Source organism: Antechinus flavipes, chromosome 2 (genome assembly GCF_016432865.1).
Source record: "Antechinus flavipes isolate AdamAnt ecotype Samford, QLD, Australia chromosome 2, AdamAnt_v2, whole genome shotgun sequence".
In the NCBI taxonomy this organism is placed as follows: Eukaryota; Metazoa; Chordata; class Mammalia; order Dasyuromorphia; family Dasyuridae; genus Antechinus; species Antechinus flavipes.
Genome location: NC_067399.1, coordinates 261373743 through 261444246, shown reverse-complemented (window position 1 = coordinate 261444246; position 70504 = coordinate 261373743). Strand labels below are relative to the sequence as shown.

The 70504-nt window shown below is 40.7% G+C and overlaps 5 protein-coding genes across 8 annotated transcripts in view; 2 read left to right on the top strand and 3 right to left on the bottom strand.

Annotated features, from left to right (window-relative positions):
* Positions 1-14257: 14257 nt before the first annotated feature.
* KLHL33 (kelch like family member 33) lies at positions 14258-23936 on the bottom strand. Its single transcript, XM_051976968.1, is given in 6 exon segments — positions 14258-16485; positions 16960-17127; positions 17446-17554; positions 17557-18369; positions 22360-23107; positions 23490-23936. Coding segments are annotated over 5 exon segments (2325 nt in total). The 5' UTR covers positions 23090-23107; positions 23490-23936; the 3' UTR covers positions 14258-15980.
* Positions 23937-34334: 10398 nt separating this feature from the next.
* OSGEP (O-sialoglycoprotein endopeptidase) lies at positions 34335-40054 on the bottom strand. The gene is made up of 11 exons (XM_051976962.1): positions 39560-40054; positions 38645-38764; positions 38348-38523; positions 36694-36789; positions 36416-36465; positions 36174-36252; positions 35865-35930; positions 35648-35738; positions 35204-35279; positions 34977-35075; positions 34335-34663 (listed from the first exon to the last, which is right to left on the bottom strand). The coding sequence occupies exons 1-11, from the start codon at positions 39672-39674 to the stop codon at positions 34624-34626; spliced, it is 1008 nt and encodes a 335-aa protein (XP_051832922.1). The 5' UTR covers positions 39675-40054; the 3' UTR covers positions 34335-34623.
* A 115-nt stretch (positions 40055-40169) lies between these two features.
* On the top strand, positions 40170-42311 carry APEX1 (apurinic/apyrimidinic endodeoxyribonuclease 1). 4 transcript variants are annotated; one of them, XM_051976966.1, is made up of 5 exons: positions 40170-40261; positions 40608-40741; positions 40969-41150; positions 41371-41563; positions 41675-42311. In XM_051976966.1, the coding sequence occupies exons 2-5, from the start codon at positions 40672-40674 to the stop codon at positions 42190-42192; spliced, it is 963 nt and encodes a 320-aa protein (XP_051832926.1). In that variant the 5' UTR covers positions 40170-40261; positions 40608-40671; the 3' UTR covers positions 42193-42311. The 4 variants fall into 4 exon arrangements, with proteins under 4 accessions (XP_051832926.1, XP_051832923.1, XP_051832924.1 ...); XM_051976963.1 differs by having other exon boundaries at positions 40201-40299; XM_051976964.1 differs by having other exon boundaries at positions 40243-40322.
* A 107-nt stretch (positions 42312-42418) lies between these two features.
* PIP4P1 (phosphatidylinositol-4,5-bisphosphate 4-phosphatase 1) lies at positions 42419-47699 on the bottom strand. The gene is made up of 7 exons (XM_051976967.1): positions 46018-47699; positions 45525-45715; positions 45034-45140; positions 44426-44531; positions 44146-44198; positions 43936-44026; positions 42419-43250 (listed from the first exon to the last, which is right to left on the bottom strand). Exons 1-7 carry the CDS (start codon positions 46178-46180, stop codon positions 43107-43109), a joined length of 855 nt encoding a protein of 284 aa, XP_051832927.1. The 5' UTR covers positions 46181-47699; the 3' UTR covers positions 42419-43106.
* A 16469-nt stretch (positions 47700-64168) lies between these two features.
* PNP (purine nucleoside phosphorylase) overlaps positions 64169-70504 on the top strand; it is an 11249-nt gene continuing 4913 nt past the window's right edge. The window contains exons 1-4 of the mRNA XM_051976961.1: positions 64169-64374; positions 66948-67117; positions 69112-69215; positions 70298-70473. Coding sequence (XP_051832921.1) covers positions 64364-64374; positions 66948-67117; positions 69112-69215; positions 70298-70473 — 461 coding nt within the window. The 5' untranslated portion in view covers positions 64169-64363. The remainder of the gene's footprint in view (positions 64375-66947; positions 67118-69111; positions 69216-70297; positions 70474-70504) is intronic.

Below are 70504 nucleotides of genomic sequence, written 5' to 3'. Positions count from 1 at the left end.
GAATGCATTAGGTGTGGGCCTGACATCATTATCCTCTGTTCAAATTCCATGTGAAGGAGATAAGGCATTCATATGTCACTGAACAATTAACAAAATAAGGTTTACTTAGTCCTAACACAGAACACCCAAAGATATTCAATAAGGATACTATAGCATTTAGTTAAGGAATAACCTCCTTTCCTCTCAATGTTCTTATTTTCATATTGAAACATTTCCTATGATTTTGGGACGCACAACAAGTCCAAAGGGTACTAATTAATGCAATATGTGGATCTTTTTATGACTTTAGATAACCAAGGAGCTATGCAAATGAAGTCTGAGGCAACTGGGAAGCTGCTATTGAGAGAGATATGTCTTAGAGCTGCCTCCCCCTGGGCCAAAGCTGGGTTTTGTCACCTTTGGGGGAAAATATAGCCTATTCTGTGTGAAGGAGGGAGTAGGGCAGAGAGAAGAGATTCCTAGCAAATAATGGTCCCATCATAATATGTAAACAGATTAGATTGTAATAGAATGTACAAAGTAATGGATATGAGGGATTCAGAAACATGGGAAGATTTTATGAACTGATACAAAGTGAAATAAGTAGAATCAGGGGAAAATTTATTTAGTAATCACAGCCCTATAAAGGGAAAGACTTTTGAAAGACTCAAGAACTCTAATCAATGCCATCATTAATAATGACTTCAGAAGATGATAAAAGTATGCCTCTGGGCAGATGGCAGTGACCTAACAGTGTAGAATGAGGCAAATATTTCCAAACTTCAGGAATACCCACGATCCTGTTTTTCTCTCCAAATTGACTATTTTTTCAAGCCTTTTCTGTTCTTTCAGAATCCTTATGAGTACAGGTTTTATGGGAAGTAATGTAAGAGAATTCTGTGCAGTATGTGACGTTTTGAAGAAATCCTTTGTGAAGAGGCAAAAGTACTGCTGAAAATGTCCTTTTAGTTTCATCCCTTGGATTTTTTTCCCCTTCTCCTTTGAAAACTCTATAGATTTTTTTTTTTAGCAAAACAAAGAATAGTTATATAGAGAATACCACTAAATTATACATATCTTTTGTTCACCTATATCACCATTATAGGCAGTAACCCCAAAGAAATAAAAGAAGGAATGAAGAAATCATTACTATAAAAATATCTGTGGCAGCTCTTTTTATAGGAGAAAAAAATTAGAAACTAAAGGGGTACCTATTTATTGGGGGAATGACTGCAAATTATATATGAATGTAATAGAACAGAGCTTCTTAAACTTTTTCCTCTCATTTCCCCAAGAAAAAATTTTATGTGACCCTGAGTTTATAGATAGGTATATAAAATAGGTGTATAAATCAAATATTTACTGATAATAAATAATAATTTCATAAATCCCATTCTCCCTCAAAACCACTAGAAACAAGAAAGGCAGTTGGAAGGGAGTTTAGGGAAAGCATATGCCAAAAAGAAAGGGCTCCTAAAAATGAAAAGAAAACTCCAAAGGTAACAACAGATTGACTTCAGATTTAGAGATAAACTTGTTTTTTTTTTTTTTGTGCTGATGGAATAACTGAAATTACAAAGGCCTAATGGCCAAGGTAGCACATTTGCCAGATCCTATGTTCTCAGAAAACAGGATATGATAGCTGTGGCAGAGATCCATTTCTATATATGTGTAATTCTTAATCTGAGGGAATTTAATTAAAAGTGCCAGAAACTTCTGAAGCCCAAAAAATAGAGTAATTTAAACAGACTGAATACAGTGAAAATTAGACAAGCAACAATCTATCTCTGTTCTATTTTTTTCCTCCTGAGTTTATACTATATTCTCTATATTCCTCCTGAGTTTATACTAGCTTTGTGACACTGCTCTAAGATATTATTTGGCCAAGCTTGGGCAAGAGCTTCATTTTGCTGCCTACATTGCCCTAAATCAGTACCATGGTCTAATAGATGAAACTTCTGATAACAAACATTAAGCCCATGAGGCACTCAACCAGCTTTTACCTAGCATGTCTTATAAATTCAATTCTATCTAAACTGAGAGAAAATTATGAAAAAGAATGTTTCAAAATAAGCCTCAGACTTAAAAAAAAAAATGAGTGATTTATAAGAGTGAACTGTAGCTATTTAACTGGGTTAAATAGGAAAGGTTAATTATACCAATGAGTCTGAGCTTTGTTCTCCTGCAGATTTAGCCCTGGATTCTCAGACTGTGGAAGCCTCATTGAGATAGTGGCTCAACTAGAATCCCAGAGAACAGGCAGATGGCTCTGAGAGAAGGAATGCAGATCTGAAGGGTAGCTAGTATAGTATGGAGGCAGAGAGGGGAAGACAGCCTCAATGTCACAGTCTCTGATATTGAGACTGAAAAGTGAAGGGATATATGAGGGTTCAATGTTGTGACTTTACAAGGTACCTTCTCTTACTTATTGTGCCACTTGTATGCTTGTTAGAATAGTCTAAAATTGATGTGGGATGCCTGTTAAATAACAGAAAAGAAACTGAAAATTTTGCAGGACAGAATGAAGGAACTAAAGTCTTTTTTTTTTTTTTTGCTGGCCCTTTGAACATACTGAACAGCTGACACATCCAAATATAAGGGTGGCCACAAAGAAAATAGAATGGATGTAAATTGGCTGTCAGAGTTTTCTGTGATGGAAAACAAACCAAATTTTATTAGGATTTGTTAGAATAAAGAAAAGGCCAGTGTATAATATCAGAACTGGAAGAAGAGATGCTAGACAAGTCTATAAGGTAAATTTAGGCTGCAAAATTACATAGTATTTAGTCATAATTTTGTTTGCTTCTATATATAGTATTTCCTATAATACTACTCTGTTTTGTCTGATCAAGCTCTATAGAACATTATTAAAATGAAGAAGTTTTGTGGGAAGGTCTTCATTTATTTACTTAAATTTCTTGTTAAGACAATATGGTATTGCCTCGAAGTAAGTGTATAGAATGCTGGATTTGAAGACAGGAAAACTGGGATTCAAATCTATTTCTCAATCTTCCTGGTGGTATGATTGTAGGCAAATGACTTATTCTCTTTGTGCCGTAAGCAATTTTCTATTACTTATCTATTAAGATAAAATTTACAATGGTGATAAAGGTTTCTTCCATAGATTTTTTTTAACCTGATTTTTCTGTAGAGTATGACTTTAACAATACAAGTATCTGTTTTTGCCATCTAATCTGACAAGTTGGGTAGATAGAGTACTGGGCCTGTAGTCAGGAATACCTGAATTTATAATAGCTATGTGACACTGGGTAAATAACTTAGCCCTGTTTGCCTCAGTTTCCTTATCTGTAAAATGATCTGGAGAAGGAAACAGCAAATCATTTGGCAAACTACATATGGGGTCACGAACAGTCAGACATGACTGAACAACAACAAATCTGATACATTTACCTACTAATATATGGCAATAAGATATTTCATAAGGGAATATCTTTTTTATTACAGTGCTTAAATTTGTTATGATGTTTGTGAATTTTCTTTTTTAATTGGAATGGCAATTTGGAGGGGAGAGGAAAGCTAACAATTGTGTTGCCAAAGAAAGAACAGGATTCAAGTATTTTTTTAAATTTGCAGAAAAGTTAAAAAAAAAAAAATAAAGATGATCTTAAATTTGCAGAAAAGAACCAAAGAAAGGCCAGAAGGGAACTCAGACAAACAGGACAGCTTTGAAAAAACTTGCTGAATATACCATATATGTATTTTCAGAAAGCAAGTTATATATAATAGTGATTCATAGTTTCATACAGAATACTTTTGATGAGGTCTTCAGTGACTAGCCAAGAGAAACTGATAAAAACTAATCCCTGAGGGGAGAAGGCACTGATAGAGATTATTTTAGTTTCATGATTCCATCCTCTGGGAAAGTCATTCAGTCAGAAATCCAAATTATGTCAAACGCCTGAGACCCACCCTCTGTAGAGATCTTGAGTTGTTTCACCTTGCCATATCCTGTCAGAAATCTTAGTTATGTCCATGAAGTTAAAATTTCCCTATCAAATCTACCCATGGGCTATCCCATGACTGCTGCCCTCCTTTGAATCAGTCTTCCAGAGCATTCTGCCTTATGGTTTCTTTCTCCTCACCACTCCCCTAACCCAATCTGCCTTGTGGTGTCTCTCCTGACCTCACTTCTTATAGCTAGCTAACTCTTCTGGGGTGTTAAGTCCTTTTTAGGATTTAGCCTGCCAGCTAAAGGCATGTCCCAACCTCATGGGGTATCTCCTTTTTCCTGGTAAAACCCCCTCACTATATTTCATATTTACCATCCCTGGTGTCTATCATCCCTTCATTTTGTCTGTAACTCTTCTCTAAATAAATCTACCTTTTGCCAAAGAGAATAGCTGTTGTGAATTCTTCATAGGACCAAACCCCAATCTTTTGGTGCCTACCATCATCCACATCACTGTTTCCATTCTAATTTGTACATGACTAAAGTTCTCACTCTACTGTGAACTGGTGACATTTAAGGTTAAATTAGATTTAGAAACTCATTTATTGTCATATTAATACACTAGGCAAAGAGGAGCAAAACCATTTAAATGAAAGAAAAAAGGAAACTTAAAAAAAAAAAAACCCAAACTACTAGATACATGCTTAGCCATCATTCCGCAATGAATGTATTCCCTTTTTTACTTCCCCAGCATACTTCTTAGAAAAAGCTCTTTTTTAATCCATTTGTCTTTGTCGGTAAACTAGGGAAAATACTATATTTCTGTTATCTTTCCTTCTTATAGCTACAGCTTAATAAAATTTATTGTCTTATTGGCTGACTCAGCCAGAAGCTTACTTTTCCACTCTGATCTTGGTTCTCATGATAGCTCTATGTTTTGACACTCCATGTCTTGAATGTTGTACCACTCTTGTTCTGTTCCTTTTTTCCCTTTCCTCATGCCTTTGCTCTATCCGGTGAGCAGACCTATTTTCACTTCCCTCTTCTGTCATCTATTCATAATATAAACTTACTACACAGCACTCTCTCAGGAATTCAAAGTCTCATTGGAATGTGCCGTGACTTCCAACTCTTAGAAGTTTGAACTTTATGAAAAATGAAGCCTATAATTGGATGGGCATTTGTTTGTAACATATTCTCTCTTTTTTGAGCTTTTGATTTGAATGTGACCTTCAGCTGATTTCTTCAGGGGCATAAAGACCTGTCAATTAAAAAAAAGCTTCTTCATTTCTAGTATCTATAAAAATGATGCATTTGTTATTGTGGTATATGGTTTACAAGCATTGTGCTTGTAGGTCGAAAGTTCAAATGTCACTGTCTGCATTTCACAGACGACACTAACGATGAAAGAAAGGTAGTGATTTGTGAAAGATCACACAAATAGCAAGTGATGACGATATTTTGACTCCAAGTACAGGGATATTCCACTATATTCCACTACAACCCTTCAAGAAAAACCCAATACTATACCACTTGGAACAAAATTGAACAAAATTATTCTGTGACATACATGGCTCCTCCCACCAAAAAAAGTACAAAAGAGGGTCAGGCACTATATCTGCAGGCTCTAGAACATTGCCAGAAAAATATAATAGAAAACATTGAACAAATGTTGATTGTTTGATTTTGAGGAAGCATTGTGTTTCAGAGGGGGAAATCACTGGTTTGGGAGAAAATAGATCTTATATTGTACAATTCTAATTGTATAAATCTTTAAGCATGTCTTGAATGCTTTAAATCTCTTTCTAAAAAGATAATCTAAAAAGCCACTATCATCTGTGACTTTGCCAAGTATCACAATCTCCAGAAACTATGGATCTTTTCCATAAATAAAGGCATGAAATTTTTTGTATTTCTGAACTAAAACCAATGACTTCAACATCATTTGATTCTGCTGAATCAGTGGTTTGGGTAATACTGTCCTGAGTATTCAACAAATTCAATTCAGAAAAAAACTTATTAAGTCTGTGGGCTCTGGGGGGCATACAAATGTAGACTTAAAGCCAGGTGCTAAGCTTGTTACTGGAATAGTAATATGTATATGATAATTACATTTACATAATAAAGGCAAAAATTTGGAACAGAGAATTGGAATGATAAAGAAAAAGTCTTGAAGTGATTTCATTTAAGAATTGTTATTCCTTTGTCCAATGGTTCTTAAAGTTTTTGAGGATTTAAATTCATACTTTTAAAAATTATTGAGGATCACTTTACCTGCCAAGAACTTTAGTTCCAGTCAGTTATATCCATTGATATTTACTGTATTAAAATTAAAATGTCTTAGTATTATTATGAAAAGTTTTGATTTCATGAACAAAATCACTACCTTAGCCTTCTACTTTTCCATTCATTGGCATTGGATCCCTAAAAAAATTTTGGGATTAGTGTAATTAATACTCCAGGCTCCTAACCCCCAACAGATTGAATTCTCTGGGACTCAACTATTCCGGTTCAAAATGTATGCAGGTACATACTCCTAAATTATAGTTTAGAAGCCTTTATTAATGTTGTCATCTTTTCTCTAGTTGATTAAATCTTGTAGCTTAAACAAAATTTCCATATAGATAACTAAACTCCCCAGTCAATTTCTCTGTTCTGGTAGAAGTCACAAAGAGGAAGATTTAGGCTTGATGCTGGGTAACTCTTCCTTTCAAAAGTGGAATGGGCTGCAATGAGAATAGATTCCCTTTCATTAAGCAAATGGTAAATGAGCAACTGTCAGGCATTTTTTTCAGAATGAATTTGACTAACTCTGAAATTGCATCTCGCTTCTCTCCCTTTCTCCAGTTCCACATGTCCAGTTACCTATAGGATATTTCTACTTCAATGTTTCACTGACACATTAAGCTTAACAAGTTCCAAACCACGTCACCTTCAGAAGTGAGTGATATTAGGATAACAGTCACATAAGGTAACAAGAATATAAAGGAGAGACCAATTTGAACTGATAATTAATGTTGAGTAAAACACTGGAATGGGGACTTGAGGTGACAAAATTAGTAATAGTCCCTTAATTCTTTGTAGGTACCCATGAGATACAGTTAGAATCTTTTTTTGGATGAACCAACTCATCAATGTGAATGGGAACTGGGATAAAGATTCCCAAAATTCATGAACAATTCTTAAAATGCAAAATTTGTATTCTCCATACAATTTCATAAAATTAACTTTATAATATCCCAACTTTCAATAGAAAACATTTTTGGATTCAAAAAGACATTGAGAAGCAAAACAAGCATGCTAAGCAGTGAACAATGTAAGACTACATGTAATTAAATGCTACCTGATATCATGCAGAATCTAAATATTCTGGAAGTTCAAGGAAGGAAATATTAGGGTCCCTTGATTTCTAAAGGTCAGTATTTTTCAAGTCATATCCATGACAATAAAGAAGGGCTTAGAAGAATTGAGCTGTTGCTTATCAATCATCACCACCCAAACTTTTTGATATTTCCTATGTCAAAGAGCACTTCATCATTGTCCAGTGCATAAAAGTTCCCCAAAGTCATGTACAACACTAAGGAATACAAGCACAGACATATAGAGAAAGTTATCTAGTAATACCATGCTCCCAGACCAACTGTCCTGTCTTGAAAAGCTCTAACTTGGCCATTTTTTCATTTCTTCTTCCCATACATAGATCTAGCCTAAAAGGCCAGCCCAAACATCATCCCATAGAACAAGGTTCTATGTCTGAAGTATTCTGCCTCCCTGACTATAGTAAGATCTTTGAGATGATCTTTGAAGGATAGCAGAATTTGGATAGGAAAGAGGGATATGTAAGGAGTTGGGGAGAACAGCTTAAGTAATGAAGAGAAGGAATAAATGTGGCATATGTGAAGGATGAGAGGCAGCCTTATTGGAGGGAAAGAGGTCTATTTGCTTTTTTTAAAATGCACAAAAGATGAAGAGAGCCATCTACAATACTGAGAGAGAAGACTGTGGGAATTGAATGTGGATTATAACATAACATTCTCACTTTTTTTGATGTTGTTCACTTGCATTTTGTTTTCTTACTCATTTTCTTTCCTTTTTGATCTGATTTTTCTTGTGCAACAAGAGAACTGTTTAAATATGTTTGCACAACTCTGAGATATCACTACACACCTGTCAGATTGGCTAAGATGACAGGAAAAAATAATGATGAATGTTGGAGGGGATGCGGGAAAACTGGGACACTAATGCATTGTTGGTGGAGTTGTGAACGAATCCAACCATTCTGGAGAGCAATCTGGAATTATGCCCAAAAAGTTATCAAACTGTGCATACCCTTTGATCCAGCAGTGTTTCTATTGGGCTTATACCCCAAAGAGATACTAAAAAAGGGAAAGGGACCTGTATGTGCCAAAATGTTTATAGCAGCCCTGTTTGTAGTGGCTAGAAACTGGAAAATGAATGGATGCCCATCAATTGGAGAATGGCTGGGTAAATTGTGGTATATGAATGTTATGGAATATTATTGCTCTGTAAGGAATGACCAGCAGGATGAATACAGAGAGGCTTGGAAAGACCTACATGGACTGATGCTAAGTGAGATGAGCAGAACCAGGAGATCATTATACACTTCGACAACAATATTGTATGAGGATGTATTCTGATGGAAGTGGATTTCTATGACAAAGAGACCTAACTGAGTTTCAATGGATAAATGATGGACAGAAACAGCTACACCCAAAGAAGGAACACTGGGAAACGAATGTGAACTATTTGCATTTTTGATTTTCTTCCCGAGTTATTTTTACCTTCTGAATCCAATTCTCCCTGTGCAACAGGAGAACTGTTCGGTTCTGCAAATATGTATTGTATCTAGGATATACTGCAACATATTTAACATATATAGGACTGCTTGCCATCTTGGGGGGGTGGAGGGAGGGAGGGGAAAAAACGAAACATAAGCGAGTGCAAGGGATAATGTTGTAAAAAATTACCCTGGCATGGATTCTGTCAATACAAAGTTATTATTAAATAAAATAAAATTTAAATTAAAAAATATGTTTGCACATATTGGATTTAACATATATTTTAACATGTATAACATATATTGGATTGCTTGCCATCTAGGGGAAGGGATGGGGGAAAGGAAGGGAAAATCTGAAACACAAAGCTATGCGAGGGTCAATGTTGAAAAATTATCCGTGCATATGTTTTGAAAATAAAAAACTTTTTAAAAATAAAAATAAAAATTCACAGAAGAAAATAAAAGGAAAGCACAGACAAGCAGGACAATTGAAAATAATTGGTAGAATGTATAATGCATTTCTTAAAAAGCAAGCAGTATGCGGCAGCTAGATGGCACAATGGATTAGAGCTTTAGCCCTGAAATAAGGAGGACCTGAGGCCAAATATGGCCTCAGAGACTTAATACTTCCTAGCTGTATGATCCTGGGCAAATCACTTAATCCTAATTGCCTCAGCCAAAAGCAAACAAGCAGAGATTCATGATTTCTTATGGCTTTTATTAGTGTTTAACTTCAGAATTTTAAATCTAAAAATTTAAAAAGAATTCTTTTCTTTTCCAGATATAGCTTTTTTCTTTCTTTCTTCTTTCTTCCTTCCTTCCTTCTTTCCTTCTTTCCTTCCTTTCCTTCTTCCTTTCTTTCTTTCTTTTTATTTTTCCTCCCTCCGTCCCTTCCTCTCTTCTTCCCTCCCTCTCTCCCTCTCTCCCTTCCTCCCTCCTTTTTTCTTTCTTTCTTTCTTTTCTCTCTCTCTCTCTCTCTCTCTTTCTATTTAACTATCTATGTTTAAAGAATGCAGGATTCATACCAATTGAAAAAAATGGAAGCAAAGCATGGAGAGTCTTATATGACAAACTAAAGAATTTGAACTTGATTCTATAAAGTATAATCAATCAGTAAACATTTATTAAGTGCCTACTATATTCCAGGCTTTGTGGTAAATGACAATTCCTGCTCTCAAGGAGCTTATAATTTAATGGAAGAGATAACATGCAAACAAATATATCAAAAGCAAACTATATGTAAGATAAAAAGGAAATAATTAATAGGAGGAAGATATTGAAACTGAAAGAAGTTTGAGAAAACTTCCTGTAGAAGATGACATTTTAGTTGAGACTTAAAGGGTGCCAAAAAGATCAGTAATCAAAATGGAGAAGGGAGAGCATTCCAGACATGGGGGACAATCAGAAAGAAAGTCTGGAGCCATGAAATGGAGTGTCTTGTTTGTGAAATAGGAGGCCAGGATTACTGGATAAAAGAATATGTGTAGAGGAATTAAGGCATAAAAAAACTAGAAAGGTAGGAGGAGACTAGGTTATAAAAAAGTTTGAATGACAAATAAAGAATTTTGTATTTGATTTTGTGGCCATAGGGAGCACTGGGGTTTGTTGAGTAGGGAGAGGTGATATGGTCAGATCTGTGTTTTAGGAAAATCATTTTAATGGCTTGAATATGGTTTGCAGTGGGAAGAAACTTGAAGCAGGCAGCCCCACTAAACTGGCTACTGCAATGTTCCAGGTGTGAAGTTATGAAGACCTGTACTAGAGTAGTGGCAGTTCAGAGAAGAGAAGGGGATATGTTCAAGAGATGTTGCAAATTGAAGCCTACAGGTCTGGGCAACAACTTGGATATGGAAGGTGAGAAATAGTGAGGAATCCAGGATGACTTTTAGTTTGCAAGCCTAAGGGACTGGGAGGATGGTGATGCTCTCTATAGTAATAGAGAAGGTAAGAGTAGGGAGGATTTAGAGAGAAAGATAATGAGCTCTCTTTTGGACATATTGAATTTAAGATGTCTACTGGAATCCAGTTCATGATGCCTGAATGGCATTTGGAAATTGAAGATTGGAGGTCAGCAAAGACATATAAAGAAAAAGCTGAAGTGAAAGCAGTATGGACCAATGAGTTCCCAAAATTTCTGTTTCTTTGGGGTAAACTTTTTATATTATTGCTCTAAACCCTAGGCTGTAGATGCTGAAAGCTATCACATAATTGCCTTCTTCCCTGGCAGATGACATTAAAGAAGAGATATATCATCAATTTTGCCATTGCACCCTAAGGACCATAGAACTTTTGCAAATGACTTGCACTTAAAACCTTTCATATGAATTTTGAGAAGATGAGTTTCTTGAAAGTTGGAACTGTCTAATTTTTCTGTTTTCTTATTTTTACTATTTTCTATTTGCAACCACGATGCCCTGTATTAATATGATGCTTTTTTTCATTCCTTCATCCTGGGTCAGACTCTCTCATGAGCTCTTTGATCATCCTCTTCTGCCCACGTTTGTATCTACTAGCTGCACTATTTGTGATACCCACACCTGTCTCCTTTCACACAATGGTATTTATTAAGGCAGAAGCTGTCAGATCTAGCTACTGAATCAAAGTTGTCTGATAAAGTGATCCCACTCTAGAAGGGAAGAAGGGCCTTTGGATAGGTTTTTGGCTAAGAGAGATCCATGGACTTTGGGGAACCTGCAGGCTGGAAAGAAACCAAAGCAAGTTTCTTGGATAGACAGAAATACTAGAAGGTTATATTATTTTCTTGAAGACAACTAATTAAATATGAACTAGTTTGAAAGAAAAATTTAAAAAAGAGAGACAAATGTAGGAGAAATAATATAGGGTCATACTAGTTCCAATACTTCAAGGATCAGTGATTTTGTTGGCATAAATATGTCCTCCAATAATAGATAGCAAAACTCTCTTTGCTTTAATAAATTGTTTACCTGAGTTTCTGAAGCTGGAAAAGAAACAAACTCATTCCTTCCACTAATGAATTCCTGGTAATAAGCAGAGGGTTAATTAACTAAGAGAAATTTTGTTATATCTTGGAATGCCTACAAGACTAAGCTTTGTTATCCTCATATTCTTTGTTTTATTTAATTCTGCCTTGGCCCTTTTTTAGATGTTTTTTTAAGTGATTGTTTCTTGTGATTTAGTTAGTCAGTCAACAAGTATTTATTAAAGGCTTCCTATGTGCCAGACACTGTGCTAAATCCTGGAGAATCAAGCAAAGGCAACAAAATTGTCTGTGCTCCCAAGGAGTTCATGATGTAACAGGGGAAACAATATGCAGACAATTTACGAGATATATATGGGACAAGTTGGAGATAATCAAAAGAGGCAAAATACTAGCATTAAAAAGGCTAGTCTGGCTCATCCTCAGGCTGTGATGGTGATCCATTCTCTTTGATCATCCTCTTCTATAACCTCTTACTTTTGGGGCTTCTTCTATATCTCCATATAATACTGTTTGTTCAGGCAGATGATCAAATCTGGCTATATAAGATCAGAGGCTTGGCACAGTATCCCGACCTGGAAGGGGAAGAATTTGACTGACCTTTAGATTTTGAGCTCCTCAAGGATAGGAACTGTATTTTACCTTGCATTATATCTCCAATACTTAACACAGTGCCTGGCATAAAGTAGATACTCAAGAAATATTTTTTGACTGATTAACTGACTAACTCCACCCAAATGTACTATAATACTGGAATCAGCAACTAACTGATTGAGTCTCAAGGCTTACTGCTGTAGATTGCGTTTCATCTTTGTAGACTGCAATGGTTTTTCCTTGGTAACATTTAAATATAAATTTTCCATAAAATATTCCATAGAAAGTCAGTTCTTTAGGACCTTGATTTGCAAAAGGCACCATGATAGAAAATGATTGTTTTGGAAGCTAAATGTGGCTAAGATGTGACAGAAAGTATAAAAGAGACAGGTATATGGATTAGTCTTTATATATATGTATATATATATATATATACACATAGTTTTTATGTATACATATATATATCTATCTTTTTATTTTCAAAACACATTCATAGAAGTTTTCAACATTCACCCTTGTAAAACCTTGCGTTCCAAATTTTTGTAAATTGGTGGTTTGTAAAGTTATATCTCATTTAATATTATAATATCCCTGGGAAATGGGTGCTATTATTAAACCTCATTTTTCAGATGAGAAATTGAGACTGAAGGAAGATTGACTTGCTAAGAGTTAAGTAGCTAGTAAATTTACGAGTTAAGATTTGAACTCTTGTCTGACTATAGGTCCAGAAAAATCAATCTAGCTACCTGATAGTTCAGGTCCTTATTAATTCCCAACTAGGTTATTGCAATGGTATCATTATTATCTCCCTGAATCAAATACCTTCCCTTCTAATCCATCCTCCACACAGTATTTTTCCATAAGCATTAATCTGATCATATCCCAGCTTCTATTCCCACAGTCAGTTATTGAGCCCAAATGACCTTCTCCCTATCTCTCACATATGGCACCATTTCCCATCTCCTTACTTTGTACTAGCTGTCCTATATCCCTGGAATCACTCCCTCCTCATCTCTGTCTCACAGAATCTTCAGTTCCTTCAAGATGAACATCTTAAGCACATTTCTACATGAACGATTCTTCCCCACCTGGTAACCCCTGCTTACCCACTTTGTATTAAACTCTTTTCTATTTATTTTTATTCATTCCACTTTCTTCACCACTTTTTTTCTCCTCAATCCCTTGTAATATGATTTCTGTCTCTACAACTTTCTCAAAATCATTGCTTTCTCAAAGGTCATAAATAACTTTCTACTCATAAAATACAAAATCTTTTGTCTCTTCTCTTTTCTCGAAATCTCTGCTTCTTCAACATTTGACAATATTAATCATACTCTTTTTCAAGATATATTCTTCTCCCTTAGTGAAACAATATGTTATTCTGAGTTGTCCTCCCATCCAACTGCTTGTTTTCAGGCTTCTCTTCCTTCTTCTCTTCACCTGTGGGTTTCCCACAAATTTTTTCTTCAACCCTATCCACTCTTATCTTTCTACATTCTCCCTAGGAAATTTTATTTGTTCAACACTCATTTTTTAAAGAATGACACCTAAAACCACCTCAAGATTTGACATATTAGTTTGTTTGAGACAATTGGGGGTTAAGTAATTTGCCCAGAGTCATACAACTAGAAGTGTTAAGTGCTTGACGCTGGCTTTGAACTTCTAAATTCAGGGTTGGTGCTCTATCCACTACCTTCTGAGTGCCTCCAAGATTTGACCCTGAACCTGAATTTTCAATTGGTTGCATATCCACTGTGTTTTTCTTTTTCAGTGGGAAGGTGGTAAAAGGAATAGGTTGAAGAAGGGATTAGCAGTAAGATTGAGAAAGAAAGAAAGAAGCAGAGAGAGAGAGAGAGAGAGAGAGGGAGAAGGAGAGAGGAAAGAAGGGAAGGAAAGAGAGAGAAGGAGGGAGAGAGGGGAGAAAAAAAGGCTAGAAAGAGAGAGAAAAAGGAGTTATTAAAGCATTTTTTAAAATTTCTCAAATGGAATAGAAGGAAAAATGGAAACAAAAACAGGATGGCTTTGAAAGTTACATGACTACTTTATTTAAAAGGAAGAGAACATTGTACATAATAGATTTGCAGTTTCATATACAGTCTTCTTTTTATATTCTGCTTTGTCATGGAAATGCTTGTTTTATTTCTTAAGTTCAGAATAAAAAAATAAAATATAGGCATATCCCTGGAATATCTTTGAAATAGCTATTTGTCTTTGACTAGATGGATATCAAAAATTCCCAAAACACAGTGTATCTGTGTCCCTATTCCCCTTCCCCATTCAGAAAAGAATAGATGGGTCAGGAAAATCCCAGAGAAAAGGAGTAAAGGGAATAGGGGATCTCTTGTCCAGTTCTCATGGTGTTCAAATTATCCTTCTATTCACCTTTTCCTCAACAGGAAAGTCTAAAGTAAAAAAATGTTTCTTTTCACTCACCTCACAATCTATTCTGGGGATGCTGGGTAAGGACAGATCCAGGCAGTGAAGTTCCCTAGTTCACTTTCCATCTCCTAAACCATAACCCCTTCCAGTATAGACTCTTTTAAATCTATCTCTGTTTCACCTGCCCTTTCCCTTCACCAAATATAACCCCTGTCCATCCACACATATATACACACTTTTGCTTCTATTAGCAGCTTTCCTGAAGTTAATTACTACCTAAATCATAAGATCATAGATTAAGAGCCAGAAGGGACCTTAGAAGTCCTCTCGTTTTAAATGAGAAAAATGAATGGGGAATATTTAATGATTTTGCTCAATCAAATAGCTACTTAAGTATCAGAGGCAGGATTGGAATCCTGGTTGTCCCAATTCCCAATCTGGCACTTTATCTACTGCATTTCCTCACCTCTTACAACCCTAGTCAAGAGCTTCTTTGCTTGAGCCTTCAATTTTGTTGGAACCCAGAAGTTCCCCAAAGGTAGAAGTGATGATTGAGATATGAAAAAGTCAAGCTTATTCTTAGGGACTATTTAAGGAGGGAAATGGTCTGGTCAGGAGAGTTCAGACACTTTGGAGCATGGCAGTGGGGGAAAAAATAATTATTTAACAAGGTAAAAGAGATAAGTGAGGAAGAAAAAGTCTTTTGTAGCCCTTTTAAAACTTTTATCAAATTTTCCTTGCTTCCCATTTCTTTCCATGATCTTTCCATAAATTAGATTTACTGTTCATGTTTATCTGCATAGCTCACTTAAAATTTTGGACCTTGGTTCCTTTATCCATAAAATGATGGTTTCTAAACTCTGCTTCCATTCTAAATCCTAGGATGATAGGATGCCATGCTCTGTGCCATGTATAAGTCTACCTTTAGATCCATAAGCCTTGGATGGAATTGAACAAAGTTTCTTTCCCCTAACTTTATTTTCCTACTTCAGCAGGTTCTTAGACTGAGGTACAGGGGTTCATTTAGAAAATATTCTGTTAATTGTACCTCAATATAGTTAGTTTCTTTTGTATTCTTATATATTTTATATTGTGCACAAAGTTTAAAAATATCATCCTGAGAAGTGGTCCTTAGGTGTCACAGACTGCCAAAGGAGTCTATGACACACACACAAAATGAAGAAAACCTTCTGTAAAGCTTTCCCCCATCACATGACTTATTTTTTTTCCCTCAAGTGTGTCTTTCCTTCTTGCCCATATCCTCAATCTGCACATCCTGATTCTCCATCTTTTTTTCCTCCTCCTTTTTCTGCCTGACTAAGGAGTTAAATCTGAGCTGAATCAGCTCCTGGAGTTTGCAGCTATATGGGAGATAGCTGAAGGACACAGGCAGACATCTCAGCTCGGGGCCGGGGCAAGGTTCCCAGACAAAGCCAGCGGCCTAGGCCGGGGCAGTATGCATGAATGAGGTGGGAGAGAGCATATGTTTGGTGACTGTAGCCCCCCAAAACTAGGATCTCCCCTTGAAGAGAGACTCCAGCAGCTCCCACGTGGGGAGAGGGCAAAGGTTCCAAGCTCATCCAGGTGTCAGTCCTGGGCTCATATGCTTCAAAACTAAGCAAGTCTCCGGCCTCACCCAAACCTCCTGCTGCATAGAGTCGTCCACCCAGGGCTACCATGACATGACCTGCCCGAGGGGTCTTCATAGGATTCAGCAGGACCCATGACGGCTTGCGAGTAGGGTTGTAGTTAAAGAGGGAGGCCAGATATTGACCAAACTCATTGCAGCCTCCACTCACATAGACCTGACCATCCAACACAGAGGCTGCGTGTGCAAAGCAGGGTGTGGGGAGGGGTGGTGCTGACCTGTAGGAAGAACAAAGGACTGTCTCAGCAGAGAAGGGCAGCCCACAGCCTTAACTTCCTTCTTATGGCTGGGCCTCCTTTCCCTGTCTACCTCTAGGTCACTCCAACCCCTTCATGACACTGAGCGTCTTGGGCCAGTTAAATGTGGGCATCGTGATACAGATGTGGATCTGTCTGAATATCCCATTATCCCTAACAGAGGCAGAGGGCACAAGTAATGAAACAGGAAGATTCTTGGTCAGGAAGGGAATGGACTAGATAATCTCTGAGATCTCCTATAACTCTGAGATTCTGTGAGTCTAAGAATTGACTGAAAGGACAGATCCCTGCTAAAGTAATAAAAGATTATCTTGTTTAAGGGAAAGTAGTTGCTATGGTTTTAGGAGAAACCTGGTTCCTCTCCATCACTATTTTCTCTAGCACCTAATAGGCACTTAATAAAGGCCTACTAATTGATTGATCTCTTTTGCTCACCTCCAAGCATCAAGCTTGGGATCATAGGCTTCCACCGAATCCAAGGCAGCCCCCTTGTCTCTCCCACCCAAGGCATAAAGATGTCCATCGTGAGCCACCAGTGGGAAGAAAGACCGAGCTTGACACATTGGCGCCAACTCTTCCCAATTACTTTGGCCAGGTGCCCACCTATGAACACACAGAGGAAAGAGAGACGGGCAGAGTTAACCTGGTGCTTGGGAGGTGCCGCTGAAGCTGCACATCTTCCTCCATTCCCCTCCAGCAGAGCTATCTGGCCTCCCTCCTGAGTTCTTCTCTCCGGCTCTGGCACCCACCGGGCTTGCTGCTTTCCGCCTCACCCCCAAAGCCCTCCCTCCGCAATCCCTTGCCAGATAAGTAAGGCTGGGCGACAGGGGAGCCACGAAGAGTCACCTGGTCGAAGGAGCCCCGAAGAAGAGGGGGCACCCAGCGACAAAGGCTAGTCTGATCTGCCCCTCTCTCCCCTACCTGAGCACGGAGGCCAGCGTGTCTGAGTGGCTGTAGTAGTGCTGCCCTCCGCACACGTACAGCTCCCGCCCAGTGAGACTGGCAGCGCCATGCCGGAAGCGCCCCGGAGGGGCAGGGCAGGCAGCCTCCCCCACTCCACCGTGTGCACCAGCCCCACGCCACTGCAGAAGGCGCGCGCCCACCACACCCCTCGCGACGGCTGGCTCTGAGCTAAGTCCGCAGTGAGCCCGTCTCCGCCGATCACCACCAGCGCCCGCTCGGGCTCCCGCCGCCTTGCTCGGCCCGGCACCTCGGCCGCCGTCAGAATCTGGTGTAGCAAGGACGAGGGCAGCGGCGGGGGCAGTCCGGCAGCTCTCACTCGCCGCAGTTCCCGCGTGGACATGCGACCAAAGCGGACGCAGCGCAGTAGAGGCTCCGCTTCAGGCTCTCTGCCAATGGGATCTGCCGCCAGCCAGTGCCACGCCGCCTCGAAAGCCTCGAATTCCTCCTCTAGATGCAGCTCGTCGCTGGCCAGGAGGCTGGCCAGGAAGGGACGGGGCAGGTCTGGGAAGGTAGGGCAGGCCGCCACAGCCGGCAGATGGTTGAGGAGGTAGTGATGGACTTTGTCCCAAAGTCTCTCCAGTCCTGGGGCTTCAGCCACGGGAAGCAAGGCCAAGCATCGGACTGGGCTAAGGCCTCGGGCCAGGGCTCTCTGGCACAAGGCCAAGCAGGAGCCGCTTTGGTACTGCAGGGCAGTCAGGGTGGCCCTCAGCAGCCCTGGCCAGTTTGTTTGCAGTGCCCCTGAGTAGGCAAAGGAGACGAGGAGCTGCAGTTCTGCGGCTGAGACTGTGCGTAGTGTGACAGCTGAGCCCTGAGATTCCCTCATCCCACTCAGGAGCATCGCTCCGAAGAACTCGCTCCCGCAGACTAGAGCCACGCGGTGCACTGTGGGTACAGGAAATGTGGGAGAGCATGGGGTCAGAACAGATGCCAGGCTCCCAACCAACCCCGACAGCTCTTCCTGTTTTTAATGCCAACCTCCGATACTGTCTACTATATTATAGAACTCCCCATATTCCAATCTAACTAAAGAGCCTAAGCCAGTGGTCCTCAAAGTGTAGTCCAAAGAATTGTTGGGGTCTCTGAAACCCTTTCAGAGGGTCTACAAATTCAAAATGATTTTATTTCTAATATAATAAATAGCAATAACTATAACCCATGTGAACAAAAACTCTTTGAACAGATCCTCCATAGTTTTTTAACAATATGAAGATACTGAGAACAAAGGTTTGAGAACCACTGGGCCCTAAGCTGTCACCTGGAACAGAACACTATTCTTGTTATTCCTAATCTAGTTTCTCACTGATAATACTGCAAGGGCAGATAGATGTGCTTCAAAGACAAGGATACAGCCAATAGCCCTGCTCATACCTTGTACCTGTGAAGATTACTTTTGGCTTAACAACAGATGCTGCTATCTTGCTATTTTACTATTTGCATTTCTGACTCAGTTTTGCAATCAAATCTTTATTTAACAAGTTTCCTTTCTCCTAGAGATTAATTGGCACACTCCAGGTTCCTATGTCTGCTTGCTTCTGTTGTCATTCAGAAGCCTAGATTTAGTTAACATGGCTTGAACCTCTGCCTGGTGCAGCCTGATTATACAGAATCCTTTTTATAGAAAGCACCTTTTGGTTTGGAAGTGCTTTCAACTACCTTTCCTCTTAGGGACCTCATAACATCAGTGAGAAGTGGGTAGGACAGATAATGATGATGAGATGATGAGAGAAAACTAAGTGATCTCAAGGCGCAAGAGTGGAATTAGACTTCAGGCCCTTGATTCCAAATCTAATTTTTTGTACTATCACACACTGACTCTCCTTCTCCAATGATATTTCTTCCATCTGCCTGATCAATTCATAGACTAGAATGGGACCAATTCATAGAGTAGGGCAGTTAGACTGAGTTAGAAGAAAACCTGATTTGAATAACATCTCCAACACTTAATAGCTGTGTAATTCTGGTCAAATTATTTAAGCCCTCCTCTTCTTTTTATTATAGCTTTTTATTTACAAGAGATAATGCATGAGTAATTTTTCAGCATTGACCCTTGCAAAACCTTCTGTTCCAACTTTCCCTCCTTCCCCCCACCCCCTCTCCTAGATTCAGCCTCCTTTTTAAAAAAAAAAAATAGGTATGCTACTGTATTCCACTACCTTTTCCATAGCGAGGGGAATGTGAGGAAAATGCTTGTGAACTTTATACTACTCTAGAATAGTGCTCTAATAGAAAGATATATTAATAGCTCACAATAACCCAGGGAGATAGACTTGGTTATTATCCCTATTCTCTAAGTCAGAGAGTTTCTGTGACTTATCCAGGATCACACAGTTACTAAATGTCTGAAAGATGATCTTCCTAATTCCAATCCTGGGCTCTCTTTACTCTCACCCATAACTTCCTCCCTGGATATAGTTATTAGAGACCATTTCATATCTCCATTTTCCCATCTTCTCTCCCCTCCCATTCTAAAGATGAAGAAACTGAGATTTAGGTAAGTAAATAAGTATGCCTGTGTTCAAAAAGTCAGATAGTAATAGAGCAGGGTCTGACACACAGCAGCTCCTTGGGTAGGGTGCCAGTGTACTTTCTGCATTCATTGAAGCTGTTTTGCAGTGAGCATCACTTGAATGACAGTAAGTTGGTTCCATTCCAGGACCTCATTGCTGGCAATCCTGTCCTGCTCACTTGGATTCATGAGGAATGCTGTTAAAACTTTTCAGGGAGTCAGATATGACTTATGCCTGTGTGAAGTGCCAGGAACACAGCCACAGAGGCTTCAGTAAATCTCAGTAAACCTTAAAGTCTGGAGCTTTCATTTTGTCTCTGACCCTTAATGCTTGGTATGGCACCCTTTATATTTGTTGTTGTTCAGTTGTGAATAACTCTTCATGACCCCATCTGGGATTTTCTTTGCAAAGATACTGGAGTACTTGACTATTTTCTTCCTCAGTTCATTTTACAGATGAGGAAACTGAGGCAAACAGGGGCAAGTGACTTGCCTAAAGTCATACTGCTAGTAAGTATCTGAGGCTAGATTTGAGATCAGGTATTCCAGATTTCAAGCCTAAAACTTTATCCACTATGCCACTTAGCTACATGGAATATAGTAAGGTGATTAATAAATTCTTCACAACTAGCTGCCTAAGCTCACGTATGTTGGGCACTTACTGAATTGGATTGTAAACATAATTGTTTTATATACCACTCTGCCACACAGATGTGCCTCAACTGGAACTTTCTTCTGAAGACAATGTAGAATAACAAAAAGAGTGGCAGACTGAACCTCAGAAAACTTGAGTTTATGGTTTACCTTGGTTCTGCCACTAATTCTTTGTGTAATCCTAAGCACCCAAGTGACTTTCCTCTTAAACCTTCTGTTTTCTCACTTGGAAAACAAGAATGAACTAGATGATGTCTAAAACTCCCTTCTACTCCCAGTTCTATTATTCTGGATGCTGGCACCAGGGTTGTTTTGTTTTGTTTTGTTTTTTGGTCATTTGGTATTTGTACCGAGTATTAGGGGCCAGAGATAAAATTGAAAGATCCAGCCCTTGAGATCTGTTGAGCTCTACTGAGCTATGTTCTTGACATCTGCCACTAGGATAAGTCACATCAGACTCCCTGAGCAGTTTCAGCAGCATTCCTCATCCCCTGGATGCATAGACAAAATTAACTAATATTTTACCTATTTAGCACTGGCTCTACTGGTTAAGGAATGTGTCAGAAAGGATATGATCTTGAAAACCAGGGAATTTTGGAAGAGGAGTTTTGAGATCACATTAAACTGAGTTCTGAGCAAGAAATCCTGTTTAGAGCAGAACCAGAAGATCATTATATACCTCAACAACGATACTGTTTGAGGATGTATTCTGATGGAAGTGGATCTCTTCGATAAAGAGAGCTTTAATTGATCAAAGACGGACAGAAGCAGCTACACCCAAAGAAAGAACACTAGGAAATGAATATAAACTGCTTGCATTTTTGTTTTTCTTCCCGGGTTATTTATACCTTCTGAATTCAGTTCTCCCTGCGCAACAAGAAAAATGTTCGGTTCTGCACACATATATTGTATCTAGGATATACTGTAACCTATTCAACATATAAAGGACTGCTTGCCATCTAGGGGAGGGGGTGGAGGGAGGGAGGGGAAAAATCGGAACAGAAGTGAATGCAAGGGATAATGCTGTAAAAAATTACCCTGGCATGGGTTCTATCAATAAAAAGTTATTAAAAAAAAGAAAGAAAGAAAGAAAGAAAGGCTATAGCAATAATCCAAGACTATATCCTTCCTAAGGGCTGTACCACATCAAAAAAAAAAAGAAAAAAAAGAAAAAAGAAAAGAAATGAAAAGAAAAGAAATCCTGTTTAGCATCTGTAGAAGACCCAAGTCTTCAAGCCAATGTGTGACAAGCATTAATTGATAATCATTTTTCAACATCGTTCCTTCCACTAGTAATGTGTGGCACCAGAGCATGGCCAGACCAACAGGCCAATGTCAGGTTTATCCTTCTTTGCCCCAATTGGCTGCTGCTTGTATCTACTGTCACAGATTGTATACTAACTCCAGCCAGCTGTCCTGTAAATGAATGTTGTTTATCTCAAGAGAGGACAGGGATAGAAAGAGTGCATGGTCAGTGTAAATCTATCACCACTATGGGAAAAACAACTCAAAGCTCATGTTCTGTTTGACAGTAGATCCTTGATATATGGAGAACCTAAGGAAGTAAGTAATATACCCTTCAGTTATTTTGCATCCAAATTCTATCTTAATCCTTTTAGTTTAGTGAATGCGCAGAATCCTGTCGGTATCTGCCCTTGCTTCCCATCGATTCTTCCTCATCCTCCTCCCTCTCTCCCTGTCTAGGTGCTTACCCTTCAGGTGGCAGCCCTCTGCTTCCAGCTCCAGGTCACAGCCAACACCCTCACGATAGAGCTGCTCCATGCTGCTCAGATTCTCTCTCAACTCCTCAGCTTTATCCGGTCCCTCCTGTTCCTTGTCTCCTTGGTTCCGGTCCCCCTCCAGTCTCCTTAGGGCAGCTGCTGCTACCCGAGGGGCTCCCAGGAGCTCCGCTGCCGCTATCACATCTCCCAAAGCGGCGGGACCCACCACCCCCTCATAGGCAAAGGTCAGCACTGCCTCCCAACCCTGGGGTGCTACGTCCAGCTGTATGGGGGGTCTTGGGTCCCCATTCCCCAGCAGCCGGGAGCGAAAGAGGCTGCTGACTGAAGCCAAGACCGCCCCATGCACCGCATACCTTCGACCCTGCACTATTACCTCTTCATCTAGCAGCAGACTTAAGTCCCGAAGCCTTCGAGCTTCTGCAAAGAACTGGCCTGGGTGCTCCTCACTCACTAGCGCCTCAGTTTCCCCTTCTTCATCTTCCTCCAGGGACAAGGAAGGAGAAGGAAGATCTCCAAGCTCGGAGGCCCGGTGACTGGATTGTCCCAGAGGGAAGGGAAGTAGACCCGAGTCTTCGTCTGGGGAGGAAGGCCAGCTGGGGCTTTGCTGAGTTGGTAAAGAGAGGCTGGGGTAGTCCTTCCGGAACTGAGGGGAAAGTAGCCCCTCGTCTTCGCTGCAGATCACGGTGCCTGGGGAACTCATGGCCAGAGCTGGGTTGATCTGAGAAAAATTGGGAGAGAGGCGAAATTAGGCATCTGACAAAGCTTAAGTTTTTACTGCTCTGCCCTCGAACGTAGATAAAATGCACCTTTCATCACTCATCAAGTCCGAGAAGTGCCAAACCTGTACTTCAGGCGTTCTGCCACATAAACCTCCAGCCCTATCCCCCTCCAGGACAGTTCCCTTTTTTCAGCCTTTCTGGGGGAGTCGGGCTATCTCACAGCAAACAGGAGATAGATTCGGAGCCTCAAGGAGGCAGAGATTAGAGGGACCCTTCCTGGTCCAGAGTTTGTCCCACTATTGCCCTCTCCCTTGCTGCACTGAGAGGGTGTCGTTAGTTTCTACAGCCGGTCACCTTCACAAGTTCTCCCATCCTCCTCACCTAGGTGCTGGGCTTTGTCTCTGAGCCCCAGGGAGAGGGAACTTGTGGGGCCACCCTGGCCTGTCGCCGGAGTGAGCTAATTATAGTCGGGTAAGGGGCTGAGGTTGCGGCTGCCTGGACTTGGACACCCAATCCCTAGAGCCCGGTCCTCGGATGACCTCTCTCCCACTTGTAGATAGGGGAGCTGAACATAAAAAAGTCCATGACAGGTCGAGAATTGAAAAGGGAAGAACGAGAATAACCCAGGAAAGCTGTCTGAGCCGCTGATAGTGAGAGTGATGGAAAGGCGAGTAGAGGGAAGTGAGCCCTGCTCTAAGAGGGGGCTGCAGCGAATTGAGTTATTTCGGAGACAATCCCCCAAAGCTTTGGCTATTGACTTTTCCAGTTTTTACCAAGCTAGGGTCCAAGAAGAAACTATGCTACTGAAGAGCTCTATCCCCAAGGTAGTCCGGGCACCTGAGAGGTTGGGAGGGGTGGGAGGGAGGCGTGAGAATAGGGGGCAGGGTTGTGGATCGAAAATGACCCATCTTCTAGGCTTTGTGGAAGAGGTTCAGAGTGCTCCAAAGCTCTCTACGTGCTAGAATATTCAAAAATCGTGTCCCTTCCTTCCTTCTTTTTCCCACTCAGGATTGACTGACTTGGAACGGGATGTGGTGTGCAGGACACAACTTCAATCGGGTCCCAGGAACCAGTCCTGAGATTGGCTGAGGCACAAGACTTTGGAATACCTAGCCAGGAGCCAATTTCTTTAGGATCTTCTCCCCAGGGCTCATCTTTGCAACCCTTTTGCAGATGATGCTTCTGGTTGTGAAATCCCCCTGAAACATCTGACCGACTTGAGCATGCAGCACATCTAGGGGGAGAAAACCTCCGAGAAGGATCAGTAGCCTTTCTTCAAGAATTTATCTCCCAAGTGCCTTTGATTATTCTCCTTTTGACCTATTTCTCCTTTGACCTATTCTCCATAGGTGAGGCCACCTAACTTCTCTTGGTTTTAGTTTTCCTGAAACCCATAGCTTTCCCTATTTCCTCTCTGTCTCTTCAGCCCTCTTTATTCCTCAGACTTCCTTCTGTGATTCCTTATCATGATTCCTATAACCCAACCAAAGCACATGGGACTCTTGCCAGCTTGGTCACCAGTCTCAACATGTCCTTTTTTTTGTGTGTAGGCTTTTCTCTCTGTTCCTCACATAAAGGGTGAATTGCTAGTTCTACTCTTGAGAAGTTGTATACCCATTCCTCTGAACTGGGTGTCACTCTGTCTAGGAATCTTTTCATTTAATTATCAATAACCAGAAATCAACCTCATTTAGGAGAAAAAAATCCCAAAGTCTTGAACCTCAGCCCTCTCAGGAATCCTGGGACCAAGATTAAGTTATGCTCTGCACACTACTACTCATCCCAAGTCATTCATCCTGAGTGGAAAGCAACTGATAAATGGTCAAAAGATATGACAAATAATTTTCAGATGATGAAATTAAAGCCATCCATAACTATATGAAAAAATGCTCTAAATCACTATTGATTAGAGAAATGAAAATTAAAATACCTTTCAGGTTGGCTAAGATGACAGAAAAATATTGGAGGGATGTGGGAAAACTGGGACACGAATGTTTTGTTGGTGAAATTGTAAAATGATCCAATGATTCTGGAGAGCAATTTGGAAGTATGCCCAGAGGGCTAAAAACTGTGCATACCCTTTGACCCAGCAGTGCCATTACTGAGTCTGGGTCCCAGGGAAATCACATGTACAAAAATGTTTCTAGCAGCTTTTTTTTTTGTGGTAGCAAAGAATTGGAAAATGAGTAGATGTTCATCAACTAGGGAATGGCTGAACAAGTTATGATATATGCAGGTAATTGAATATTACTGTTCTATAAAAAATGAACAAGCTGATTTTAGAAATGCGTGAAAAGATTTACATGAACTGATACTGAGTGAAACAAGCAGAACCACGAATACATTGTATACCATAATAGTAAGAATGTGCATGATCAGCTAAGAAAGACTTGGTTCTTCTCAGTGGTTTAGTGATCCAAGCAATCCCAATAGACTTCAGACAAAAAATGCCATTTGCATCCAGAAAAAAAAAAAAAAAAAAAAACTAAGGAGAATGAAAGTAAATCAGCACATTCTATGTTCACTTTTTTTCTGTTTTTTTTAATCTCTCCCATGGTTTTTCCCTTTTGCTGATTTTTCTCTCCCAACATGATTTATAAAGCAATGTATATTAAAAAATAAATTTACTAGAAAAGAAAAAAAATTCCAGGTGGGAAGAAAGAAGTACACAATCTTTGAACATTCCAATAGGTAGAGAGCTTTGGAACACCCTGAACTTGTCCCTTGGTACAAGACCGTGGAGATGGGTCATTTTCGATCTGCAATCCTGACTCTTGTCCTCTACACTTCCTCCTCCCTAAACCTCTTAAATTCTCAGTCCATCCTGGGGATAGAACTGGCTTTTGTTTCTCCTCTTCAATAGTATTGTTTCTTCTTGGATTCTAACTTGGTAGAAAATGGACAAGTCAATAACCAAAGCTTTGGGGGATTGTCCCTGAAACACATCCTCTACCTTTAGTTACCCTAGATCACAGCCCAGGTTGGTATGGGTATGAACCAATAAAAGGACTTAGACAGGAGAGTTTTGAAGGACAGTGTTTGGGGCCTGAGCATTAGAATCCAGGGATGTTAATTATGACTCACATGAGTTATCATTCTTCTTTCTGCCTTGTTCACCACAGTTTTGTTTCTTTTTCTTTCTTTCTTTTTTTCTTTCTTTCTTTCTTTTTCTTTTTTTGCTGAGGCAATTGGGGTTAGTGTTAGCCCAGGGTTACATAGCTAGGAAGTATTAAGTGTCTGAGGCCAAATTTGAACTCAGGTCCTCCTGACTTCAGGGATAGGGCTCTATCCACTGCGCCATTTAACTGCCTTACATTCAGTTTCCATAGTTCTCTCTCTGAATGCAGATGACATTTACTATCCAAAGTTTATTGGATTGCCTTAGATCACTGAACTTCTGAGAAGTTCTAAGAAGAACCAAGTTGATCCAAGTTCATAGTTGATCATCACACAATCTTGTTGTTACTGTATACAATGTATTTTTGGTTCTGCTTGTTTTGCTCAGCATTAGTTTGTGTAAATCTTTCCAGACTTTTTTTTTAAAATTAAAAAACAAAAACAAAAAACCCCAGAAAAACAGAAAAGGAATGCAAAACAAAAGAGAACATTATCATGTGCTTAGCAAAACATCAGGGAAGATTCCCAATTTGAGTAGGTTTTCAGAACTACTGCAATGCTTCTGTGTCCATTCTTCCTCTGCACCTCATTTGTATAATTAATTTTTACCTTAACTCTGCCAATCTTTCTTTTGAACTACCCTGTTGTTGCTATGAATCAAACATAGAGTATGTATTTGACATGTAAAAAAAAAATAAACCATTTGTCCATATTGAGTTTCTTGAAATTGATATTTGATATTGGCTCTTATATGTTAAATTTTCTATTGTTTGGGTTTGGTTGATAGAAAGTTCTGAAAATCTGCAAATTCATTGAATGTTCATTTTTTCATTTAATATCATGGATATTTTTCTTGGATATGATTTTGGCAGCTGGTCTAGTTATTTTGATTGTTGGTAACTATGAGTACAGTCTTTTATTGTAATTTCTGGAAATCTTGTACAATTCTAATTGTAGCTCTGGTGTATTTGAATTCTTGCTTCTTGCAAAATTTTCCCTTTGTTCTGGTTTTGAAATTTAGTAGTAATATTTTTGTGCATTTTCCACAAAGGATTTCATTGAGATGATAATATGTGGATTTTTTTCTATTTCTACTCCCCCCTCATGTTTTATCCATCCAGGAGAGTTTTCTTGGATCTAGGTCTTTCTAAAATCAGCTTGTTCATCATTTTTATAGGACAATTGTAGAGGGCTGAAACTCTAAAAGGTATACTTGAACCTGAGACAGCAGAGCACTTAAGGCTAATTACCTATTCGATGTGAGATGATGGTTCTATATACATATATTTAGAGAGATGGTGATGTGATGGCTCTCCTACAATTGGGGCTTGCTGAATGTGTGGTAGTGAGGTAATCTTAGGCAAGGATTGGAGGGTTGAGGGAGAGAGGTCAGAGTCACTCTGAGGCAGGAAGAGGAGAGAGCTGGAGACTCCAGACTCCGGAGTCCAGGATTCATCTTTGACGAGCTGCATGGCAACTTGCCTGCCTCCTTTACTTCTCCTCCTAAAGACCAAGGAATTTGATCCTGACGCTGATTGATTCTGAGGCCCTCCAAAGAGCTAGTCCAATCATAGGCAATAATATTCCATTACTTTCATATACCATACTTTTTTCAGCCATTCTCCAACTGATCGGCATCCACTTAGTTTCCAATTTCTGGCCACTACAAACAGGGCTGCCACAAACATTTTTGCACATACAGGCCCCCTTCCCTTCTTTATGATCTCTTTGGGATATAAGCCCTGGAGTAACACTGCTGGATCAAAGGGTATGCACAGTTTAATAACTTTTTGAGCATAGTTCCAAATTGTTTTCCAGAAGGGTTGGATCCATTCACAACTCCACCAATAATGCATCAGTGTCCCAGTTGTCCCACATCCCCTCCAACATTCATCATCTTTCCCTGTCATTCTAGACAATCTGACAGGCGTGTAGTGGTGTCTCAGAGTTGTCTGGATTTGCATTTCTCTGATCAATAGTGATCTGGAGCACCTTTTCACATTAGGCACGAAGTTCTTGATCTTCCAGAGTCCAGGTCTGGAGCTCAGAGGCACCATCCGCCTCTTCTGGCCCCTGCCGATGCTGTGGCTATGCATCCCATGGGCTTTGCTGAGACTTTCTGTGACTTGCTTCGGTTATGGCACCCAGCTACACCCCATTCCCCACTTCATGTTTTCCCTTTTCTCTTTCCAGAAGTGATCCTCCCCTTGACAAAGCATGTCTTGGGCTTCTTTCCCTGTGCACCTCTCCCTTCCACACACTTTCTCTACTTGAAGGTCTGTCTGTGATCCTCTCCCTTACCCCTCCTCACCTAGAAACATGGGGTGCAGCTGCAGCAGATTGAGCCAGAGAACAAATTGAGGATCGTGGGGACTATGACCATGATAATCCTGCTGGGTGTCTCACTAGCTGGCATGGAGTAGGAGTCCAAGCCAGGCACATTGAAGCTTATTGGAAGAGAGTGCAGAGGGAGGATGGGAGATGTAAGGGCTGATGGGAAAACTCTTTCATGAAGCAAGGAAGATTAGGCTCAAAAATCTCTAAAAAGAGGGAGGTGTCAGGAGAGCCAGAAGCCTTGGGGAACTCAAATGAAGTGCTCAGAGAAAGAGGCCCACGTTGCAAGGAGGTATGGCATTTCCCCTCAATCTTAAGGCTAGTGTGAGAGGGGGTCATTGAATCTCAGAGATGGAGTAGAACACGCCAGCTTCCTCAAAACCTGATGTTTGTCAACGCAGAGTCTTGTTAGAGGGGATGAGAGGACGTCGATTGGAGAAGAGTTAGGGTGGAACTTAAATGAAGTGAGCTGACCTTGGGGAAAGAGCGTGGGGGCAATGAGAACTCTGTGTGTATGAAGATGCAGTTCACTTTCCTCTTTCCACTTTGCTTCTGCCTCTTGGACCCAGCCACAGCGATTCCTAAGGCCATTCCTCCTTGCCATCTTTTGGACTATCCTTTCTTACCTGGGCACCACTGCCACTATTGGTAAGATTCAGCTCACTATCAGTAAGACCCACCTGCAGAATTACTTGGTCTTTACTTGGCTCAACCTCTCAGAGGAAATAGAGGCTGATAATGAAGAGAATATAACGGGCAAAAGTGATATCTGATGAGGTCTAGATATGGGGTACCTAAATGAAATTAGGGTTTAATTGAGGTCTAGCAGCAGCGCAAGGATATGGAGTTAAATGAGGTCTAGTGGCGGCACGAGTTCCCAATGAAGGAATTTATTGGCCCGAAGCTAGATTGATAAAAGAGGTTTATTATGGGGTTTGGAAGTAAGGTTAAAGTACAGTTAAGGAAATAGGTGAAGATAGAAATAAGAAGGGCACCAGAAACAGGATTTCAGTGGACAGAGGATCCTGGCATGCCAGGTGTAAGGCTGGCATGTTTGGGACCTCTGCAAAAAGAGGGCTCCAGCTTAACTCTTTTATAATGAGAGATTTATCTGGAGTGAAAAAAAGGACTGATGGTCATAATTTTATTATTCTGTCTGTTTTGACCCCCAGACATGAGTACAAAAAGGAAGAGCTATACTGTTGAGTACAAGAAAGCAATTGTAGAAGAGTCACATGGCAAGAATCTTGCAGTTTTCTGTAAAGAAAAACTTTTGGATCTTCAAATGATCAGAAAATGGAGAGCAGATTATAATAACCTCAATCAACAAGTGGATGAGGGAAAAGGGAAAAAGCGCAGGTCTGGATCAGGTTGGCAACCTTTATATCCTGACTTGGAGATCCTCATTGGTGAATGGATTGCTGACAGGAGAGCAAAGGCCTTGGTTGTGCGCAGGGCTGATATTCAAGCATTTGCCCTTTCAATGGCACCAGAGTTTGAAATGGTCTCAGAAGAATTCAAAGCATCACAACACTGGTTGGACAGTTTCCTTCAATGGTATGAACTGTCCCTAAGAAGATCAACAACACTGTTTAAGCTGGAAGATGCTGAAGTTATTAAACGTGCACTTGCATTCAAGTCCTTTATTGATAGGATCGACATTTCCAAGTACCAAACCTGCAATATGATTGCTATGGATGAAACTGCAGTGTTTATGGGACAAGGATCTCAAACAACAATTCATCACAGGGGTACAACGTCAATCTACATTCCCACCACTGGCTATGAAAGTGCACAGGTCACCTGTGTTTTGGCAATTCGTTTGGATGGAAAGAAAGCCACACCTCTAATCATCAAGGGCAAGAAAGATAAGATTGAACGTGTATCAGGCATTTATGTTCTTGAAACCGAAAAAGTCTGATGTACACAAGCCGTTATAAGAAAGTGGGTTGATTTAATGCTGCCACTTGTTATGCGAGGTAACCAAAGAGGTCTGATAATCTGGGATTCAGCCAGCACTTCCTTGCAGAGAGAAGAATAGATCAAGTAATGGTTTCCTGCAGGAATGACTGCCTATCTCCACACCCTTGATATTGCAATAAACAAGCCATTCAAGGACCATTTGCGCATGGAAGTCAATGACTACATTGAAAATAGAATGGAAAGAAATCAGCGTGGAAACTTTGTGAAGCCCTGTCTGCAAGAAGTTGTGACTTGGGTGAAGAAGTCATGGGATAAAATTACTGATAGCTGTGTCGCCAAGGCAGGTTACCTGGACAAGACATGTTCATTTAAAGAGAGCTATATTGCTGGACATGACAGATTGGGTCCACTTCTTCTGAAGGAAATAGAGGCGCAAGACATCCAGGACGGAATTCAGGGTATGGACACTTATGACGATGTTGTTGAAGAAGATGACATGATCATTATTGAATAAAGGTACATTTTTTTGTTCACGTTTACCTGTTTATTAAAATTGCTGTCAATGTTCATTAAAATAAGCCCTCCCCTGAAAATAAGCCCTCTGGTGTTTTTCTGTCCAAAAAAATAATAAGACAGTGTCTTATTCTGCAAGGAAGTCAGACTGGCAGACTGCTGGAGGAGACTGAATCAGACTATGACAGACATAGACTGTGTAAAAGACAATAAAAACTTTGGACTCTATTCCTGTCCATCCTCATGGTGTGTATCCAAGGCCCTTCCGGAGGACCTCCAGAAAGCTAGCCCGAACAAATACAATTTATATATCATCTTATGTTTTTTGATTATTAAAACGCAGACATGTAAGGCTGAATCATCCTACCAGGGCTACTGTAGAAGGAATTCCTGTTCTGAGGGAGGGTTGGACTGTTCTATCTACTCTGCAGTGTTGCCCTTAGAAAGGGGCCTCTCCCTGAGAAGAGACTTGTATCCTTAGCCCCTTCTCAAGTTCCTGTGTAGTGCCAGAAGCTTCAGGGAATATGATAGATATGGGTGTGAGGAATAGGAGCTATGGGCCAGAGTATCCAAATGGCTGGGGCTTCAGCAGCTGTAAGGAACTTGGCTCCTGTACCTATGGACTGTCTAACCACTATCAATCGGTGAGTGACAAAGAAGAGAGATGCTCGAATGAGGATATGATATTGAGATGACTGATTAACAGCAGAAGTTATTCTGGTCTGGAGGAAATCCAAGAGGGGGAGGGGAGAAAGGAAGAATGAGTAGACTTCAGTTTCTATTCTTGACCAACCTTATTTCTCTAGACCATGAGCATGGTGTCTGCCTTCAGTTCTCTGCTGCAATCTTCAGTGCTACACTCTGCTCTCTCCTGCTTTGTCTCTGCTCCCAAAGTCTTCCAGGTCAGTCAGGAGAAGGACAAGTGGGGAGTTTGGGGTTCCTTATAGTCAGGTAGGGACACATATGGCTCTAGCTGGTTGGTTCTTTAAAAGAAATACTTGATGCCCAAGTGTGTGCATGTGTGTGTGTGTGTGTGTGTGTGTGTGTGTGTGTGTGTATGTGCATGTGTATACAATGATATGCTGGTAAATATTTAACAATCAGCTCTGTAAAAACTTTTAAAAAACCCATACAATATCGAAAGGCTTCAAATTCAATCTGCATTATTAACATTTTCTCCATCCCTTTCTTACAAGTAGACAATGAATAAAACAATCAATTAAGTCCTAATTTTGTGGCATTTGCCAACTTCCAAATGTAAATGCTTATATTGAAAACTTAATACACTGTCAGGAATCTGTGAGAGCCTGTACTAGCACACCATCTCCTTCCATATTCATCTAAAGATGTATCTTGGTTTAGAGCCAGTACATCCTTGAGATTCCATGAGTTCTCTCTCTCTCTATCCCCTCACCTCTCCACAACATTTCCCCCATACCATCTCTGTCTCAGGTTCCTGTCATTTTTATGCTTTTACAAATCCTTCCCAACCCCTGTAAAGGAGGTAAAAGTGTTGTTTTACCCATCACGTGGGGATTCCAGTCTCAGCTTTTACTAAACCACCCACTCCTTCAGTGTCTATGCCAGGACAAGCTGTACCCTGTCATTAGCTTCTTTGGGAAAGGATGAACAAGAACAATGAGTCACTGGCACTTGCTCACCATCATTGCTATAGGCTTTATTTTCATTGGTAAAGATTCTTCCTCATCCTATCAGGCCCCACCCATTGCTTTGTTCCTCTTTTATGTAGCTTGTACCCCCTCCTATTCCCCTATTAAGTTGTCCTGGACTTATACCCCTTCCGTCAAATGAGATAATATGTAGTGTTTAGCATAGTGCCTAACACATAATAGGCACTTAATACTTGTTTCTAAAAACTCATCCATCATCCCTACTTCCCCTTTCTCCAATTCCCTAGAATTTAAGAAAATGACTCAATCTATAGGAAGCTATGGGGATGATTCCCCAAGATTTCTGAGCCCATTTCCCATGTTCCTCACTTTGAATGTTCTCATTTAGCTCTCATTTCTCCTTTGAAGCTCAAGCTGAACATTATTGCTTCCACCATCTCCAACTTCTTCCTGTTCCTATGTATGCCCTTGTCAACTTCAGTTGCTTCCACACCTTGCTCACCCACTCACCTGGTGACTGCAGGAATTTCTTAGATTGGGGAGATTTAGAGAAAAAAATTGGGAGGGTGCTGTCAACAGAACTGGGACCCAGGAGGTGGCTGATGATTTGGAATAGAACCTCGTAAGTCTGAGTCATAGTTGAGGATTAATAGTGAGGGACAGTTTATAGTCTCCTCTCTGGCTTAGATTGGCACCCTTAATTAAAATGGTATAGTCCGTGGCTATCCCTGCTTTGCCCGCTAATCATGTTTTTCTTTACCTGGTGAGCAGCACTAATAGCTGTATGATTCATTCTTCTGCTATTCTACAGTTTCCATAGGAAGCCTGGTAAGGAAGGGCATGGAGAATGGAAATATAGGAAATAGGGCATTAAGTAAGAATTAAGAAAAGAGCAGGGGACGACTTCTACTACAGACCTTGAAATGCATGTGTGTGTAGGTGTGTGTGTACTCGCATATGTGCAGAGGATATAAGCAACAGGCTAAAGCAGGAGTGGGTAAACAAGGGTTGGAGGACCACATCTAGCCAGCTGCCTGTTTCTGTACAGCACTTGAGCTAAAAATGGGCTTTATATTTTGCAAAATGTAAAAATCATTCTTAGCACAAGGCCTGGCTTGACAAAAAAGTCAAATATTTGGCCTGGAGGCATTGTTTTGCAACTCCTGAGCCCCCCACCTGACCACCTCACTGACCTTGCTGTCTCCTTCTCTCGAGTTCTCCCGCTTCACCTTATATTGGTTAATTCTCTGACCACTTGCTGCCAATGACAGCTGCAGATAAGGGAGGAAAGAGAAGGTTCCCCACAGGAACCTTATTAGGCAAGAGCTCAGCTCGTCATAAAGGAGGAGCTCTTCCCTTCCTAACCCTCAACAAGTATACAATCCCAAAGCAGGGTTCCTTCTCCCACACCTTCATTACCTCAAAACTATTAAAACAAATTTTAACTAAACATCCAAGGCTAATGTGCAACAGTGGCATCCTTGTTCCCCATTTATACAATCAGCTCCCTGCTCCTTCAAATAGGATTTCAATAAATGTCTGCTGAAATATATCTTAAAGAAATATACAGGTAAGGTAGTTCAACCTCCCACCACAAGTCTTAGTCTTACAGCCAATCATTTCTGCTGCCAAATTTCTGTTATCAAAACAACCTTTTCATGTATTTTCAATTCATTTCTTTTCTCATCTTGAAAAAATTGGCTATCACTTCTTCTAGTCAATAAGACTTTTATTTAGTCAGCTTGTCAAACAAATAAGCATTTATTTAACATGCTCTATGTACCTGGCACAAGGCAATTCATATGGGTTTTGAGAAATCCATGTTAGTGACAGACACACAAAAATTATTGCTCAATCATGATGAAACTCAGCTCTTTAGAAGAGATAATAGGGAACCTACTCTAAAACCCATTATGTGGACAGTTAATAACAGGAAGGTTCCACAAATTCAGATTTTCCTTGGTGTTGATCCTGTGTGACCCTCTCTCCTCACTAGGTCAGTTCCTCCAAGTCACTTCTACTTCATCAGTCCGATACCTATGAAGGGATATGGTAGATGAAAAAATGGGAACATTAATTGAAAGTTCATCTCTTCAACACTCTTCCCCTTTATTCCTAGACGCAGAATTTTGACATACACCCTTTATTTTTTAAAAACATTACAATCATTTCCCATCTCCTCTAATTTGAAATCTCCCTTTGTAACAAAAAATTAAGCAAAAACATCCAGTACAAAAACCACCTCTAATAATATATACCAATATTAGCCATTTTCTCCCCTAAGCAAAAAATGTGAACCTCTCCCCAAGATGCTTGTATATGGGAAGAAGTGGGGAAGAGATTATCTTACCTCTGAGTGACCCCAGAATCACCGAGTGCTGTTCTATGTCCAGACTGGAACATTTCCCAGCCAGCCTGAGCAATCATAGCTCCATTGTCAATGCAAAATCTGTGGATAAAGAGGGAAATAGACCAGCTCTTGGATATTGAGGAAGGGGATCTATAGTTCATTGGCTAGAATAAGTGACTCTTGAAGAAAGGAAGTAGACAGGAATGAAAAGAAGGAAGCACTCTCACCTTTCATCAGTAGCAAAAAGTTTGGCACCTCGTTCTTCACACATTGTCCCCATCATTTCCTGCAGCCTCATATTACCTGAATTAGCAATGGAAGTCAGTTTCATTCCACTTGTTTCTCTGACTTAAGTCACCAACCAATCAACAAATCTTAACTTCAGAGGAAGTATTCAGAGGAATAAGCTTGGGAGGTATGCTAAAGAATATATCATTAATATATTTCCCACTCTTACTCCTACCAGACTAAAAGTAGCTCTGGAATTCTCATTAGAATGTTATAATGTAATATGAAGAAAACATGTATAGATGTGTATAGATGTATATATATGTATGTGTGTGTGTGTGTGTGTGTGTGTGTGTGTGTGTGTGAGAGAGAGAGAGAGACATATACATACACATACACACACACACACACACACACACACACACACGCAAAATGATACCTACATCCCACACCTCCCACAATGAGTACTTCTTGGGAGCCACAGTGCGCCATGGCCCGCTCTGTGATTTCCACCAGCATTGCAAAGACTGTTTCCTGGATCGGAAGCAGAGAGGGGAACAAAAGGATACCACATGTGAAAATCATTCCAGTTCAATCCCTCCCTACTCACAAGGTTTTCTCAGCCCCAATATTCTATTACAGTCCCTTCCCCTCTACTACCTGGAGAGAGAAACACAGATCTTCAGGGGTACATTCATTTGCAGCCAACATTCGATGAGCTGCTTCCTGAGAAAAGAGACAAATCTAAAGGTGGCATGTGGTGTGTATAAGAGTAATATAATAAGAGTAGAAATTAAGTCTATGGTCTGAGCCAAGAGAATTAATACCTATTTCCTTAAAGCTCAAGCTGTCTTTAGTTACAGATGAAGTCTGGAAGCCAAATTTTGGGAATCCATACCTCACAATGCCCTTCCAATGGTAGCCTGCTATATTGGAGAGGTAATTCAGACCCTCATCTCTCATGCTCACCTCAATATAAGACAGGATTCCTGAGAATGAGACATCCATCCCCTTCACAGTGTATGGTAACTCCACTAGCTTTTGGCCACTGTACTGAAGAATATATAAGGCATCAGGTTCAAGGAATAAGAATTCTCCCTCTGCCCTATCACATTTGTATGTATAAAGAAGGCCCTAAAGTCTTACCAGATTCCCTTTTCTGGCCTTTCCCATACCTTTTAATATTCTTCTCAGCCTATCCCCGCCCTTACCGCTTTGCCATCTGTTCAATGTTGTAGCCAGGGCTCGGATCATTGGAGATCTGGAAGGGGAGGAAAATAGGAAAGCAGTGAGATAGGAGGAGGTTAAGCCAGTTGTACATGGAACAACGAGCAGACCTACATTGATTAATACTTCATAACTGTCTTCTTCTTACTGTAAAGTATGTATGACTGCTTAGAACCCTGTGTCCTCCTAAATCCCCATGGAAGCCTAAAGGGCACTGTCACATGTTATGTTTCCTTTAAGCAGCCAAGTCTTTTTCTCTCACCTTCAGAACGCGGGCAAATCGATCCAGACAATTACCAACAGCAATGTCGATGGTTTCTCCAAAGATTCGGTATCGATGTTCTGAGTATGAAATCACCTAAAGAAGGTAGGGGTGTCCATAAAACCCTGAGTCTGGAGAGGATATTACAATCAATCAATATAGTAACTAAGACTTCTAGAAAAAAAATGGGGAAGAGATAGCTTCTCTAGTTTTTGAATGAATTATTCTCTATACAACAGGAAATAGCCTAAGGAATCCAAGAATAGACTTAGCTTGTCTAAGGGCTAAACAGATATCAAGGTATCTAGCCTATGAAATTCCTACACATCCTTTGAAATATATCCTGTGATGACATGGACCTGTCAGTCTGAGCTATAAAATAGGTCATCCTACATGAAGGTAGGAGGAAAGGTTCCTATAAAAGCCATTCAAAAAGCTAGGAGTAGTTTAAATCTATGCCATGCACTGAGCAGAGGAATCTAGACAATAGGAAATATTACACTAGTTTTTTTTTTTTTTTAACTCAGTCAGTAGTCATCTATTTATGAACATTTGATTAAATTAATAAAAAAAAACTCTTAACATATGACTAGTTATCCCAGGAAAGTACAGATGAGGAATGTCTTTTCCCCTGAACTGCTTCTGGGGCCCTGCCATTGCAATTACAGGCTATGCCCCACTCATGAATAGTAATACTTGCTGCTTCCATCCCAAACCTTAGTGCCAGCTTTCTCATCTCCCCCAATGCCAGTCAGCAGCAAAGGGCTAAGGACAAAGAATAAGGGATGGAAAAGTAAAACCTATTCAGCCACAGTAAAATCCATGCTGTCACTCCTTCAATCTCGTTCTGGGACCTGATTCTTTCTCAGATTTTATGTAGTACTATGTTTAGCAATTATGCATACTATAATTGTATTTACCTCTACATTCCATTATACCAGGAATTCTTAACTGTATTGGTTTCCCAGGCCCCTTATACAGTGTAGTGAATCCTATGGACCCTTTTCCCAATAATGCTTTTAAATACATAAAATAAAATACTTAAATTACTATGGAAGTAAATAATAAATGTAACTATCAAAAGATGGATATGTGAAAAAAAAAAAAAATCAAGAGTCCCAGGTTAAGAAACTCTGCATTAAACTATAAGATCCACAAAGGCAAAGATCAATGATATGCCTAAACTCACAAATAATAAGTTCCTATTATGTCTTTGAATCAATACTTGTTAACTATCTACCTTCAGGAAGCTACAAGAAAAGATGGTAAAATGGAAGAAAAACTATCAGGTCCAATTTTCACAAAAGCACTGATACTATTGTGTTTTGTACTCTGCTCTGGGGCAGTTTTGATGAATTTGCTCTACTTTTTGGAGATTTGGCAAATAAATTTATGTTTCCCTTATTCAAATCCTTTAGACTTTGATTATAATCTTTTTCAGCCTTCATCTAGAAAGATGAAAACTTTTAAACTTTATAATTAGGTACTACCTTATTCTGTAGATAATTTAAAATAGAATTTCCTAGAATTTCTTGCTGATGTGATCTTAATAGTATACGTTATGATTTTGTAGAATTCTGCTCTCACTACTCCATTTTACAATGACAGTGCCCTGAGTCCTAAAAGAAGGGGTAAGTGACTATTTCCCAAGTACCTGAGTATTTCCACCACTGACATAGAGTACAGTTGGACTAGTTGCTCCAGTGATGAGGCGGCCCATCTCAATATGGCCCACACAATGATTCACAGCCACCAATGGCTTATTCCACAATTGTGCCACAGTTCGGGCAACAATAGCCACTGAGACTAGTGGGGCACCCATCCCAGGACCTAAAGTGAAGGAGGATAGACATAAGCAATATATAAAGAGACCAGTCCACAAAAATAGGACATTTGAAACTAGCCAAGTCTCAGCCCATTCCCAAACTGATGGCCACCTTCCCATCCATACCCTTCGTAAAGGCGATACAGTCAATATCTTTGGGGTTGAGTCCAGCTTCAGTCAGTGCTTCATGCAGGAGGTCCAGCACACAAGCTCGATGGTGCCTGGCGGTGTCTCCTGGAAGGAACCCTGGCAAGGATTGGGTAGAAGGGCTGGATGTAAGAGGCCTTTTACAAAAATTTCCTACAGGGACTAAAAGTAAATACTACCACCCTGAGTGAAAGACACTCTAGTTCTAGCTACAGTAGAAAGAACAACAGAAGTTAGAAAGATCTGGATTTGAACTCTAGCACTGTACACTAGTTCCCTGGATCACAGATTTAGTCGAAGCCATCCAGTCCAAACCCTTCTTGTTAAAACTCGAGATGCTGGGTCTACAGAGGCTGTGTCTTGCTCATGATCAGTTGAACTAAGTCCTGTTCTCTGGCTCCGAATCCAATTCCCTTCAGCTTGGGGGGCAGGGTGCTAGACCTGGATTCAACCCCCTCCCCCATTTGACACTTAGCTATGTGATCATTGATACGATCAACCTCTCTGAGCCTCAGTTTCCACATCTATAAAATGGGAACCATAACTGATTATAATTACGCATGTCTGGGAATTGTGGAAGGATTCCAAGAAAAACAGATGTTAATTATTTTTCCTATCTTTTAAAGAAATATTGTCATGATTACTATGCGAGTATGAGCAAATCATCTCACCTCTTTGAACCTCAATGTCTGCATCTGTAAAATGGGGCGCTCCCCACCTCTCAGGAAAGCTGCCACCAAACATACGAGTATCTTATCTCTTAGCACCTAATTCCGAGGCGTGGTTACTGTGGCTACTTCTCAGCTCTATCGAGACATGAGAGGGGGCAGAGATGGCAACCTCCTCCCCCACCCCCCACCTCCCAACTCTCGCCCAAGCCCCAGACTCACTGACCGGTGCCCGGAGGGGTGAGGTAGGTCCTCCGAGGGTTAGCCAAAACTGCTCCATCTCTCACGATGCCCACGCCGATCTTGTTGGCGCTACCCTCGAAACCAAGCACCGTGGGCATGGCTGGGCCGTGAGGTTAGAGGTCCCAGGGATCCATAAGGTTCCCGCCGACACCGCCACTGCCACAAGAGAGGGCGCAGAAGGCAGCGGGGATTACCGGAACACGACAAGAGCTGTCCGTACTGGCTAATCCAGCCTCTGACTGCAGTTCCTTTGCTCCCGCCCGCGTCGCTATGGCGACGAGGCCAAAGGCCCCGCCTCTCATCTCACCCCGACCTGCGACTTGTGCCAAGCGGGATCTGCCCTAGCTCCTGCCGGGGAGCATGATTCGGCGTCTTATCCTCTCAGTCCCATGACCAAGTCATTGAGTCTGTTCCAGGTCATTCCGGACTTTTCCTGCCCTCTTCTTCATTCGTCGGTCTCTAGTTGCAGCTTGGAATGTGGCGTCGAATGTGCGGCATAAAAATAGACAGCCCCGGAGGAGAAGCCCTCCCGGAGGAGGCGCATTCGAGTCACATGGAGAGGCGGGCTCACTGACTCAGCCAATCCCCGCCTTTTCTTCTCCACGGAAGCTCGAGTTCCAGGACCTTGTGATCAGGACCAACTAACCCACGTTGGGGAATCGCGCCTTCTCTCTTTGTGTCCTGGGTAGGAAGGAGCTTCTACTAAGCCGAGTCCGCTTCGGGGTAGAATCACCCTACTTTCGGCGGTACCTTTAGAGCAGTAGCAGGCTAGAAGTGTCCACAGGGCCAAGCAGGCGGTCCCAAGAGGTTTTCAGCGTGAAGCGGATAGGCTGGGGCCTGGGGATCCGGGGAATACAAGGACTGAGAATCCTGGGATATTTGGGGATGGAGGAAGGGAGCCCGGAGGGAGGGATTCCAAAGCCTTACCCGAAGGAGGCGAGTCCCAAGGGCAAAGACCCCTTCCCCACTTCTTTCATTGGCAAACCTGGCAGTTTCTAGCCTTATCCCTTTTTCATTCACTGTGTCCGCAGGGCCAGGATTCTGCTGCGGTGGGCTAGAGGGAGCTTGGGCCGAGGGGCGTTGTTCTGGGCGAGGATGCCGAAACGAGGGAAGAAGGAAGTTTCTGTGAAGGATGGGATCAGTGATGAGGAGTCAGAGGCTAAAGGTAACACGTGGTCCTTGATTGTTTATCCTCCCCTGCAGTCTGAGGCCTGAACCTTGGGAGACGGAAGTACAGCTTATCAGGGTTTTCCCATTCCTGGGAAAAGGTGTCAGTCTGTTTCCTTTGGGTGGATCTCTTGGTCAACAGGTTATCCCGGGGTCACTTGAGGTAAGAGTAGCTGCTATCATCTTGAAAAATCTGAAATTCCCTTTCCCAATAAAACTTAACAGAACCCCAGCCAAAGAAAACCAAGAAAGGTGCAAAAGACAAGGAGGCAACAGGGGAAGGATCTGCTGTGTATGAAGATCCCCCAGACCAGCAGACCTCACCTAATGGCAAACCTTCTACACTCAAGATATGCTCTTGGAATGTGGATGGGCTCCGGGCCTGGATCAAGAAAAAGGGTCTGGATGTGAGTATGGTTTTTAGGGAGGAAAGATGACTTGGTTCTTAAGAGTACCGAGTTACTTTGGGGAGCCTTCCCCTATTACTTTCTCTGCTTTTCAAGGTTTTCTCCTTAAAAATGCCATTATCTCATTCTGGGAACATAGGCTTTGGGATGAGTTGGAGGAGAGGCAGAGTGATGGGCTGGGCTGAGCCCTTATAACCTGCCTTCTTTTCTACATGTACAGTGGGTAAAGGAAGAAGCCCCAGATATCCTTTGCCTCCAAGAAACCAAATGTTCAGAGAGCAAGCTGCCATCCGAACTTCAGGATCTGCCTGGACTTACTTACCAGTACTGGTCCTCACCCACAGATAAAGAAGGATATAGTGGTGTTGGTCTCCTTTCTCGACAGTGCCCACTCAACGTCACTTTTGGCATTGGTGAGACATGATAGCTTGCTGCCCTAACCCTTGTTCTCCTTAAGCTCTGAAAGTGTTTCACTTTCACTTCTTAATGCTTGGCCTCTGAGTTTGTTGTGTCCAATTCCATAGGTGAAGAAGAGCATGATCAGGAGGGCCGGGTGATAGTGGCTGAGTTTGAGGCTTTTGTGCTGGTGACAGCATACGTGCCTAATGCAGGACGGGGGCTGGTTCGACTAGAATACCGACAAAGGTGGGATGAAGCATTTCGAAAGTTTTTGAAGGGGCTAAATGCCAAAAAGCCACTTGTGCTCTGTGGGGACCTCAATGTGGCCCATGAAGAGATTGACTTGCGTAATCCCAAAGGGAACAAGAAAAATGCTGGTTTTACCCCACAGGAACGCCAAGGTTTTGGGGAACTGCTCCAAGCAGTGCCACTGACTGACAGCTTCCGCCATCTCTATCCAGAGGCAGCTTATGCTTATACTTTTTGGACTTACATGATGAATGCCCGAGCCAAGAATGTTGGCTGGCGGCTTGACTATTTCTTGTTATCCCAGTCTTTGCTCCCTGCCTTATGTGACAGTAAGATCCGGTCCAAAGCCCTGGGTAGTGACCATTGTCCTATCACCCTCTTACTGGCCTTGTAATTATACAATTTAAACTGCTTCTTCAGCAACCAGAAATCCAGGACTGTTTAATTTTGAGAATGCTGTTGTTGATTACTTTTGAAATAATCTGTTAGAGAATAAAGAGCCATAGAGGTCCAGCTTTGTTGTCTTTTATGTCCTGTCCCTTCTGGAAGGACTCATAACAAAGGGCTGGAATCTTTTCTCCTATATATCCCCCCACTCAAAAAAAAGGTGACACAAGGAATAAGGTAATCACAACTTCATTTATTTACAAGCACAGGATGAGCCCCTGATCCCCATAGACAGACAAACCGGCCACAGCCGGTAAGAGAGGAAAGATTTGGGGAGAGGGAACACAGGTTGGGGAACATACCCCACATTAAATAAATATATACATCAGTTTTCCCATGGTACTGTACAGAGCAGCGGCTGACCCCACCCCCACAGGGCATGGAAAGGGGTGGGAAAAGGAGGCCAAGAGGGCGGCCAAATTAGAGTTACCCCCTGGTGAAGTGCAATAGCAGCAGCAAGGTCCTGGGGGTGCAAAAGGGAGGGGAACTCCCAGGGCTGCCTACCCCTACCCTGCCCTGGAATGTTTGAGGGACAGGAATGGCCTCTTAGGAGAGGATGGAGGAAGGAAAAAGAGCTATAACCATTTTCCAGAAGTTAGAGAAAAGATACTTTATCTCTCACTCCACCCCAAGCACAGGCAGCCCTCAGAAGGGACTAAACAGCCAGCACTGGCCCACCTACCCTTCCAATCTTGTTTATCTTTGAGGGCCCAGGTCTTTCCCATTTTTTCCCCCTATAGAAGAGGAGGGCAACAGCCTGGCTCCTCTTATGGAAGCCGAGGGGACATTCCCATTTCCCTCTGTAATGTCACTGTCCCTGCTAGAGAGGGGCCAGGCACAGTTAGTGGATCATCTTAGGGCTCAAGAATAGTTCTGGACAGGGTGGCTGACCTTCATACAGGCCCAGTAAAGAGCCCGGCCTAGACAGAGCACAGCCAGCAGGATGACAAAGGCCCAAGCTGCATAGATACCCCCATACTGTCGGGCATGCTTCCATGTGCCAAACTAGGAGAGAAATATGGAAAAAAGGAATCAATGCCATAGTGCCAATCTGTCAGTCCATCACCTGATAAGACACTGAATCCAAGTTAGTTTCAATTACACCTCTGACTCCCACCTGCAGGCAATTATATTAAAAACAAGACAAGACTCTTCAGGGATATTCAACCATCTACTCTTGGAAGTAGTTATAACCCCATGAAGCATGTAGCTCTTTACTTTAAATCATCTGGTAAAGCAAAGTTCCCACTCTCACATAATTCAAAGTTAAAAGGGGCAGCTAGATGTTGCAAAGGATAAAGGAATTGGCCTTGGAAGTCAGGAGAACCTGAGTTCAAATCCCCTCAGACTCACTAGCTGTGTGACCCTGGCCAAATAACTTAACTCAGACTGCCTCCCCCCCAAACCAAAAAAAAGACAAAATTACACAAGCTGGCCACTTGGAAGACATTTTTTTTTTTTTTGGGGGTATTGTTCTGTGGAGAGAAAATCTTTCCCACTTACTCCTGAAGACTTCATCAATTCCTTGTTAACCTTTCTTTTGTCAGATGAACTCTGGTGTGTGTGTGTGTGTGTGTGTGTGTGTGTGTGTGTGTGTGTGTGTGTTTAACTGCTTAGGAAATCTTTGACTCTCTTGAAGAGAGTAAAAAATAGTAAGATTAACAAGAGTTAGAGGAGATTTGTTACTCACTGCTAAGCCTGTGGCAGTAACAGCCAATAGTAACCCAAGGAGGAAACAGCAAATGCATCTTTTCCTGGGATATCTTCTCCCAATGGAAGAGCTGTGAAGGAATAAGCATACAGAGCAAACCTGTCATGCATTTATAATCCTTATACAGTCCTTATCCCCTACCCCTCCTTCTGAAAACTAGGTCTATAATATCAATTCCAAATCACTTACACTTTCTTGCAGTGGGGGCAGCGTGCCAAGGTTCGACCTGTAAACTCTGACCACTATAGAGAAAACAGGATGAGGGGTCAATTTATGATAGAGGCAGAAAGAAAAAGGCTCTATGAGGTAAGTTCTTTAAGGGATTCCAATGGGATAAAACACAAGGATTGAATAGTGGAAAGGGCAAATTTCAGTAATTAACTCCACCTTTCATACATTCACATCACCCACAAGAATATTCTCATAGATGTCTATTATCTTTTTCCCAATCCATCCCAGCCTTACTCACCAGAAAGGTATTCTTGCAATGGCCACAATTGACGCTGACACCTGCAGGCTGTGGTTCTGGACTCAGAGGTCCTGGGTGTACTGGACCCAGGTTGATGATTCTTTTACTATTTTTGGGGGGGAGGGAGGGGGCGGTTGAGAAGGAAGAGAAAAGAAAGCTAAAGTTTAGGACTTTTTAAATCCTAAGAACTGTTTCTCTTCCTCTTCAGATAGCACCTAGACAATGTACACATGCCTCTTCCTATACACAAAATCCTCTTCTCCCATCCTGAACTGATAAACCTTGATCAAAAGATAAGTCCTAGGCCTCAGATCACCAAATCTGATAGTCTTATATATAACCTATTAATCCTAAATGGGCCTCATCTTTCCCCAAAGCCTTTTATTTATGGATCCAAGGAAGCTGGCTGGTTAGATAAACCAAAATCATTCTGGAGGAAGAGTTCTTCATTGTCCACATCCTGAAATTCCCCTGTAGAATCTTGCAGTTCTACCAGTCTGCCCTTCCCCAGGTTTCTTATCCCCACTTTTTCTTATACTCTTAAATTCCCTACAACTTCTTTTGTCTCCATCCCTCCTCATTTGGCTTTCCTAGTTCTCTGCTCTCACCAGGTGGGCCGAGGGCAGGCAATCCGCTGGGAAGTCACTTTGCAGATGAGGAGACAGTTACAAGGGCACCGAACATACTTCTTCCCAGGTGGAGCATTCTTGATTGGCTAAGGAATAATAGGGAGATGAGCACCAAAAGCCCTGAATTCCAACCCTCCCAAACATACCTTTTGAGGAGGGCCCAAGAGCAATAATCCAGGAAGCTGGTAGGGATCCTGATTAGAAAGAAAAGAAGGTATACTGGGGAGAATGGAAACAGACCATGGGAAGCAGGGGTGAACTTTTAATATATAGATGTAGAAAGCTAGGGGAAACTGGAGATGGATATGAAATAGAACAATTTTGGGACTTACTCTGGGTGATGCTGGGAAGGGAGAAAGTTAGGACAGATGTCTAGACTTGTGTAATTTCTGAGATTTATATACAGGAATCAGGAAAAATTTGGGGTCTAGAGTTAAGAGATCTAAAAAATCCTGGATAATGAAACTCACTGTGGCTTCGTTGCAGTCACCACACTTAACAACATGTTGGTGCATCTTGCCTTCCACATTGATGGGAGAATTGCAAACTCGGCATATGATCATAGGGGCACTGCCACTGTCGGGACTGGCCAGGGGTGAATATGGTGGTGGGTCCTCCCCGGGCAACACAGCCGGGTGGCCCTCTTGAAATGGAGGGAACGCTGTGGAAATACGATCAGAATGGGTCATCCATGATCACAGACATGTCACCCCCACATGTCCTGCCCTATTTACCCCGACCAGGATAACCCTCAACCTCCTTCAGTAACCAGTCATTGCCCTCCTTCCGAGGGCCCCGCCCACCCCTGCCCGAGGCCCCGCCTCTTTGTAAGACAGCGAGCCTCACCCCCTTTCTTTTCCCACAGGTCCAGCCAGAGGACCACAACCCCGCACCTTCGGTCCTGGTCCCGCCCCCTCTAGTTGTCAGTTCTCGGCCCAAATCTGAAAGCTGTACTCAGCTCACCCTGAGGCGGGGCATGTTTCCCGGATCCGTACGGCGGCGCAGAGGGAACCAGGCCTCCCCCGGCGCCGACCCCGCCCCCGCCGGGCCCCACCAGCCCGTTGCCGCTGGCACCGCCATCGTTGGGCTCGGAGAGGAGCGGGGAGCGCTCTCCGTCCGCCGCCATGGCTGTCGCCGCCCGCTTCGGTTCGGGACCCGGCTCCCTCCGCCGCTGCCGCCGCCGCCACCGGGTCCCCAAGGCGCCTGCGCCCCACGCGCCCAGCCCTCAAGCTCCCACCCAGCTTCCCTCCCTGGTGGACGCCCCTTTCCGTCCAGCCGCTGCACGTGATGGTGAAATCAGCAAGTTCACCAGGATCTCATTGGTACAGACGGACCTTTCCCTTCGTCCCAAGATAACCATCGTCCCCGCTCATTGGTGTCTGTTCGCTGACAGCCTCTACCACGTGATCTGAAGGTCCCTGCGGAAGTTTTACGTGACTAAAGAACCAGCTGGCCATTGGTGACACAGGCCATCACGCTACTTCTGGGCCAGGAGGTGCCCTCCTGATTTCGCTCCTATCCTCGGCATGTGTTCAAGAAAGTCTTTCTCTGATTAGTTGCTTTATCCAGCTCCCACAGCACGTGACTTCTGATTTTTTCTAATTGGTCAAATTCTTGTAACCTCGAGATGAGGTCTCACGCATTAGCTTCCTTTCTAGCAGAGGCATTCACTTCCTGGAACATAATCTCGTTCTCTCATTGGCTGTTAGCTCTTCCTCTTGCAGCCCATTCGTGTTGCACGCGTATCTTCATTGGTTGGGATTTAGCGCCCGAATTTGGCGCAAGAGGGCGTGGCCAGGAAGAGCCTGGCAGCTGGGTGGGATGTAGGGTTCGATTAAGCCCCCCTGTTGTGATATCTTGAAGAGCCACTATGTTTTTGACAAATGGTTCCGGTGTTTATGTGCGGCATCCCAGGACACTCAACTGAGGTAGCCCAGCACTTTAGAAATGTTTTTATGAGACCAGCTAATTCAACCCATGTTTAAAATTCAACTCATCAGAATCACATTAGGGATTTGTGGCCAAAAAATAATTTTAACCTATACCCTCTTTGACTGCATATTTAGCCATCTTTCTTAAATGTTGGATTGTATGCCTTTGAGGGAACAGATCTTTCTTAATTCTTATCCCTACACACATTGTACACTCCTCACCTTTATAAAGCCTTTTCTTTCAATTTTTTTTAATATTTTATTTTTCCAATTACATGTAAAGATAGTTTTCAGCATTCATTTTTTTAAGATTGTGAGTTCCATTTTTTTCTCCCTCCCGAAGACAAATAATCTGATGTTATGCATGTACAGTCATTTGAAATATACTTGTATATTAGTCATGTTGTGAAAGAAAAACAAAACAAAGGAGGGGAAACACGAGAAAGGAAAAGCAAACAAAAAAGGTGGAAATAGTATTGTTCAATCCTATCTGCATTCAGTTTCCATAGTTCTCCCACTTGGATGTGAATGGCATTTTCTATTCCAAATCTATTGGAATTGTCTTAATCTTTAGTTTTCTTTAAGGCACAATTTAAAACATCTTCTACATGTAGTCTTTCTTGATCACCCCATCTGATAATGACCAATAAGTTTTGCATATTTTGTGTATGTAAAAGTGCTTTGTAGATCTTATTAGACAATATAAATGTTGCTGTTATCATCCATCATTATTATACCTCTAGACTTAGTTGTTGTTTCTCCAATTAATTATAAATGGGAGGGCAGGGACTGCTTTACTTGGTATGTCTCTACCTAGAGCTGAGCAGGATGACTGGCAGATAAGAGTTTAGTAAATTGTTTCCTTTGCACAATAAGTGATTAATGGGAATTTTGTTATTTTTTTTTAAATACTATTCAAACAACCAAAATGCCATTTGAGTGCATTTAGAATAGCTAAGTGCGGCTCCAGGTATAAATAGGGGAGATGGAGGAGTTGCATTCAAATCCTTCCTTTTACATTATAATATCTTGAGTAAATAATCCCCTGATTCTGGATTTTTTTCATAAGAACCAGATGAACTCTTGAGTTTTTCCAGCTATGGATCTAAGATCAGGGAGGAGGTCATGGAGAAATGAGCTCTTGAACTGGATTTTTAAGCATAGAGTTTCAACAGCTAGAAAACATTGAAAGGGATTCCATAGATTCATTTAATTCAAATTCCTCTTGTTTTATCTATGAAGAAACAGAACCACAATAGGAGACCCCAAAATCAGATCCTTTAGCTACAAATTCTTTGTTCTTTCAGCTGAAGTATTTGCCTCTAGGCATAGACTGAAGGAGCAAGGAAAGAGGGAAGAGGAGCAGTTGTAGTAGGGGCTGCTGGATAATTGTTAATGCAGAATATCCTCTTTAACTGAGGATTTGTGAATACCTGGGGAAACCCCACTGAAGAGGGCTTTGAATATACATTTTAAAAGTTTGAGGCAATTTTGTGAAATGTTAACCAATTCAAACTTGCATTGAAAGTTCATTTAAAGCTGATTTTTTTTTTAATTATAAGGAAATAAGATTCCATGAAATTGGGATTTTATGGGATCAAATAATCACTTAGACCCAGGAATCCATAGGCCTTAGGAAGCAGCAACACTTCCCCTCTCCCCAATCCCTTCTCTCTTCCACTTTATGGGTTAATTTACCTCCCATTGATCTTCACTGAATATTTCTCAAATTGTCTGGGGTGATAATTTAAAAGATATTAAATCACTTGATTAGGGTTGTACTGTAATGCCAGAGAAACTGAGGCAAGATAGAGATTAGAGAGTTTTTAATATTTTATTAGTTGGAGAGTATAATTGAATGACCAGGACTCTCAAAGTATCCATTGGTGAATGTGAGTTCTCAATGACATATATAGCCACATGGCTCAGCTACAGGGGTAGACCAAGGCAGGGGCAGAGTTAGAACATTAAGAGTGGGAAGTTTCAGGACCATAAATTTGGTTCTAGCAGGATAGGAGGAAACTGGAAGTCAGAGTCAAGATGTCTGAATAAACAGAAGTAAAGATATCAATGAGGTATCCCAGATAGTCTTATCTTTTGGAATATTTTAGAGGGGGTAATGTCATAAATTCTTGAGGGCAGGAGTTAGGAGCCAGGAAATCTGATCTCCCCCTCATCTTGAGTCTCACATTGACAATTTATAACCTTAGAGCAAATGGTCGTCAGTCTTAATGGACCAGGGGGAATGGGGTTTACAACTAAGGGGATTGAATCAGAACAGTTAAGGAAACTGAGGTAGAAGAACAATTCAAGAAAGTACTAGCATAACAGTACTTCTGGAGATTTTATGCTTCCTAAGTGGTTTTAGCTTAAACTCAGATTAAATATGTAGTAAGTAGAAGGCTTCTTGTAGGTAGATAGTGGCAAGAGATTTATAATCAGAAAACCTGGGTTCACATTTTGGCTTCACTGTTTCCTGCTTGTGAGTCATCAGGCAAGTTATAATTCATTTCTTTGACCCTGAGCTTTCTTATCAAATTCAAGGTTGCATTCAACCTTCAATAACCTTCAATAGAGATTTCTAGGTCCCTGAGAGCTCTAAATCCTCTACTCTTATGAAGAGCTTTAATATGTGAGCCTAGTCTTGCAGAAAAGTTAACAATGGACAAGATAGAAAGGATCACAGAGATCACAAAATCCAACCCCTTTTATTTTATAGATGAGAAAATTTGAGCCCTGGATGACCATCTAATACATTTCCCAAATCTTCATCTCTGTAGGCTACACTAATGGTATCAAACTCAAAATTAGTTTGAAGTGTAGTATTGTTGAGGTCTAGCTTTGGGATACCTAAATGAAATTAGGGTTAAGGTCTAGTGGCAGGTTTGGGGTACAGATTCGGCGCAAGGGGGTCTAGTAGCGGCGCGAGTTCCCAATAAAAGCATTTATTGGCCCAGAGAGCTAGATTGATAAAAGAGGTTTATTATTAGATAAGCAAAGTTAAAGTATAGGCGAAGGTAGAGATAAGGAGGGCACTGGACAGAGGGTCCAGTGGACAGAGGGTTCAGTGGCCAGAGGGTCCTCACATGGTAGCCATGTTTGGAATCTCTGCAAAGAGGGGTTCCTAGCGTGGCCTTTTTATAATAGGAGACTTAGCTCGAGGGGCTTTCTGGTGTAGCCCCAAAGTTGGCTCAGTTCCGGGTGAGGCTGGGAACAGGTCAGATCTTCTATTGGAATTCAAAGGGACCAGGATTTGTGAGTTAAAGGGCAATTTACATTATTAACTAGGAGAGGGTGGGAATCTAGAAAAGGAATCTTTCCCACATCAGTATCAGTGTTTTATTGTATTTTTATTTATTTTGTTAAAAATTCCTGATTACATTTTAAAGTTTATTTAAAACTTAAATACAGAATAGAAAAAGAAAAAAACACATTGCCATGTATACAGCTGAACACAAGAAAAATTTCAAAATATGAAACAAATATCCATTTCAAAAAAGCCTATATAACAAATACCATATATTGTGTTCAGAACTCTCAGCTTTTCTCTGCTTCTTTGTAGGTTTTCTTTTATTCTCTACTGTGTACGGATTACCTTTATTCTTTTTTCCCTTTTTCTTCCCCCCACTTCCCCAAGGTTACAATTAAGCTTGGATATACACACGTGTGCACACACACATACATATATACCTACACATCTATATGTTCATATACACCCATATAATAGATATCTATAATCATAACATATACATACTAATGATGTGACTTAATTTCTTCTGTCGGGAAGAAGCTATTATTAGATAATTCCAGACTATCTAAGAAGGAATTCTTTAGCAACATTCATTGTGCATCCCCCAACCTCTAAGTATCTTCAAACAACCTTTGGATATCTTGATTAGCGTATCTTTAGCCAGGTACATTTCACAGGGCTCTGGGCTCCTCCCTCTGAGCTGCTAGGTTTGGCTCCTGATCCTCCCCTTAAGAGTTCTGGCCTTTACTTCTGTGGTCTCTGAGAGAAACCCCCAGAGCCATTTTTCCCCTTTAAAAGATCTACTTATGAAGATTCTTGCTAAGTTCTCTTCAGGACTAAGCCTACTATGAGATACTCTCTCTCCCTCATAGTGTTGAGGTCTAGATTTGGGGTACCTAAATGAAATTAGGGTTAAGGTCTAGTGGCAGGTTTGGGGTACAGGGCATCAAGCAAAGCTCCCCTGCAACCTCTTTGGATTCGGCGCAAGGATACGGGGGTAAATGGGTCTAGTAACGGCGCGAGTTCCCAATAAAAGCATTTATTGTCCCTAGAGCTAGATTGATAAAAGAGGTTTATTATTGGGTAAGCAAGGTTAAAGTATAGGTGAAGGTAGAGATAAAGAAGGCACCGGACAGAGGGTCCAATTGACAGAAGGTAATCACATGGCTAGCATGTTTGGAATCTCTGCAAAGAGGGATTCCCAGAGTGGCCTTTTTATAATAGGAGACTTAGCTCGAGGGGCTTTTGGGTGTAGCCCCAAAGTTGGCTCAGATCCGGGTGGGGCTAGGACAAGTCCAGATCTTCTATTGGAATCCAAAGGTGTTCGGGCGCCAAAATGCGGTGATCTTTTTCTTCTTTAAAATAATATAATAGTTCTCTCTGGGGGAGAGGTGCAGGTTTCTCAGGGGAGGTTTTCTTGGAGGCAGCTTTAGTATCAGTTGAAAGTAATAATCATCTCAAAACGCAGCCAGGTGATAAAAAGTTCAGATGTTTTACTGCCTCCAATATAGCCCGGTTAGCTTAGAGGTCTATCTCTCTGCTTGGTTCCAAGAGCTCTTGCAGTTTTGTCCTTTGCTTCTGCCTCTGCTTTCTTCAGCCTTCAATCCAGCTCCACTCTTCATATAACTCTGCTGAAATCTCGACTTGTAGCTTCTTCCTCTGAAAACTCTTCTTCTGCCACCAGCCAGCCAAGTGGAAAATATTCTGCAATAGATCTCTCTTCACTGGCCCTTCTGAGAGAATGGGATTGTGGGTTTTCTCCCATAGTGCTCTCTGGCCCTAAGAGCTTTAAGGGAGGTGTGAATTCTTTGTAACAAAGTTACAAGATTTACTTTGTGAATCTGGCATACTTGTGAACTCCGATGAGTAAAGGTATAAACACAAGCATTGTACTAATTAGTTCTACTTATACCTTGTTTCAGGTTCTGGCCCAAAACATCTTGTAAGATCAGATCTGTAATGGGCTGAGGCTTGACTTGATGCACTGAGGTCCCAAGCACATGAGGCTAAATAGTAATTGAACCATACTCTATTAATACATAAGATGTGTGACTGCTGTTTACATACTCTCCTTCTAGGACTTCTGGCAATCTTTTACAACACAATGTTGATTTATATTGTTTGTTATACCGTTAATTGGGTGAATAATTCATGTTTGTTACACCACATCAGGACTTGTACAAAGAGTGGGCGGGGCCATTCTTTCTCCAAGCTTATATATTAATAGGGTATGGTCCAATTACTATTTAGCCTCATGTGCTTGGGACCTCAGTGCATCAACTCAAGCCTCAGCCCATTACACAGATCAACTCTAATTAGTTAGCAGTTTGTAAAGATTCCAACACAAAGGGACCAGGATTTGTGAGTCAAAGGGTAATTACATTCACTGGGAGGGGATGGGAATCTAGAAACTAATCTTTCCCACATCAATAGTGTCTTCTTTCTAATGGTGCCATTCTCCTTACTTTGGCCAGTCTAACCTGCCAGAAAATGGCTTTCTCTCTCCTCATGGAGTATTTCCTTTCTCCAGTTCTCCCTGGGGAACTTTTTCCTTTTCTGACTTTATGATCTCCCAACTCTATTTCATATTTATCATTCCTGTTGTCTATCGTATCCCTTCATTTTATCTGTAATCTCTTCCCTTAAATAAAAATACCTTTTGCCAAGGAGAATGGCCATTGTGAATTTGTCACATGTTATTTTGAAGTAGGTATTGCTATCCTGACCGCATTGATGAGGTTAATGGCAGTTAGAAAGTTGTTAAATCCCCCTTTGGTCGGCACAAAGGTTCTTCATGAAGAATTCATGAAACCCTGAATTATTAATTGGCAAAAATGAAAGTTTATTGTTGGATAGGAAGCCAGTTCTGCTAAGAGACTGATTTCTTTAGTGGCAAAGTCCTATTAGGGAAAGGGAATCTGGCACTAAGAAGAGAATGCCTTCTGAGTGGGCAGAGTCAGAGCAAACTGCTTTGGCCTTCTGCAAAGAGTGAGTTTAGAAACTGCCCTTTAAAAGGAGGCTTGAGGCTTCAGGAAGCCAAAGTTCCCAGGCTTGGATGCTTATCAGTATCTGGCCTAGAACTCCTATTAAAATAAACTACACTTCAAAGAGATGCTTTTGGACCAGGATTTCTAATTGAATCAAAGGGTCTGGCATCCCTGAAAGATAAATTATCTGGGGGGAGACTCCGAAAGGGATCACAGATCAAAAGAGAACAGTTTCAGAATGATAATCTTAAAGGTAACATAGTTTCAATAAAGGGAACAGTTTTCCTCCCCTTCAACATCATATACATTCATATACACCTATGGAAGGCCATTCTACTCCTGATCATTATAATATTTGTATCTCTTATTTCCTATTCTTGCTTGACTTCTCTACTTTTCTTCTCAATTATATTTTAATCTGATTCAGTCCTCAAATGACACTTCTGGAATAGACTACCAGCAGCAATAATCATTTGCCCAATAATCACCAAATAACTTTGAAGTTCAAGGTTTCCTACTTGGTCTTGTAGGTCTCTTGTAGGTCCCTGAAAATAAGTAGGTAGGAAAGTAGAGGCAATCTAGGCCCTGGAGCAATACTAATGTCTTTGCTAGATTCCCAGTTGTTTTTCTGATATTTTTTCTTGATTGCTTCCCAACCTGAAAAGAAAGATTCTTTTCTCTTCTCTGATTACCTATGGTTCCCAGCCCTCCACTCCTTACTCTGCTGCCTTTGATATGAAATTGTTTGACTTTTAAAGTCTTTCATTAGCCTGGTCTCTTCCTACCTTTCTGGTTTTCTTACATCTTTTTTGTAAGGAAAACTTCACATGCTCCTTGCTGTTTCTAGGACATACTGATATTCCATGGCCTGACCTCCAGTGTCTTCACTGCTAGCTTCTTTCAAATTTCAGTTAAAGTCCCACTTTCTTCAAGAAACCATTCCCAGGCTTCTTAATTTTTGTGTCTTTCCTTTGAGACTGCCTCCAATGTATCCTGCCTGTATCTTGTTTGTATATAGTTGTTGACATGTTGTCTCCACCAATGGATAGAGTATGGGACAATGACCCTTAACCAAATTAAAAATCAGAGACTCTTGAGGTAAAAAACAAACAAACAAATAAACAAAAAAGGATTTATTGTGACAAGGTGTCAGTAAATGAGTGCAAAGCACAAACTGCAAAACACAAGATTAAATAATTGTATAAGCCTTCTTCCCCCCTTTTCTCCCATTGTCTGGGGAAGTCCAGGCTTACCCGCTAACAACGAAATCTATCCCCAAAACAAAAGAATAAGTAACAAACACAATTCAGATTTCCCTAGAGAACTGAAGGAAATTGAAGCAAACAGGGTTAAGTAGGTTGCCCAGGGTCACATAGCTACTTGGTGTCTGAGACCTGATTTGAACTCAAGAAGAGGAAAGAATCTTTCTTCAAGCTGTCAACTGTGAAAGCAAATGATCAAAAAGTCACAGAGGTTATGCAGCTGTTGTCAACTCTGAAAATACCAGAGAGCTCACACAGGTTATCACAAACATAGTCAACTCTGAAAAATAAAATTAAACAAAAATAAAACCAAAGAGCCAACAGCAGTCTTTAGCAAAAAATTTTATTTACCTGGAGGAAGGAAATTAGATACATGTGCTAGGGCTTCCTTTGCTACCTTAGAAACCTGCTTTAGTGTGAGCAAATATCAGTATTTATACAAATGGCTATACAGTGATATGTAGCCTTGACAATGGGGAGGTAACAGTAACAATAAGATTGGATTCATAACAGGGCTTCATGACAATGTCTCTACTAAAATCCCACCTACTGCAAGAATATTTTCCTGGTTCTCCTTAATGTTAGTACCTTCCTACTGAGATATCTAATATATCCTGTATATATCTTGTTTGTGCATAGTTGTTGGTTGCCTAATATCTACTGAGAATTGACTAAGGACAGGGATTATTTTTGCCTGTAGTAGTATCTCCATTTTAGTATAGTATCTGGCACCTTGTAGGCACTTAATAAATGCTTGATGAATTAATTTGTTATTTACCTGCTAAACATTACTTCTGATTGAAGCTGGGGAAAACCAAGAATGAAAAATCATTGAGGGAAAGAATTTTTACACTTTGGCTTTTGTGTCATTAGCAATTTGCATAAAATTGACAAAGTATATTACCAAATGCTAGTAAATCGATTTATTGATTTAATAGTATAGTTTTGGCTGAAATGGAGAATGCTTAAAGAGGAATTGAAGGAGAGGGAAAGGCTGAATACATAGATTGGAGCCAAATGATGGTGGGTTTTAAATGCCAGACTACAGTTTTGTCCTGAATTTCACAAAAGTCATTGAAGACTTTGAGTAGAGAAGTGACATGGTTAGACCTGATCTTTAAAGAAAGTATTTTGGCAGCATTGTGAAAAAAACAATTCAAGAGGGGAGTGAATAATAGACACACAAAGGCCAATTAGGAGACTATTCAAAGATCAGCTGGGGAATATTCTGGAGTCTGGGGATCCTAGAGTCAGGAAGATCTGAATTCAAATACAGCTTCAGATACTTCCTAGCTAAAAATCAACTGGATACATCACTTAAACTATACCTCAGTTTCCTTCCAAGATTGTTGTGAAGATCAAGTTGATGTGGTGCTAGTGGTAGTGAAGAGGTGTGAGAATTGGGGTGAGGAATCCCCTCAGGTTGGGGCAGGTTCAGTGTGAAAATATTTGCAAACTGAAAAGTCTGTATGGCAAAAGGGAGGTTTATTATTCACTAAGAAGGAGGCTCTCTTAGTGGGCAAAATTCCTGATTAGGAATTTGGCAAAGGCATGTTAACAGACCCCTGGTTATATGGGTAAATATTGGCCTGGGGCTGGGAGCTGTCTGGGCTAAAGGAACCATCAGACAGAGATCTCCAATTGAATAAATCACTTAACTGGGAGTTTGAAGGCTTCTTCCCAGAATCTGGGAATTCCCTGAAGGGATCCAGGCCATCCCCAAAAGATCTCAATTTCAATAGAGGGTGATTTGACTAAGATCTCCAATTAATGAAGCCACTTAACTTAGAAAGGGCTTGTCTGGGAAAGGTATGTTTTTCCTAGGGGAGAGCCTGAGACCCTAATCTCCCTTCTTTTATAGATTAAAGGGGACACAATTTCAGAATTCACCCCCATCAAAATGAAACAATATTTGTAAGATATTTAGCATAGTCCTGGCATGCAATAAAAGCTAAAGAGATGTTTTTTCCCTCCCCAGGCAGTAATATCAGCTTCTGTAACAAAAGTTCTTTTTGATGCTTAGGTATCACAGATTCTTATTGGATCATTCAAAGACCAAAGAAAGAGAGAGACAGAGAGAGAGCTAGGCAGAGAGGGACAGAGAGAGGAACAGACTGAAGAAGACTTCATTCTTCTAGGGAGGCATTTATTTAGCACTTACTAATACTAAGTGAATGAATAGGTAATCTATTCAAAGTTAAAATAATTTTTCAGGAGAAAGAGAGCTCTGTCTCACCTGTTTCCCCATTTCATTGCCCAACATTATTAATAACAAGGAATTTCTTTCTCACATCTATTTCTGCTACTGCTGTTCTCTGAACCCTTACTATGATTCCAAGATGGGGTAAGGTCTCATGGCTCTGTGTAATCAAACTGTTCCTTATTCAACATTCCATTGAATTCCTGTTATATGTAAGTAATTATTTATTCCCTTAGAGAATCAAAGTGAATAAGATGTCCATCCCTGTCTTAAAGGAATTTTCTATTGAGTAGAGGTAAGATAATGCTTTCATAAATAACTCTTTAAGGCAAGAGTAGTTCTAAGTTTGAGAAGTTGGGAGTTGGGAGTTAAATTGGAGTTAGGGACCCAATACTTCCCCCTGCTGGTGACCTTGCGTTTTCCTTTCCTTCAAGAGTTTCCTCTCAAGTTTCTTTTTGAGGCAACTTGGTGAAGTAATAGAGTATTAGACTTGAAGTAAGGAAGACTTCTCATAAGTTTATTAGCTGTATGATCCTGGATTTCCTCATCAATAAAATGGGTTATTGTGAGATCCAATAAGATATGTAAAATGCGTTTAAACTCTAAAACACTGTATAAATGTTAGCTCTAATTATTCTCAAATTTTTCTTTGTCACCCAGAGTTTGGGAAGAAGGACTGGGTTGAAAACGTGGAGGGGCTTCTTCTGTGTTTGGGAGGGATACTTTAGAGATCCCAGGATTTCTTCAGGAGCCTAAGATATCCTGGGGGCTAGGAGTCCTCTGCTTTTTAGTACTTTCTGCCCTAGGAGAGGTGCATTTTAGTTTGGAGTTAGACTGGGAAAAGGAATCCAGAACCTCAGTCCCTGCTGTAAGATGACATCTCGTTGGGAATGCCTCTTCCTCCTTCACCCTTTATTTGCTTTTTCCCTTTGGGAGCTTTGCCTTTTAAAGCTGCATTTAAAAAAATTATTGGCCTGGAGAGGAATATGAATATTTGTATGAGGGACTTGAGGGTGGGATGAGCTTGGATTCAAGTTGTAAGGGATAACTGTAGGGCACTTCTTAGGAGAAAGGAGCCATGGAGTCAGTGCTTCAAAAAGGGTACCTTCCTGGCCTCTGAGAAGTTGAGAGTTCAACAACTCAGCAAAAAGTTGGAGTAGGAGTCACCTGGCTCTCTGTCTGTTCTGTAAAATGATTGGGTGGGGCAAATTATAAGGTAGTAGCAGTTCTAACAGTCTGGAACTGATTTCAGCTCAGTCACAGTTTCACTAAGAGATAAATGAGCCTTCCTCTGTTAGACAAGCCATTTCCTCATTTTGAGGCCTTAGTTTCCTTCTCCTTAATACTGAATGGGACTAAATGATTCTTAGTGTCCCTTATTGCTCCAACATGAGGTGCATTGATTTGGGGAATGAAAGTGCTTCAGGAACCTTTTGGCACCTTTCCCCAAAGAATCTAGTTTCTATAGCTAGAAGGGACCCTGGAATCCATCTAGTCTAACCTCACTTTACAATTGTGGAAAGTGAGGCCCTAGATGGGAAAAAGACTTGTCCAACATCATACAAGCACTAAGTGATGATATAGGGTTTGACTCTAGATTAAATGCTCTTTTCATAATATCTGTTCACGATAAAAGTTGGCACTCCATTTCCAATACCAATACCTAGGAATTAGCCTTCTTGGATGAAGTGTGAAGAAATAACTACTTATACTTTTGTCTTTTGGGTTATTTGTTTTTTTGAGAGACAATGGGGTTAAGTGACTTATCCACAGTCACTTGGCTAATGTTAAGTGTCTGAGGTGGGATGTGAACTCAGGTCCTCCATTCTCAGGGTCCAGAGGCTTAATAGGCAACTTGGTGGATAGGTATATATAAAGCCCTAGGCATACGTTCAAGAAGACTTGAGTTTGAATCCAGTCCCAGACACTTATTACCTGTGTGACCTTGGAAGAGTTATTTAACCTCATTCTCCCTACTAGTAAAATAGAAATTAAAAGAGTTAATAATAGAACCCACATTCCAAGATTATTACAAGGAATAACTAAAATAATAAATTGTAAAGTGGTTAACACAGTGCCTGGCACATAGTCAGTGCCATATAAATATTATTGTCATTAACAGTTGTCATAGATAACTAGATGCTAAGATTTCTCTGGAGTATATGAGAGGATGAGCAGTTTTCTAGTGAATTCTTTCTTATTGTCTCCACAGGATTATGTCCTCCCTCCTCAAAAGAGGGGATTTTTTGTTTTTTACTTAGGCTGAGTTTGTGGTATTATAATCTCAATCTAAGTATAAAAATAAGTCTAAATTGGACTAATAAAAAGTTCCCTTTGTCCTCTTAACAAGGTGCAATGGGCAAGTTTCTTTATGGAGAAATTCTGTTGACTCATCAAACTGATTAGATGACTTTTTCTATACATAAGTGATAAGTAGTACATTATAATGGAACAAAGAACAATAAGAAACAGAAATTAATTTTGACTGAGTAAGCAGGGAAGATTTTATGGAAAAAGATGTAGCAGTTCAATTAGTAAAGATCAGTTTCAATAATTAAATGAATAAGTGTTTACTGAATATCTTAGAAGTGCCTTGTGCTGGGAAGCTGTCATTGTGAAGTTTACATTTCTGTTTCGGACAAGCCAGAAGTATGTGAAAAGTTGTTGTTGTTGTTGTTTTTATAATTTTTTCTTTTTCAAAATACATGTAAAGATAGTTTTCAACATTCACACTTGCAAAATCTTGTGTTCCGAATTTTTCTTCTCTCCCCACCTTCCTTTTCCCCTAATCAGCAAGTAATCCAGTATAGTTTAAACAAGTGCAATTCTTTTAAATATATTTCCACATTTATTGTGCTGCACAAGAAAAATCAGATCAAAATGAAAAAGACATGAGAAAGAAAAAACAAGTGAGCAAACAACAACAAAAAGGTGAAAATACTATGTAGTGATCCACATTTGGTCTCCATAGTCCTCTCTTTGGATGCATAGGGTTCTTTCCAACACGAGTCTTTTGGAATTGGTCTGAATCAGTTCATTGTTGAAAAGAGACAAGTCCATCAAATGTGTGAAAAGTTTTTAAAAAAAGAAAACAGAGGTTTTACTAATATAAGATTACAATAAAATATTGTACAAATCACCAAATGGTTCAAAAAAAATGATTAAAGCAGTCAGAAAAATAGGAGGGGAAAAGATAGTTGCAAATAAGGTTTTCCATAGAGCATTTAGGATTTGGTGTAGCTTTCAAAGATAGGGAGCATTTGAACATATGGAAAGGACATTTTAGGCAGGGAGAGTGTGAAAAAAGGCATGAAAGCCAGCAATTGTAAAATGTGTCCTTATGCCAATCTGATCCAATTTATGATAAATTTATCCTAAAATGAACAGTGCTATACTAAGGACGTTCTGTTATCTAGCAGTTTCAGCATTTGGAATCTGTACCATTAAAGTGTAGTTACAAAGATCAGTCTCTTTATCATTTGGACTAATTTACTTAAGAAGAGAAGAAAGTAAAGAACTAAATTTAATCCAGTCAAACTCAAATAGAAATAGATCCTTGCAAGCACATATTGATTTAGAAAACCACAAATTAGCATCATGTATTTTTATATATTTGTTACATTTCCCCCAATGATATTTAATCTGCTTCTGGTGACATTCAGGAATTTCACTGGCTTTCCATGGCCTGGTTAGATAATCTAAAAGGTCCTTTCCAACTTTAGCATTCTAGAATTCTTTCAGCACATATTTAAAAGTTCTTTATTAGTTGTAAGGTGTTGTAATAGGCACTGGGGATACAAATACAACATAACAGTCCCTCCCTCTAGGAGTTTATATTTTATTTGTTGGTTAGTTGTGTCCAACTCAGGACTGAGTCAAACGCGAACTGAGGCAAACAGGTTAAGTGACTTGTCTGGAATCACACAGGTGATTTGTTTGAGGCTAAATAAATTTAAATTCAGGTCTTCCTGACTCCAGGTCCAGTACTCTATCCACTGTACCATCTAGTTGCCTTTATATTCTCCTGGATTCTGTAATTAAGGGGAGAGAGAGAGAGAGAGAGAGAGAGAGAGAGAGAGAGAGAGAGAGAGAGAGAGAGAGAGAGAGAGAGAGAGAGTGTGTGTGTGTGTGTGTGTGTGTGTGTGTGTTGGGGGGCAGAGAGCCAAGGCAGGGAGGGAAGGCAGAATGGGGGTGCGGTGAGGACTCTTTGGTAAAGAAATGGAGAGTGAGGAGGAGGAGAATAGAAGTATGAACAGTGGTAAACATATAAAGAAAGCACACTTCTCTGATCCATAAGGAAGCAGCTATGATATTTCCTACATATCCCCCTTTCTCTTCCACTCTTCTTGCTTCTGATACATTCATTCCAGACAGGTGGATTATATTCTTCTTGATCTAAGACCTACCTGTTGTCATTTCTTGTCTCCCCATACTCAATATCCATTCCTAATTCCTTTCTTCCCAATACCCCTAGATCCTACATGTGAATGCAACTGTGCACATATGTATCAAATGAAGGGATCAAAATGCAGCAACTGCAGAACTGACATTGTATAACATGGTACCCGAAGTTCGGGAGAACTTTCCAACTTCAGGAAGCTGTTTTTGCATTGAGACTTTGCCTCATTTGGCTCTGATAATCTTATGGCCCAGCACATGTGTCAGGTCTGTACCTTTTAGCTGTTGTGGGACAGCCAGTCTGGGAAGGTATTTGAATATGGTTCCTTAGAGTATACTTAGGGGTAATTTCCAACCTTCATTCATTCCCTTTTCCTTATGCAAGTTTAGTCAGGGCTCTAAAATTGGAAGTCACATATATACATATATATATATAATATATGTATACACACATGCACACACATATATATAAAATAAGAATTGTATCTGGATCAGGTCAGGGATTTATTTTTTTGTAATTGTAGTAAGTTTATTTTTTAATAACATAGCTTTATGAATCAAGGCAAAAGATTTAATGAGGCAAGATTTGAAAGGAGGAGAATCTTGATGTCTAGGAAAAATAGGATGGGAAATGAGATTCTGGGGTTAGGGAATAGAGGAATCTCCTCTCTAGAACCTATAATCTGAAAAATTCTGGAGGATCACTTCTTGAATCTTGGATGACTCATCAGATTAGAAATCATGATTTTTGAGGATTCTTTGTCCTGGTTTTGACTACTAAGACCCTGGCCATTTCTCTGTCACTACTTGTTCCTTTTCTGTGAGTAGAGGGATGGCAGAGCATGGTGCAGACAGTTCCTTGAAGGAAGAAGAAAGATTGTTTAAAAATAATAATAATAATAATAATGAGAAATAATTACTTTAATGAGAGTGATTGTTTGGTCTCTGAATTCTGGCCAGAAGCCAAAAACTTCTGAGGAAAGTGATTTCTAATTACTTTTTTTGTAAGAGTGTGGAGGATGAGCTGAATGAAAATGTCACAAAGGTCTTTTGAAGGAGAGAGAGACAGATATAAATCAGTGAGGAATGAGAAGAGATCAAATTCAGGCTACGGAAATATAGAGATAAGGTTTGATACAATTGTCTTCAGAGATTATTATAAAGATATGAATGGACAAAAGAGAAAAGAATGGAAATGAGAATAAGAACATGAATAATTTGAAGACATGAAAGAGAACAGTCTAAGCATGGATACAGAGATAGGAGGGATAGAAACAGGATTGTAAGCAGTGGTGGCAGCATCTATATAAGGCAAAAATACAATTTTGGGTCTAGGAAGGGGAAATGGTATTCTGAAAGAGGAGGTTGGAGAAATCAAGCAATATAGACATGAGGTTGAGGTTCCCTTTTAGAGGTCATGAAGGACATCAGCAAGTAACTAAACAGGTGAAGGACATCAGAGCATGGATAAAACTTTTATCTTCAATTGAGGAACTTTAACCTTGGGGCATGCTCCTTTCTGTGGAATCAGGAATCAGAACCAAGACCCAAAAATTTCATAATTTGGATATTTCCTTCTTTTCATTCACACATACTTCCTACCATGTTTTATATTTTCACATCTTGGTAAAGAACCCAGACTTTCTGGCTCCTAGGCCTTTCTCCATTTTCCTAATTTTCTTCATAGGCTAGATATTCCAGTCTAGATATTCAAAGCCCTGCATCCTCTGTGTCCCCCATCCCACAGCTCCTTATGCCATTAGGATATGCATCTTGTCATAGTTTTGTGTAGGGCAGTCTGCTTTGTGGGAATATTTTTTTTCTTTTCTATCTCTCCTAGGCTCTTTCTCAGCTTCCTTTGCTGAATCTTTATTCAAGTCACATCTACTAACCATTAATCATGTGTGTCCCGGTTCCTTTCTACTTTTCCCACGATACTATCTCACTTGGATTTAATTATTATGTCTGTGAAGGTGATTCCCAGATCTGTATATCCAACCCTAGTCTCTCTCCTGAGCTCCAGTCCTGTGTCACCGAATGCTTTTTGGACATCACAAACTCCACATTCTCAAAGCAGGACTCAGTATCTTTATCCCCAGACAATTCTCTCTTCTCAATTTTCTTATGATTATTTAGAATACTACCATTCTCTCAGTCACTTGGGCTGGAATTATTTGTGCTCACCCCATATATCCAAATTACTGTCAAGTCTTATCATTTCAATTTTCACAAACACTTTCTTCCTTCAGTCACTATCTGGGTACAGGACCTCATCTCATTACTGATGCTATTGCAACAACCTTCAAGGCTATTTCCTTGTCTCAATTTCTCCTCATTCCAATTCTTTTCTCCCCCACCCCCACTCCCTATTCTCTCACCTCCATTCTGGTGCCTTATTTTTGAACTTACACTTCACTTACCTAGTGTGTATCTTGAATATACATAGAATCAATAAAAGTAAGGACTTTGTTTTTGTCTCAGTTGCTTAGCCTAGTATTTAGCAGCAATTAAGCACTTAATGCTTGTTGTCTCTTACCTGGCTAATTATGATTTGGAGATGGAAGGGATCCGAGAAGCCATTTATGGCAACTCTCTCCTTTATTTTACAAATGAAGAAAGTTAGGTGCATCCCAGTAAAGTTACTAGCCCTAAACAGTGACAGAAGATGAGTGGTTTGTGATGTTCCAAAGGGCTGGAAATTGAAGCTGAACATGAATCTTAGACTGTCCTGTGTTCAGCCCAGGCACAGGCCACCTATGTAGGCCCAGATCTTTTCTAAAATTCAAATCTCATAAAAATCAATTTGTGATTGAGCTATAAACCTTTTTTAATTAGGTTGGAGGGGGTAGGGTAGGAAGGGTCTAGAAGACTGCTGCTATATTTCATGCCCTAGGGCAAAAAAGGGAAACAGTCTATCTCTTTAATCATCTCCTGGAAATTTTATTTATTTATTATTCCTTTCAGAGTCTCCACCCTCATTCCTCCCTTCCTTCCTAAAGAATACGCACACGTGCGGGCGTGCGCACACACACACACACACACACACACACACACACACACTCTTATACTTGGCCTAGTGATTGAATGTAGCTCGGTCTCCAAGGAGATGGGCTGGTTCTTGCGTTTGCAACAGTCATTGGCTGGGGACCTTACGGGCTGGGGCTTAAAACCGAGAGCGAGTGAATTATGTGCAAGTCCTTTCTGACTGGGGCATTCGGAGCTCACGCAGCAGAGCGTAGAGGAGTAGACCGAGGCAGAGAGGAGAATACCACGAGGGAGCCATGGAGAATCCGTGAGTCTGGCCTAGAGGCCCTCTGGGGGACAGGGGAGGAGAAATGGATGTCATGGAGACTTGGGAGGCTGGGTGAACTGATCTAAAGCCTCTGAGGCAGAGAGGGGCCAGGTAAGGAAACAGGGCATTCAGTGCATGGGGAGAGACCGAAGCCTGGCACTGGGCCCTGAAGCCAAAGGGCAGATCCCTAGGCAGGCTGTGGGGCTCAGTGCTCCCACTCCTCTCTAGGATGGGAAGGTGGGGGTGGGGAGATGTGGGTCACCGCATTGTGAGGTGGGGCCAGGAGTCAGAGTGCAGGTTTTGGGATGAAGGGAATTTCAACAAGGACTTTCCCTATTCAAATGAGTCAATTGCCATTCGGAACATTTGTAACTTTGCAATTTTGCCGACTCCCAGTCCCCAGGCATAGCTATCCACACAGCCTTCTCACCATTACGACCTTGTCTGTTCTGAGATCAGGAGATCACATCTTTAGGAAAGCAAAAGTGGGCATTCACTGCGTCCAAAGACTGGGGAGTCTGTCTCCTTGTCGGAGGCTCCAGGCTTCTCTTCTGATTTTGATTATCCCTGGGAATAATTAATAGCAGGAGAGGTTTTATGGAGGGGAAAGGACCTCTCTGTATTTGAGAGTCTGGGGGCTACTAGCAGAAAGACGGAGCCAAGGGCACTGGACCTCTCGGATCAGGAAATGGGTCCTGGGGAACCCCGAAGAAAATTCTTTCTCAGGTGGATGGGGTTGACTTCCGGAGGTGGGGGTAGCAGAGTCTCCTTTCTTTGGCTTTTCTCCCATCCGGCTAATCTGGATGTCTGTACTTCTTTCCTTCCTTTGAGACTTATTCGCAGAATGGCTTTGTCTTGGAGAAGGAAATGAGAGTTTTGGATTTGAGGTCCAGAGCTCTTGCCAAGTGACTCAGTGGTGGTGAATAGTGTATTTGGGATTAAGGCCGGATTTAGTCTGAAAAGATCTGGTTCGTATCCTGACTGTTACTTTCTTGCTATCATTGAAACCCTGGGTTCAAGTCACTTAGTTCCTCTGGACCTGTTTCCTTAATTAAGACTTTAAATTCACTGATGCTATCATTCAGCCAAAGGCTTTTGGGTGTAGTGACTCCTTCAAAACCCTCCACCCTTTCCTCTTCACCTTTCTTTTTTGAATTATAGATCTTTTTTTTTTAATTTTATATTTTTAAAAGTATTATTAGTTTCCTGGTTGTCTCTTACCTGTGCCACTCCCTGATCTCATCTGACCTGTGGGTTTAAGCAATGCTATTGAGCATTTCTACCCTTCTTGCCCATTGCTGTACCCGCTGAAGGCTACTGGGACCGAGTCTTTTGGCTCCACTTTCCTAGCCTCTTTATGTCTTAAGATAAATAATTCTCCGGAGGCTGTTGGTTGTTGCTGCTAGAACATTGGTCCCTCCCTTTTCTTTTTTCACCACCGCACCTTCTATCCTGGCCTAGAGAGAAGCTGAGAGAAAAAATTTAGAATTGAGAGACCAGGCTTCTAAAATGGTACAATCGGCAGGCTAGTTCCTAAAATTATAGAGAAAGCTGCTTCTTTGTTGAGGAGTCATAGTATCCTGGATCTAGAGCTTATAGCAACCCCAGAGCCTATCTCCTCACTTTGTAAAAGAGGAAAATGAGACCAAAGAGCTTAAGTGACTTGACTAGAAATATTTTGTTATTATTATTACCTTTTTTGGTGGTGGTGATGGTTGTCAGTATTTCTTAAGATAACTTTAGCTAAAAGGGATTCCTGGATCCTAGGAAAATGCAAATCTGACTTCTTGGAAATTTTAAGTAAAGGAAGGGAGAAAGAATGGATGGACACCTAAGTGAATTTAAAAAAAAAATTGTTTAGTGCTTCAAAAAATACTTTTCACATCAATTTACCCTCAACAAACTTCTGTGGGAGTTATGACAGATATTATTAGGAAGGGTTAGTTACATGGAAAAAATGAGCTTAGAATCAGGAAGACTCATATTAATGAGCTTAAATCTGGCCTTAAACGTTTCCTAGCTGTGAGTTCCTGAGCAAGTCACTTAATCCTGTTTGCCTCAGTTTCTTCATTTGCAAAATAAACTGGAGAAGGAAATGGCAAAACAGTATCTCTGCCAAGAAAAACCCCAAGTGGGATCAGATTTGGACAGACATGACTAAAAAATTATTAACAACAATTGAAATTGAGAGAGAATTTGTGTGATTTTGTTGAAGATCACTACAAGTACGAACAGCAACTCTGGTGCTGGTGCTCTCAACCTCTGTAACCTCACTTTTTGTCATTTGACAAAAGCTGTGATCTCCAGTGCCAAAATTCTCAATTCCTTTCCCAAGACAACAGCTATCTTGCTTTGGAGCCTCAAAAAAAGATTGAAGGCATAGGTATTCTGAGTAACCAGAGGAGAAAAGAGTTGAGATGTTGCCCATCCCTTCTTCCTCCCCTCCCCCTCACTACCCATCTGTTAATGAATAATTTTCATTGATTACTTTATTCCTAGACTTTCCTGTCTCTCCTTTTTTAGTTTTACTTGTATTTTTCAGTTTACTTAATGAATTTTTTTCTTTTTCCTAGACTCCAGTATGAGGATTATAAGAAAACTGCTGAGTGGCTTTTATCCCATACCAAACATCGACCTGAAATTGCAGTCATCTGTGGTTCTGGATTGGGGGGCTTGGCAAATAAACTGACCCAATCCCAGGCCTTTGACTACAAAGAGATACCTAACTTCCCCCAAAGCACAGGTACTGACAAAGATGATGCTGGCAGATTTGGGCATCACAGAACTTGGTATGGGAAACTAGGGTGGGAAAAATATAGGGAAAAAATGTTTTCATAACTGGAGGAAAATCCTTGTAGTGCCAATATTTGCCCTAATATTAAAACTATTGTCTTATGGTCCAAGAAAGCATTAAGAGATGACAAAAAAAACCTACTAAAATTACGATTGACCGATTCCAAGTTTTGGTGATAATTTGATAGAACACATTTTGCCAGGTGGATACTTGGTGCATACAGGATATGTGAATATCTTTCATGTTTTATGAGTTATACTTGTCTGTATTAGTATATAGTTAACTTCTTGCTTATGCAGGTATAACTTGTATGTTCCTAAATTCATTCTTTCCTTTCTACTTCCCTCTGGCCTGGTTCTGCCATTTTCCATATTTCAGTCATAAGGCCTGGAGGGACACAGCTTCTTCATATATTCCTAAAGTTATGTTTAGGATATCCCAAAAGTCATTAAGCTATTAAAGACATGTACTAATACATAGTACATATCACACAGCACATATTACATAAAAAGACATGTACTATTTTAAATTATGTAAATTCTTTTATATTTTATATATATGTTTATGAAAGCATACAAAGTGATAAATACAAACACAGGCAGCACATATATGTATAAGACCTGACTGGTCTTCTGACTTAGAGTACTTAGAAGTTTGTAACCAGGAGACTTTTTGTAATAAGGATCAGTAGTCTCTCTCATGTTATCTTTCTGGGAAATGAGAATGAGCTCATTCTGCTTGTCAGTCATCTAAATAGCCAGATTGCCTGGCAAGAAGGTGTAGGTGCAGAGAATTATAATTAGTGAGATAAAAAAGTACTATAGTATGTTTTGGGGTTATATTTCTTAGATTCTGGAATATGAGGCTTTAATTAAGGAATATTTCCTTTAAAGTAAGAGGAATAAACTCTTTAAAGTAAGAGGAGTCCGGAGAAGTGGTGGGAAAGGAAATAAAAAATATTCAGGAAGGCACTGGAAAAAAGCCCCATAACCAACAGGGAAAGAAGGCTCAGTTCCCTAAAAGACCATGAAAATGAAATTGTTTTCCATATGTTCTGATAGTCCTTTCTTTGTGAGGACACCACTAGTGGTTATCTATCCACTTCTGTCCCATCTGGAGTCTGGCTATCTACTCTTTGTGCTAGTTTTTTTAAATGTCCTTATCCCACTTTAAAAAAAAAAATCTTTTTTTGTGAGCTTAACAATCAAGTATAGATAAGTTCATGAAAAGGAATTAGAAACTATTTATATGCAATTAAAAAAAAGATAATGTTAAATTTAACAAATTAGTAACAAAATTACTCTTATGTCTCCTGCACTTTTTTCCTTTGAAATTTTTAAAAAAGTTTACCGATGCCTTTTTCCTTCCACGCTGATCATTATTCAATAATCTATCTTTTCTTTCAACCCCCATCTTCAAGTAGAAACTTTCCACTCCTACTTCTGATTCTCCTTTTGAGTATACTCTATCTCTTAGACCATTTATTATTTCCAGAGAAGTTGGGTTGGCTACTCTTTCTGGAAATGACAATTAAGAAACTGACCAATAATAATTTTTATATGAAGTGGGACCAAAAAACTAGTTCTTTGGTCTATTTTCCTCTTAGTAATAGGCCATCTCCATCCTTCCTTCTTAATCTGATTTGTTCTGATTTATCCCTTTCTGGATCCCTGAGGCTTCTTGATTGGGAGTCTAGGCAGCTGGATATCTGAGAATCAGTATAAGACTATCCTTGGATACCATAAAGAAAATACCAGAGACATTCCTTTCTTTCATAGGGCCTTATTCTAGAAGATGTGGAATAGGTAGGTTATATTTTCATTTTACCAGAGGATGGCCATAGACCCTGAAAAATCATTCAGTTCCTTTCCCTTCAGAGGCCCAGAAAATGAGAAACAACTCCTGATGAGTTATCCTGATTCCTTTATATTTTTCCCATGCAGTACCAGGACATGCCGGGCGGTTGGTATTTGGATACTTAAATGACAAATGCTGTGTGATGATGCAAGGCCGATTCCACATATATGAAGGTTACCCACTCTGGAAGGTAAGTATGATGCCTAGACAAAGGTGGCTAATTCCTGTAAGAAAAGGGAAGAGATTTCAGTCATTAATACTTGATCTGCTCACCTTTCCTTTCCTCCTTAGATATTATCCAGTACCTGGTTTTTAAGCCATGTAATAATCAGTTTCTGCCCCATTGCTTTAGCTAGAGAGATTTGTGGCATATAAATTATCATCATGATGAGGATCTAGGCATTGAGAGAATAGTAGACTGAAGCTACTAGGGAGGCTTTGTACCTTTATATCTGGATTTTAGAGGGTCACTGGAAAAGAATGTCTGAAAGTGAAGGAAAATAATGTGATAAGATGATTAGACTAATTAAGTACATTATGTCTCTATCCCCTCCTTCCCCCCTCCATTCTCAACTGTGACAGCATAATTAACTCTTCTGTATTCTAGTTTCCTCCTTATTTGTCAAAGTGGCAAAGAACTTTGGATTTGAAATCAAAAGACTTAAGGTTTAACTTTTAGCTGTGCTATTGTGTGTGAGCTTGGATGAATCAGTTAACTATGGAGGTGCTAGACAAAATTATCTTTTAAGGTTCTTTTTAGCCATTCTTTTCCTCTTTCTCATGCCATCTTGTATATGAAAGTATTATGGGCCAGAACTTTGTACTTAAAACAAGGATTCTTACAAGGTGCCTAACTCACTGGAATTGATAAAGACAATGGTTATCTAGTTTAGCATTAATATTTAATATAGTTCCACACGATTCACACCTACAATGATGTAATTATAATAGAGTATATAACAGCCAGCAGGGACTGAGAGCCAGATTCATTCATTTCATCTCACACTACTGTGGTTGCTGACCTCCTGCACTTCCCTCAGTGAGACCAAGGCCAATCTGAAAGGCTCTCCAGAAAGTTGCCCAGTCTCAGGCAAGGAGACAATAAAGAATTTGGACTTTGGACTTTAACACCTGCTGATTCTTGTGATGATTACTCTACTGAAAGGAAGCTTGGTTGAGAGACCTCCAGAAAACCAATAAGAATACTACAGGTGGGCTTTTGTAGATTGGTGAATTCCTAGGTGCCTGACAGTTATCCTTTTGATTTTTCAGGTAGCATTCCCTGTGAGAGTTTTCCGACTTATGAATGTACACACTTTAATTGTCACCAATGCTGCTGGTGGGCTGAACCCTGAATATCAAGTTGGGGATGTTATGTTGATCCGAGATCATATCAACTTGGCAGGCCTCAGTGGTCAAAATCCACTCAGAGGCCCCAATGATGAGAGGTATGTGGACTTCATTCATAGGGGATGGAGC

Coding starts and splice junctions, on each gene's coding strand:
- PIP4P1 (XM_051976967.1), bottom strand. CDS start 46,180: ATGGCGGCGGACGGAGAGCGCTCCCCGCTCCTCTCCGAGCCCAACGAT. Junction 44,532..45,033: donor GCCTGCCCTCGGCCCACCTG/GTGAGAGCAGAG, acceptor CCCCAAAAATAG/TAAAAGAATCATCAACCTGG. Junction 43,251..43,935: donor TTACTGCCACAGGCTTAGCA/GTGAGTAACAAA, acceptor TTTCTCTCCTAG/TTTGGCACATGGAAGCATGC.
- OSGEP (XM_051976962.1), bottom strand. CDS start 39,674: ATGCCCACGGTGCTTGGTTTCGAGGGTAGCGCCAACAAGATCGGCGTG. Junction 38,765..39,559: donor CCTCACCCCTCCGGGCACCG/GTCAGTGAGTCT, acceptor AATCCTTGCCAG/GGTTCCTTCCAGGAGACACC. Junction 36,253..36,415: donor ATTGAACAGATGGCAAAGCG/GTAAGGGCGGGG, acceptor TCTTCAGTACAG/TGGCCAAAAGCTAGTGGAGT.
- APEX1 (XM_051976966.1), top strand. CDS start 40,672: ATGCCGAAACGAGGGAAGAAGGAAGTTTCTGTGAAGGATGGGATCAGT. Junction 40,742..40,968: donor TGAGGAGTCAGAGGCTAAAG/GTAACACGTGGT, acceptor AAAACTTAACAG/AACCCCAGCCAAAGAAAACC. Junction 41,564..41,674: donor CAACGTCACTTTTGGCATTG/GTGAGACATGAT, acceptor CCAATTCCATAG/GTGAAGAAGAGCATGATCAG.